This window comes from Rhinatrema bivittatum, chromosome 7 (genome assembly GCF_901001135.1).
Source record: "Rhinatrema bivittatum chromosome 7, aRhiBiv1.1, whole genome shotgun sequence".
Taxonomy (NCBI): Eukaryota; Metazoa; Chordata; class Amphibia; order Gymnophiona; family Rhinatrematidae; genus Rhinatrema; species Rhinatrema bivittatum.
The window spans coordinates 162,975,457-163,047,545 of record NC_042621.1 but is presented as its reverse complement, the minus strand read 5'-3'; the positions used below and the strand labels follow the sequence as shown (position 1 = coordinate 163,047,545).

General features: G+C 43.0%; 1 protein-coding gene across 1 annotated transcript; it reads left to right on the top strand.

The window, feature by feature from the left end:
- The first annotated feature begins 22,494 nt into the window (after positions 1-22,494).
- LOC115096192 (pulmonary surfactant-associated protein A-like) lies at positions 22,495-50,587 on the top strand. The gene is made up of 4 exons (XM_029610703.1): positions 22,495-22,542; positions 25,054-25,150; positions 37,087-37,206; positions 50,211-50,587. Exons 1-4 carry the CDS (start codon positions 22,495-22,497, stop codon positions 50,585-50,587), a joined length of 642 nt encoding a protein of 213 aa, XP_029466563.1.
- The last annotated feature ends 21,502 nt before the right edge of the window (positions 50,588-72,089 follow it).

The following is a 72,089-nucleotide window of genomic DNA, read 5'->3' as shown; positions in this document are numbered from 1 at the left end:
CCAGGACTTTGAAGCGAAGGAACCTTCGGTGTGCCTTGAGGATAGGGATGGGGAGATAAGCCTCTGTCAGATCGAGGGAGGCTAAGAACTCCCCTTGGTGAACCGCCGCAATCACTGACCGCAGCGTTTCCATGTGAAAGCGGGGAATCCGTAGGGACTTGTTGATCTCCTTGAGGTCCAGGATTGAACGGAAGGAGCTGTCCTTTTTGGGCATGACGAAGTAAATCGAATAGTGACCCGAGCCCACCTCTCCGAAGGGGACGGGCGCGATGGCCCCGAGGCTCAAGAGTCTGTCCAAGGTGTGTTGCACTGCCAACCTTTTGAGCGCGGAGCCGCACTGAGAGAAGAGAAACCTGTCCCATGGGCGTCAGGCAAACTTCAAAGCTTAGCCGTTCCTTAAGATGTCGAGGACCCACTGGTCAGAGGTGATGCGCACCTACTCCTCGTAGAAGAGAGAGATCCGTCCCCCGATCCATGGGGTTGAGGAGTGGGCAGCTTCGGCATCATTGGGCAGACTTAGACGAGCTCCCCTGGCCCGCCCCGTCCCTCGCGGGCCGGCGGCCACGAAAGGAACGCTGCCAGGACTGCGACCTGGAGAACGGGTACCTGGGACTTTGTCCCTGCTGCCTGTACCCTCGATAGCAATGCTGTTGGCCTCGGTAACGGGCCCTGCTGGGCGTAAAGGACCTGGAGCCCCGCCGCCTGTCTTCTGGCAACCTGTGTACTGGGTTCTCCCCCAGTGACTTGGTCAAGGTCCTCCCCGAAGAGATACCTGCCCTTGAAGGGGAGCGAGCCCAGACTGGACTTGGAGGAGGTATCCGCCGACCAGCTGCGTAGCCATAAAAGGCACCTAGCGGAAACCACGGAGACCATGGACCTGGTCAAGACGCGGAACAGGTCGTAAAGGGCGTCCGCTCCATATGCAATGGCGGATTCCAGACGATCCGCCTGCTGAGCCTCCTCCGGTGGCAAATCCTGAGATGTGAGGAGCTGCTGAACCCAGCGCAGACTTGCCCTCTGTGCCAAGGAGCAACATGCAGCGGCGCGGATTCCCAAAGCTGACACTTCAAAAACTCGCTTGAGGTAGACCTCCAATTTCCTATCCTGCGTATCCCGCAGGGCAGTGCCCCCCGTCACCGGGATCGTCGTCCTTTTGGTCACTGCCGACACCGTTGAATCCACCTTCGGGACTTTGATCAACTCCAGGAAATCCTCCGGGAGAGGATATAACTTTTCCATAGCTCGCCCGACCTTAAGGGACGTCTCAGGGTGAGTCCCACTCCCTCGCCAACAGCTGCAGGAAGGTGGGATGTGTGGGAAACGCTTTGGCGAGAGGACGCAGCCCTGCTAAAAGAGGGTCTCCCTGCTTGGACGAGGAGGTGACCACCGGAACAGGAGGTGCTGGAGGTTCAGGCAGAGGATCGAGATCTAGTTCCTGAAGGATTATAGGAATGAGTGCCTGCAATTCCTCCTTCCAAAAGATACGCATGACCCTCGGATCATCGCACTCAAGCTGCGCCTCCATGGCTGGGTCAACCGGAGAGGGAGGCGAACCACCCCCTGGGACCAAGTAGGGATCCGTACTCCCACCGGGAAGCGACGTCTGATGGGTCCCGGATGGACCATGAATGGACCCCGTCCCCCCCCCCCCCCGCCCATCCGCATCCTGGGTCTCCTGAGGCAGCCCTGATAAGCGTGGCACCTTGACAGGAGGAGGATCCGGACTGAGCCCCGTCGGGACCTCCATGCGCTGAAGATAGGCATTATGCATTAATAAAATAAATTCCGGGGAAAATGGTGGGGGACCCCGGGGGGGGGGGGGGTTTGGAGCTCAAAACTACTCGGGTCTGTTCAATCCAATCTTCAATGACCAGGTCATCATGTTTCTTAGGCATTCCCTAAAAGTCAGGGATCTTTTTCAATTTAACAACATACATGGTCTGCACCTGCGACCTTCCATGAATCTTTCAGTACTCCATCTGTCTTCATGGTATCACTGTGTAGTCTCTTTTGTTCACACATTTACTCTTGCTGTTCATCTATTTGAGCCTGCATTGCTCTCATTTCAGCTCTCAGATTCTCACTCATGATGTCTAATTTGATGATTTTTTTCTTCTCAGCAAAGAGATCATGAACCCCACAGAAATCAAACACAGGGATGGGCAGGAAACAGCCAGACATCCAGGAAGAGACAACCCACTAAATTAGACTTCCAGCAAAGAATGTAAAGAATATTTTATTGCATGTGATCCTGTGAATGTGCTGCCAATTTCTAATCCCACACCCCTCTAACATGTTCTAGTGGCTCTTCCACAGTGGTGGATTAAGTGGCAAGTGGCTAAGGGGGTTTCAGATATTACCCAAAGAGACACTAAATATAATGGTCAGAAAGGAGGGAATAGAAGGAAAAAGGAATTCTCCTCCTGACTGGGTCTCCTAGGTAATAGAAAAGGGGCCCAGAACCCACCCAGTCAATTTCCCAGGGGGAAGAAAAGGAAGGCAAAACCCCCAGATTAATAAACAAGATTCCTGGAGGCAAGATGGCAGCATAGTCTGAGGTCAAATGCAGGAGCTATTTCTTGCTTCTGGGATTGAGTAGATTTCCTCTAACTCAAAGCGAAAGGGAAAGGCGAGGGCTTACCCTTCCCTACCTTTACCCTCGCCTATCCAGCAAGAAATAAGCTGCTATATGACCTCATCTGCACTCATACTTCCAGGAACCGAGGATACTGATATGCTGAGCAGCTTGGGAGGCCAGCTCGAGCTGGCAGAGGAGGCTTCGCTGAGCCCCAATCATAGACCACCACCCACGCAGAGAACGAGCTATGGGAGCCCCGGAGTAACTTCCGAAGAGGTCATCAGTTCCGGTCCAGAGGCGGGGTCTGTGCAAGCTCGCGAGGAGGGACTGGGAGTGGAGGCAGTCGGCCCAAGACCAGAGGAGGAAAGTGGAGGACTGGTTTCGATAAACCCCCCTGGTAGGGGTGAGGAACAGGCTGCCGGACCTCTCTCTCTCTCTCTCTCTCTCTCTCTCTCCCTGAAACAGGCTGTCCGGACCTATTGTGGATGGCTTTTCTGGCCTGTAGCACAGTCCATAACGCAAATTTGAGGGTTGTAGTTATTAGCTGCGCTAACACTGCGGCTGTTCTGCTTTACATATGCTCTGCCCCCTGAATACTAATTTGCGTTAACATGAATTTATCGCAGGCGGTAAAGTGCTTGGAAAATGAGGCCCAAAGTTTTGTGGAACAAAGGAAACTAGCCACTTCTTCCCCTGTATCTACTTAATGAAATAGAGAGAAAAGTGCAGGTGTGCTATGTTAAGTCTTTACTTTAAATAATAATTTAGGATGTTAACTCCCAAAAAATTTCTGCCTCAATTCGAAATTTCTAAATTGTTGTCCATATTACTGTAGTGGAAATGGCATAATGATAAGATTGCATTAAATTGTTACTGTTTATATTCATATTTTTGTTGAAATTGTCAAGACCACGTATTTCTGTTGCAAACTGATGTTTGGTTTGTATATGAAAATGATAAAGAATTTAAAAAATAATAATAATAATAATAAACAAGATTCCTTTCTGCAGTTTGTTTTAAGTTTTAGAAATCAGAAGACATCAAATTCAGTCAGAGATAGGTTTAGAATGATAAATTTGAAGTTGTATTAATGCAGCAGACCTGGAATCTGCTGACTGTAGGAAAAAGCAATTCAAAATGAGTAATTTCTATTTCAATTTAACACAAGTATTTGCTTTATATTCACAGTCTACAATCAAGACGAATGCCCCAGTAACAGTATGCTATTAGATAAGTATTGTTTACAACTGGTCACTCTTTATTTAGTGCTACATAATTAATGTGCTAGCATAAAGTATTCTGCAATAGTGTCACTTATGATTCCACTGGGCAACAATGAAAGTGTTACTGACCTAAAAAGGTCCTACTCTGTAGTATCTTGATGTGCTGAACACAAATATGACCATGAAAAGTTTTTATTGGCTTTCGTTTTGAAGATATTTAATATAGTTCACTTTCTATGTTTAGTCATGTAAATTTATCCAGTAGGACTGTAAATAAGCCTAGAATGATGTAATATTGCATCATATTGCATAATACCATCATGCATACATCATCCAGAGTTTATTACATCATTTTCTGATGTAATGCAGTTCTACTGCCATGCTGCTGCTGAGTAAGCTGATGTCAGCAGTGTACTATATGAAGCCCAGTCAGAAAGGGTGAGCATTTGAAATATTCATGCTGGCTGACTACTGCTGGACACTCCGCAGAGATGCTCCTGAACAGGTGTACAAGAGACAAGCAAAGAAATCTAAGACGTAGTCTATGACTTCATTTTTCAAATGGTATTAACCGTAGGTCTCCTACTATTGGCATACAATTCAAGATGTAATTATATTATTGCATATTACAAAAAAACTAGAGCCAATTTTGCATTTTCACAGTCACATTCATGTTTAGCACATGGAAATGTATAAGAATTGACTAATTTCATTTCAGTAACATGACTTTTGTGAAAATTTGTTGCCCAGTGAGCTATTGGCATACAGTTCAAGATGTAATTATATTATTGCATATTACAAAAAAACTAGAGCCAATTTTGCATTTTCACAGTCACATTTGTGTTTAGCACATGGAAATGTATAAGAATTGACTAATTTCATTTCCGTAACATGACTTTTGTGAAAATTTGTTGCCCAGTGTTCTTTGGGTCACTTTTCTTTTCAAGTGTCGATAGAGCTTTTTTTAAAAGAAGAATGCTGGATCACTAATGGTACTAAGTAACCCTTATTTCTCTGTGTGATACCATCTTTGTTTCTTTCTCCTTTTAAACTCTCTCTTCTTTCTCTTTACTGTTGTCACAGCTTTTCCCTTTTATGCTCTGGTAATTTTCTCTCTGCATGTCCTTGTCTTGCCTGTTTTTCCTTTCTTTTACTTGTGTTAGTACATGTACAGATCTTCATGGAATCTGATTGTCTAGTTGGACTTTTCATTTGTTTGAGATGGATACACATTTAGCATTATCCAGACATAGTTGGTTGCAGATGTTTTCAACTCCCTCTTCAGGGCTGAGAAGTGATGCTGATGAAAATGAGGTTAGCTGGCCCAAGTGGACTTGATCAGAGAGACACATTTGTGAGGCCCAGAAACTCTTCTTCTTTGGTCTCTGGTTTCAGCTCACTGCCTATAGAAGGATCCTTTTTCCTAACTAAATTTAACTAAATAATAACATACAACCTGCCTATACTATCCAGAGTTTCTTCCGCAAATGTATTTAGTATATTGCTCAGTGTTGTTCACGAAGTGTTGGTGAACTTTTACTAACGATGCAAAATATGCAATAATTAAAAATCCCTAAACTATTCTATGCACAGAAGAACTGTCGTTTTGGTTAGGCTGTGCTTAATTTCTCAGCAGGCTTGTACTTCTAAGAAAGAGAGCGAGTTTACATACTTAAACGTCATGAACATGTAAACCATTCAAACCCCCCAACTCCCACCCCCCTCCCCCACCCCGCACCGGATCGCTAAGATTTTAACCACTTACAAATCTTTATTTTTAACTTTAAAGTCAGCCCCGAGTCAGTGCAACCGCCCGAAGGGCCTCTCTGGGTCACTTCTGATTTGCACACAGTGCACACATGCTTTCAGCATCGGGGACCTTCCCAGGACACCCAATGCAAATTTCTGTCTCCCCTGGGCAGCGTCAGCTTCCTCACGGCTGCTGCTGCGAAAATGATGGCATCCGGGGCTCTCTCATTCAGCCGCGTTGATGGTGGCTCCTGTTCCCACCTTCCTGCCACTCAGCTTGCTTCTGATGCAGTCTCATTGATTGCGGCTGCTTTCAAATAGCCCCTGCAGTGCCTCCGCAGTTTCTCCCTGACTCTCCAATTCACTGCACACACATAACAGCCATAACAGCCCTCACCAGCAACGGCGCTTCAAGAGCAGGAGCCATGACGGCCCAAAATGAAGCAACTCTTCCCAACAGTGCCATCTCAACTCAAGTCATTAGATTTTGATTTAAATAAATAAATAAATCAAATAATGTATTATCCCCCCACCCCCCCACACACACACACACATACTTTAACACTTTGATTTTACCCCAAGGGTTACATATAGCTCTGCATTGAGGCTGGAAGAACATGTGCTTCCTGATGCAACTCTTTGCTTTATTTCTATAGTGCAGAGGCAGAAGACTGCGGTCAGTGGAGGTTGGCGTTGACATTGACAGTGGAGGGGGATGGGCAAGCACAGTACTAGGAGTGTAGCAGCCAAAAGTAGCACAGCGCTCCTCCCTGGAGCCGTTCCTTGAAGAAACTATTGATTCAGAGAAATTAAATGAGGGCTTCCCAGAATCAGAGAACAGATAGTAGCAACTTGGGGGGAGGGTCTGGTTACTGCTGTGCCATAATCTAATGAGCAGGTATGAGAGGCAGAAAGCACTGCAATACTGCTGGGGTAAAGAGGCATCACCCCAGGAAGAGGAGTTAGTGACGGGGTTGAGTGATGCCTCTGACCTTTTTCCCTCTCAGGCCACCCTTAACCCCAGCCCCAGCAGCAGCACGCAAACCTTCAGAGAAGAAAAGGAAGTCCCACAAGAAATCTGAGGTGTTGAGGGAATTTCAGAGTGAAGGACTTGTGATTTCCAGAGAACATTCACTGTTGTAAGTGCATCTGTAGAGACAAATTACTGGGGCATCTTACCAACAGTGGCATGCTCATCATGTAATAAGAGAGCACCTGTTAGCATGGTCTTCAGGGAAGGGCACCAGTACTAGCCTGTGGTCACCATCTGTCAGTAGCAGCCACAGGAATGCATTAGGGTAGGGGGAAGTCAGTCTCCTATCTCAACCTTCTGGCCTCTTTCTCCAGTGAGGTGACGGCCAAGTGGCCCACAATCCCATGTTAGCGGGAAGCCACCATAGAGCAGGTTTGGTATCACCACCTAAATATCCTGCTGTAGGAGGAAGGCAGCATCAAAGGTGGTCACATTCAGCATTGGGGAAATGACAGTCCATACAGATGGTAGAGAGCATTAGTTTTAAAAGGTTCCTCTAGTTGTTAGCCTCCAGTTACAAAGTGCCCTCCAGGACAATCCTGCCTGTTCACTCGTTGCTGGGCTCATATATAAGCACAGCTGACCAAGGTAGCAAGGGGAAACATCCATTTTACTAGCAACATCTGGACCATCAAGAATGCTACATATGGCTATCTTTCCCTGATGGCGTACTAGTGGCAGCTGAGGAAGGGGCAGGCAGAATCTCTACTGGGGATGAAGTAACAGGGTACCGGGGGGGCAGGGCTGCACAACTAGGTAATGGAGAAGAGTAATACCTCGATGAACATCTTAGCAGCAATAAGAAAGCTAATGGAAGGCTGGCAGCGAAAGCAGGCAATCAGGACTGTATTTCTTGTTTTTTTTGCATGACAGACAGTGGTGCAATATGAAAAAGGCAGTGGAAGATGGGGGCTTTTGCAGTTGCCATACAACAGAATGGTGGCCTCCACTGAGGAGGGAAGCACTGGAGTTAATTAACTGGTGTGTCCCCAGCAGACACCTTTATTTTAAAGAACAAAGAAGAGGATGTCGCACCAGAGGTCTGGGTTCTCCCCTCTGGGTCTGTGCGTGGGCAGGGACCCAACATCAGGACCTGGCCTCTGGACCGGTGTCCAACATCTGGCCTGGGCCCAGGCCTCTGCCTGGGTCAAGGCCTAGGGGCTGGGACCCAGTTTTCAGACTGCACTCCTATGTTGGGCCTGGGTCCAGGCCCAGACATCAGGAACCCGATCTCTGTACTGGACCCTGGTGTCAGGTCTGAGCAGGGCCACTGGAAGATTATGAGGTGCTCTAGGAGAAACTTACAGCTTGCCGTCCCAGCCCAATCTCCCCCAGGTCACACCCTCCCAACACACAAATACAATTATCCATTTGTAATAATTTTACATGAAAAAAGAACTTCAAAGCACAGTCTTCAGAGGTAAAAATATTACTTATACCTTGTATATTATATTTACATGCACTGCTGTGTTCCAACCAGGAAAACCTGCAGTAAAAAGTAAAAAGAACACTTGGATTTGGTATTAGGTTTATTGTAATGTTTATTCGGTGTGGGCTTGGCCCTCAGAAAGTCAGGAATATACTATATTAAGATTATTGTAAACCTCCAATACCAAAACAGCACTAATTACCAGCACTCAAACAGTAATAACTCTATCTATGATAAAGCATAGCAACACTGCAAATATTACACTAGGCCCTTAAACACCACTACACCTTTTATTAGAAAATAGAACAAGCCAGATTTATATAGATCCCTATACAGAAACTGCAAATTAACAGAATAACTCACTTTAGTCATACATGCAGAACACAGATAGACCTTCACCAAATACAGAAAAGATACGATAAACTATAAATATAAATGTGTAGACAAAAAAGTGAACTAGAAACCATAAGAAGCCAGACTGCTTATGCAGTGCAACAATGGAAAAACAGAAACATCACTATTTGTCATTTAACAAACAATAAAATCAAGAAATATAAATTATCAATAGACTAAAACCATATTAATAAAGGGGTAGATTTTAAAAGGTTGTGCGCGTGCATCCATGTGTGCGCGCTACCCGGCGCACGCACATGGAAGCCCGATTTTTAACATGCGTGTGCAGGTGCACGCATGTTATAAAATCGGGGATCGGCACGCGCAAGGGGGGTGCACAATTGTGCGACTTGTGCACAACGACACCCATGGCCTTCCCCCAATCCCTCTCAGACTGCTCCAATTTTGTAGCGGCCTAAGAGGGAGCTTCCCAACCCCCTAGCCTAACCTCCCTTCCCTTTCCCCTAACCCTCCCACCCCCTATTCCTCACCTAGACCCCCCCCCCCCGACTGTCATTTTACCTGTTGCGCCTGCCTCCAGGCCACCCCGCCCCTTTTTCGAAGCCCCTGGACATACAAGCGTCCCAGGGCTTTACGCGCGTCACCGGGCCTATCTAAAATAGGCCTGGCTGCGCGCAGGCTTTTTAAAATCTACCCCAAAAAGAATAAATATTTCTTAACTGCTGACAAATAGAACAGCATCCCATAATTTAAGTTATACAAATTTTCCAAATATCAATAAACTATTTAAAAACAGACACATCAGACAGCACTCAATAATTAAAATGAAAAAAGATTTTAAAAAATCCCCTACTGTCCATATCTGGGATCTTTTGAATTCTGGATGCCCTGAGATATTTGTGGATTAGCAGGGGGAGAGGAGAAGGGTTGTTGCTCATAAACTTTATCACCTCTCTCTCATATGTATGCATATGCTTGCTCACATACATACACAGGCATACCCTGTCTCTCATATATACACACATACACATGCACAAACATGCTCTCTCTCTCTCATGCATGCACACAGACTTGCCCTCTGATACATGCACACACACAGACATGCCCTATCTCTCTCTCTCTCTCTCTTTCACACACACACACACATACACACACACACACAAACAGATATGACCTCTCATACATATACTAACCTCTCTCATTCATACACACACACACACACACACACACACACCAAGCCCTCTCTCTCATACACACACAGACGAACAAGCTCTCTTACTCACTTCACCTCCCCCAGAAGCAGAAGGCCAACAGCAACAGCTTTGTCCTTCAGCCCCCCGCAGCCCACAGTGCTTTTCCTCTTTCTTCAGGCCTGTGAGGGCTGCCTCCTGCACAACGTCCTACAGCTGAGCAGGGACTGGGGGCCGCCATTACGGCTTCCTGCATGGACGGGGCCACACCGCTCGGCCGCTGCTGCTCCTCTTGCTCTTCATCGCAGCGCAGACCAGGGCCAGGCAGTATTACTTCTTCTTGTGGAGAGGATATGCTCTTCATCTTCCTGCCTACATTGGCATTGGCATGGTCTCTCCTTCTTCCCACCATGCGGAACCACACCATGACACTTTCTCTTCCAGCCGCGCATGCTGGGAAGAAGGAGAGACCATGCCAATGCCGTCCCTCCCAACTTCTGGCGCTATAGGCAGTCGCCTGGTCCACCTAGTGCTTCCACCAGCCCTAGACCTGTGCCCAAGCCTTCAACTAGGCTGAGGCCCAGGTATCAGAACCCAGACTCTGGACCGGGCCCCTGCATCGGATCTGGCTCCAGGCCTTGGCCTAGACTGAAGCTTTGGTGTTGGGATCCAGTCTCCCAATCCACTCTCCCCCCAGTTACCCCAGATTTTTTAAACCCTCAGAAATGGCTCAAACCTTTTATTTTTTAATTTACACATCATGCATAGCAGATGTAAAGTCACTCGGCAGGGGACCACTGTGCACGCCGGGGCGCGTAAGTACATATGCACACATCTCTGATTCATGTCTATGCCCCACCCCCTTTTGAGAACCTTGGAGAAGTGCATACTACAGGAGATACACGCATGTCCAGGTGGCTTTTAAAATCTACTTGACACGCTCACATCCCCTAATTAATGCGCATGCCAGGCTTTTAAAATTCACCTCTTAATCTACCTAAATAAGATGTTGATTGTCCTGTCACTTGTCTCTCACAAAGATTTCTAAATGAAGAGGATTGGTAAACACAAATTTATTTTTTTGATATAAAAATCACACATTAACATGGAAATTTCAAAAAAAGGGCTACATCCATTGATATAACACTATATCTCATTTGCAGAAATTGCTTCTTAGGGCATTGAGTCTTCCTAGAGACATCAGAAAATAATTGTATTTTTTGTCCACAAAACAACCATAAGAACATAAGAAAATGCCATACTGGGTCAGACCAAGGGTCCATCAAGCCCAGCATCCTGTTTCCAAGAGTGGCCAATCCAGGCCACAAGAACCTGGCAAGTACCCAAAAACTAAGTTAATTCCATGTTACCATTGCTAATGGCAGTGACTATTCTCTAACAGGCGGATTTTCAAAGCCCTGCTCGCGTATATCCGCCCGGATTTACGCGAGCAGGGCCTTGCGTGCCGGCGCGCCTATTTTCCATAGGTCGCCGGCGCGCACAGAACCCCGGGACTCGCGTAAGTCCCGGGGTTTCTGAAAAGGGGCGTGTCGAGGGCGTGTCGGGGGGGGCTTCGCCGAGTGACGCCGCGTTTGGGGGCGTGGCACTGCGTTTGGGGGGCGGGCCCGGGGTGTGGCGCTGGCCCTGGGGCGTTCCGGGGGCGTGGCCGCACCCTCCGGAACCGCCCCCGGGTCGGGTCTCGGCGCGCCAGCAGCCCGCTGGCGCGCGTGGATTTACGTCTCCCTCCGGGAGGCGTAAATCCATGGATAAAGGTAGGGGGGGTTTAGATAGGGCCGGGGGGTTGGGTTAGGTAGAGGAAGGGAGGGGAAGGTGAGGGGAGGGCGAAAGAGAGTTCCCTCCGAGGCCGCTCCGATTTCGGAGCGGCCTCGGAGGGAACGGAGGCAGGCTGCGCGGCTCGGCGCGCGCCAGCTGCCCAAAATCGGCAGCCTTGTGCGCGCCGATCCAGGATTTTAGAAGATACGCGCGGCTACGCGCGTATCTTATAAAATCCAGCGTACTTTTGTTTGCGCCTGCTGCGCAAACAAAAGTACGCGATCACGCAGTTTTTAAAAATCTACCCCACAGTGAACTTAATAGCAGGTAATGGACTTCTCCTCCAAGAACTTATCCAATCCTTTTTTAAACACAGCTATACTAACTGCACTAACCACATCCTCTGGCAACAAATTCCAGAGTTTAATTGTGCGTTGAGGAAAAAAGAACTTTCTCTGATTAGTTTTAAATGTGCCCCATGCTAACTTCAACTTGAACTTAAAATATCTCTGAAATACAATATATTTGTCTAATTCCATACAAAAAGTAACTAATAGTGCAGCTCTAATAGGGATATCATCACATAAACCTCAAGAAAGTCTGTATGTGCCAGACTCTCTTGAAATAAAAGATGTATCCCTCCCTCAGCATCAACAGGCAAACTCTTAGACTTAAGTAAATTTTATTTTTTTTGAGAATAAAGGGATCTTCTGAGATTTTGAAATTTTCTTTAATATATTTCTTAATTCTAAAGGCGCTAATAATGTAGACATAGGAAAATTAATAATCCCTTAATTGATTTTCAATTGCCTCCATGTGACTATGTAATAACAAACTATCTTTATTATGTGCTGTACTTACAGTCTATAAAGAGGAAATTTGTGTTTTAAGAGCAACAGAAGAGTTCTCAATGTCATCGAATCATATATCATGCTTTTGAAGATTTACTTTAGTGTCTTGAGTAATTTTACCTATCTGATACAGAATTTCACATAGTTTTAACCCCTTTTGTAACCAAATAAAATATCTAATAAAGACACATTATCAGGCTCATTAGCATCGAACACCTCATCAGGGAACTGTAAGACAGAGGGAAGGGGAGTTCTTAAAGAAGATAAATTAAAACTTCCCAAAACATTCAAATCAGCATCCCTTTGGGTAGTTCGGTGTTTTGATCTTCTTGGGCTAAAGGAGCTTGAAGAGGCATGGTTGCTCCCACTGGGCAGTAATCAAGTGTCTCTCCTAATAATCCAGAAATGACTTGCAGTTCTTTCCTTTCATTCCTCACAGAAACTCCAAGAGAATTCCAACTAGAAATTGGTGTTCTCATGGCTCCATGTTCTAAAGAAACAAGGAAGGGAGATGGCAGGCTTGGGCCTGGACTCAGCAAAACACCAGCTGAAACAGAAGCCTCCAAATTCATATCACTAGAGATGCCAATACATTACTGTACATGTTGGTCCCTAGGGCCTTGAGCAGGTGGTGATGTACAAGGAAACATCTTACCTTTTCTCCTCCTTCCCATTTAATAGCAAAAGAAGCAAAGGAAAATTTCTGTGGGGCAAAACCTGCCACAGGGGCAAGTCCATTTGATTCGCGGAAGCAGCACATTGCAGGACCACTGATTTTAAAGGTCCCAGTTGTCCCCAGCGATGATGTCAGCTGGCCGTGTTCAAGGAAGAGAGAAAGATGCTACAAAGATACTCCTCAGTGGTGCTACAAAGATACTACAAATATGCTACAAAGATACTCCTCAGTGCTCCTTTTCAGGCAAGTGGTACTACAAAGATACTCCTCAGTGCTACAAAGATACTCCTCAGTACTCCTTTTCAGGCAAGTTTCTCCCTGGTTAAGGCAATTTTAGAAATAATTGAGGTATTCTGTATGAATCTCTCCTTTCACTGCTACTGTTTAATATATATTTTTTACAACCATTGGAAAGAGTTATTCTGCCATTCATAGATATTTTTATTAGGGATGTGAATCGGGCTTCAGACGATTGAAAATATCGTACGATATTTTCAAAATCATCAGAAATCGGGAGCTCCCCCAAAACAATAGGAAAACCCCACGATATTGATCATGGGGGTTCTCTTATCGTTGTGGGGGAGGGCGGGAAAAACGGCACACAAAAATAACCCCTAAACCCACCCCGACCCTTTAAAACTAATCCCTCAGCTTCCCCCACCCTTCCGACCCCCAAAAAACTTTTTCCGGTACCTGGTGGTCCAGTGGGGGTCCCGGGAGCGATCTCCCGCTCCCGGGCTGTCGGCTGCCACTAATCAAAATGGCGCTGATGGCCCTTTGCCCTTACCATGTGACAGGGTATCCGTGCCATTGGCTGGCCCCTGTCACATGGTAGGAGCACTGGCTGGCCCACGCCATTTTTAAGAATGGTGCACGTAAGTCCCGGGGCTTGAAAAAATGGGCATTCAGGGGGCGGGGCCGTGGGCGGGGTGCCGACCAGGGGCGTTCCGGGGGCGGGCCCGAAGCCTCCGGAACAGCCTCCGGGCTAGGGGATGGAGAGCCGGCGCGCGCAAGTTACGCCTGCTTCTTCAATAAAGGTCAGGGGGGTTTAGTTAGGGCTGGGGGGGTGGGTTAGATAGGGGAAGGGAGGGGAAAGTGCGGGGAGGGGAGAAAGGAAAGTTCCCTCCGAGGCTGCTCCGATTTCAGAGTGGTCTTGGAGGGAACAGACGCAGGCTGCTCAGCTCGGCGTGCACAGGTTGCACAATTGTGCACCCCCCTGCGCGCGCGGACTCTGGATTTTATAACATGCGCGCGGCAGCACGCACATGTTATAAAATCGGGCATAGATTTGTTCGCGCTGGGTTGCGCGAACAAATCTATGCCCGCGCGCATGTTATAAAATCTGGCCCTTTATGTGCTGAAGTAGATGTGGCTAGAATATTTTCAGTGAAGAAGAGAAAACTTGGGAATGTTTTTAGATTCTAGGTTTGAAGATGGGACGCAAGTGATCAGGACAATTCAGTTGGTGTTCGGCAAGTTAAGAATGCTAAGGATGCATTGCTCTTTTTTTAGAAGTAAACATTTTAAATTGGTGATATATTTATTGGTCATTTCACATCTAGACTATTGAAATGAGCTGTTGGTGGGATTAACCCAATGACTCATGCAGATTACAAATTGCTCAAAATGTGGCTTTCCAGAATGGTGTTGGGATGTCCTAAGAGAACATCAATCAGAAAGATGCTTAATAGTTTACACTGGCTCCTAGATGAAGCTTGGGTCTAGTTTAAAATGTCAGTATTCGTTTTTAGATTGTTGAGAGGGAGGAGCCTAGGCTGTCTTTGAGATAAGATAGCGTGATATTTTCCAAATAGGAACTTGCAATCTAGTCAAGTGTACTTCTCAAGGTTTTGCTACATAAAAGAAAACATGGATCACAAATTAGATCTAAAGCTTTTCCCCAGGCAGCATTTACACTTTGAAATAAACTGCCAATGAATAGCCAACAAGACAAATTATTTAACTTAGAGGCAAAAACTCATAATAAAAAGTTTTTTAAATATATTAAAAGCAAGAAACCTGTGAGGGAGTCGGTTGGACCATTAGATGACTGAGGGGTTAAAGGGGCTCTTAGGGAATATAAGGCCATTGCAGAAAGACTAAATGAATTCTTTGCTTCCATGTTTACTAATGAGGATGTTGGGGAGATACCAGTTCCAGAGATGGTTTTCAGCGGTAATGAGTCAGATGAACTGAACGAAATCATTGTGAACATGGAAGATGTAGTAGGCCAGTTTGACAAACTAAAGAGTAACAAATCACCTGGACTGGATGGTATGTATCCTAGGATACTGAAGGAACTCAAAAATGAAATTTCTGATCTATTAGTTAAAATTTGTAACCTATCATTAAAATCATTCATTGTACCTGAAGCCTGGAGGGTGCCCATTGTAACCCCAATATTTAAAAAAGGCTCCAGGGGTGATCCGGGTAACTATAGACCAGTGAGTCTGACTTCAGTGCCTGGAAAAATAGTGGAAAATATTCTCAAGATGAAAATCGTAGAGCATATAGAAAGACATGATTTAATGGAACACAGTCAACATGGATTTACCCAAGGGAAGTGTTGCCTAACAAATCTGCTTCATTTTTTTGAAGAGGTTAATAAACATGTGGATAAAGGTGAACCAGTAGATGTAGTGTATTTGGATTTTTAGAAGGCATTTGACAAAGTCTCTGATGAGAAGCTTCTACGAAAACTAAAAAGTCATGGGATAGGAGGCAATGTCCTTTCATGGATTACAAACTGGTTAAAAGATAGGAAACAGCCATAAGAGTACCCAGACTTATCTAAATCAACACAAAAGAGGAGGAGACAATTTATTTTACTTAAGGCAAAGGTTCTCCAAATAGGGGCTACCTATCGCCTTAAATATCCTTGTAAATGTTGTATAGGATACAAGGGTAAGTCCTTTGTGTTTTATACTCCTCCTCAATTATCAATTTTTTTGAGTGACAAAACACAAGTGGGGGACTCTGAGCTGGAGTCTCCATAGGATCCATATGTTCAGTGAGCCCTACAATATATAGAGTACGTTGAAAGGTACATTATTGATATAAGTTAAACTTTTCTTTGAAAAATTGTTTAAATTGTCTCCTTATAATTGAGGACTGAATTAGCATTGTGGATGTAATTGCATTGTATTGTTAGTTTAATTTGTATTTATGATTTCTTCCTAAATGCTTTTCTTAACCAAGAGTGATCTTGTATTATTAAATGTTAAAATTGAATAAATATATAAATAAATTTAAAAAAAGACAGGAAACAGAGAGTAGGATTAAATGGTCAATTTTCTCAGTGGAAAATGGTAAACAGTGGAGTGCCTCAGGGATCTGTATTTGGACCGGTGCTTTTCAATATATATATATATATATATATATATATATATATATATATATATATATATATATATATATATATATATATATATATATATGATCTGGAAAGGAATATGACAAGTGAGGTTATCAAATTTGCGGATGATACAAAATTATTCAGAGTAGTTAAATCACAAGCAGACTGTGATACATTACAGGAGGACCTTGCAAGACTGGAAGATTGGGCATCCAAATGGCAGATGAAATTTAATGTGGACAAGTGCAAGGTGTTGCATATAGGGAAAAATACCCTTGCTGTAGTTACACGATGTTAGGTTCCATATTAGGAGCTACCACCCAGGAAAAAGATCTAGGCATCATAGTGGATAATACTTTAAAATCGTTGGCTCAGTGTGCTGCAGCAGTCAAAAAAGCAAACAGAATGTTAGGAATTATTAGGAAGGGAATGGTGAATAGAACGGAAAATGTCATAATGCTTCTATATCGCTCCATGGTGAGACCGTACCTTGAATACTGTGTTCAATTCTGGTCGCCGCATCTCAAAAAAGATATAGTTGCGATGAAGAAGGTACAGAGAAGGGAATCAAAATGATAAAGGGGATGGAACAGCTCCCCTATGAGGAAAGGCTGAAGAGGTTAGGGCTGTTCAGCTTGGAGAAGACATGGCTGAGGGGAGATATGATAGAGGTCTTTAAGATCATGAGAGGTCTTGAACGAGTAGATGTGACTCGGTTATTTACACTTTCGAATAATAGAAGGACTAGGGGGCATTCCATGAAGTTAGCAAGTAACACATTTAAGACTAATTGGAGAAAATTCTTTTTCACTCAACGCACAATAAAGCTCTGGAATTTTTTTTGCCAGAGGATGTGGTTACTGCAGTTAGTGTAGCTGGGTTCAAAAAAGATTTGGATAAGTTCTTGGAGGAGAAGTCCATTAATGGCTATTAATCAAGTTTACTTAGGGAATAGCCACTGCTATTAATTGCATCAGTAGCATGGAATCTTCTTAGTGTTTGGGTTATTGCCAGGTTCTTGTGGCTTGGTTTGGCCTCTGTTGGAAACAGGGTGCTGGACTTGATAGACCCTTGGTCTGACCCAGCATGGCAATTTCTTATGTTCTTATGTTCTTAACTTTATGTGAAAAGCTAAAGACCTGGCATTTCCCTGATGTTAACTGATGGCCTTTTAGATCTGAGGGCTGGGAGGATGGTATTGTGAGGAGAATGACTGTTATTAGGCCTTTGTAGGAGATTGGTGATTTGTGATGTTAGATTTGGTTGGGTGGATTTGTATGATTTATAATGTATGTGTGTTTATTTTCTAAATACTGTTATAATGTGTTTTATGTATTGTATTTTATTTTGGTTTAGTGTGTTTGATATACTGTATTTTTATTCTGATATACACCGCTTTATTTTTTTAACTAGAAAGCCTGTTTATGAGAATTTTAAATAAATAAAATAAATATTTTGTATCCCTTCCCAACTAAATTTAATCCAGTCATTGTAGTCTTCAGCTGGGGGCCATGTATCAGAATATCTTCTGAAACTCTACAGTCTTGGGCCCTAAACCCAGCCACTAGGTGTTACCATTGCATAATGATTGCAACTTCCTTCCATTCCCACCCCAGGAGCTGTGAACACTGCTTCCACAGCATCTCCAGTCCTGGCTGACACAAACCAGAGAATCAAACCCAGATCCTTCAGCATGGAAGAGCACAGCACTGCCACTGATCTCTGACAAGATCCCTATTTATTTATAATTGTACACATAGGTACAAAATAGGAAATTGTCTTCTACTAAATGGATTTTTCAATTACTGAAAGGGAAGGAAGGAATTCATTTGACTATTCAGATTTTCCAGGCATCTCAATAGTAAATAGACAAAAAAACTCAAGTGACATCAGAATGAATTATGTTACCACTTCAATATAAAAGTGCATATCAAATTACATTCCATGCTGTATAAATTTGACCTGTTTCTACTTTGCTATACTTTCCACACTGAGGACTGAGGGTAAGTATTATGTATATACCATTTTCAAAACACAGTTAACATTAAATCTTATAGTTTTGATTAGTTTTAAAGTTTATACTTTTATTTTTTATTTAAATCATATACTTTGTTTTTAAAGTTTTTTTATTTTCCTTAAGCATCTTCTGCACTGTAGTGATTACAAGGAACTCAATTTGATAGAAAGATGCTTCAGCACTGTACATATTATGAAGATAGCAGAAAAAAAAAGAAAAGCTTGGATCTATGAATATGTATTTTCTATTTTATAATGCTGATAATAGTCAAAAGTACAACTGTATCTGAATTCTGTTTTGTTTCATAATAAAGTTTCAATATGAAAATATCTGTAGCAAAATTTATAAATACAGGATTCTAACTACAGTAAGTATTATATTAATGTTTTATTACATAAAAAGGGTCACAATAATTTTTAACTGAAAAGGTTTTATTAAACTCTGATGATTTCCACTAGCTTTTGAAAAGATATATATAAAAGGGGTCCACACTGCTTTGAATTTTCCTTGTATGCATGTGTAGCTTGGGTTATGAATGTGATTTTTTTAATGTGTGTATGTTTTGTGGGTTATTGGTGTTTACTATAATGTATGTGTTTGGAAGTTTTAATTCCTATTATGTTTGATGTGACATTGCTATGTAACTGTATACTTTGTTGTCTTTAAATTTATTCAAATTTATCTCTAAAATTCTTGTAATAAAATAGTGAAATTTAATTTTTCCCTTCTATTTTTGTTGTAACATTTGTATGTTTGAAGGGATTTTTTTCTTTTGTTGTACCTTGAAAGGATTACAGTCAGTCCCAAATATGTTTTTCAAAAACTAATTATTGTTCTTTGCTACAAAATAACTGAAAAAATATCATTTATGGAAGGTTCAACTTTATTCTGTTTTATCATACATAAAATTGAAGAGTTCATATTATTTTGAAGTCATACAAATTCATGAACTATAAGAACCACATGTTTAGACTAATAGACCTTTTTTACTTTTATAAAAATAAACTTGCATTTATTTTAAAAGAAATTAGACACATTTATTCAAAATATTCAATTAATAACTATTTTATTATTTTATTTAAAATATTTATTACCCACTCTTCTATAGTTCAGGACAGGGTACAATAAAAGCATGCACAAGTATCAATCACATACAAATATAAAAATCATAAAACAGAATAGGCTATGTGATGTAGAATGCCAACTTAAAAAGGTGAGTCTTGAGGGATGTTTTCAAGGCTTTTGGATCTTTGAGGCATCTCACATCTGAGGGAAGAGAGTTCCAGAGGATGGGCGCAGTGGTGAAGAAGGCTCATTCCCTGGTTTCATCGAGGTGAGAGAGCCTTGCCAAAGGTATATCTAAGAGATCGTGACCAGAGGAACGCAGAGAATGAGAGGAAGTGTGGAGTTTCAATGAGGTGAAAATCCACGGGGATGATATAACATATTGTGAACAATTGTTGCAAGTTTATAATGAATTTGGTAGGGGATAGGAAGACAGTGTAATGACTAAAGAACTGGAATAAAGTGTTCATGAATTGCTGTATTTGATAAAAGACAAGCTGCAGCATTTTGAAGAAGGGATCGAGTGGTATGAGCAGGAAGGCCAGTAAGAGAGAGTTGCAGTAATATAAGCTGGAGAAAAGAAATAATTATAAAATCATGTGCAAATCAGAGGACTGAAGTAAAAGTTTGAGATGATTGAGGAAACATAACTTAAATAAGAGTGAGCATGAAAATGAGGCAATATATGGTTGCATAGAGAGAGAAGAATCAGTTGTGATGCTAAGATTGCCTACTATGTTGTAAATTGGTAACTTACACTCAATAATCACAATATGAGAGAGTAAAGAAATGACTGGGAACCTAGAAAGAACAAGAATCTTTGTTTTGTTAAGATTAAGTGAGAGTTTATTGGAACACAGCCATTGTTGAATTACAGAAAAACAGATTGATGCAAATTTTACAGATTTATCCCAAGTGTTTTAGAGGGGAAAAAAGAACTGGATATCATTAGCATATAATCTGTCATGTACACCAAGTTTGGCCAAAAAGCAACAAAGATGAGTAAAATAGATTTTTAACAAAGCAACAGGTAGGGCAGAGCCTTGGGATACACTAGAAGGAAAAGCATACCATGTAGATCAGTGAGAAGCTATAGAGACTTGTTGGGAACAGGAAGAGAGAGAGGATTAAAACCAATTATAAACAGCACCAGAGAGACAATGAGATGAAAGACATGAGAGCAAGATGGCATGATCAATTGTGTCAAATGCTGCTGAGATATTGAGGAAGAACAGCATATACTGGGTACCAGTGTCACAGCCCCAACGAAAAGTGTTGAAGCTAGATAGCAACAACATTTTGGTGTTGTGAAACTTTTGGAATCCAAATTGATACTGGTCCACAGTGTGATGGTCATCCAAAAAAACAGAAAGTTGTTTCAAAACAACATTTTCAACAATGTTAGCCCGAAATGAGAGGGGTGAAATCAGTCGATAAATAGTGATATCAGCTGGATTCAAAGAAGGTTTCTTTAAGATGCATCAAAGCCTTTTTTTTAGAAAGTTTGATAAATAACCAGAATAGAGTGAGGCATTGACAAAATCAGAGATGAATTGAGCTATATTCTGATGAAGAATCTTAAGAAGGGTGGGAGAACAAGTATTCAATGGACTAATGGTATTGTTAAATTTAGAAATCATCTGAACAATCTTAGTAGATGAAACAATAGAGAAGGAATCCCAAATTGATCCATCAGTGAGGAGAGTATCAGAGATAGAGTTAGATAGTGATACATCTAGGAATTTATTATATATTGTCTCAATATTCTGGGTGAAAAAGATTGCAAAGGTCTCAGCAATGTTGAAACTAAGAAAACAGGAGGCAAAATACTGGAATGGGATGCAGGAGTGATCATTTCTTTTATTAAGTGAAAAAGCTCACATGGATTGTTGAAAAAAATGAGAGAGCTTAGAGTGGATGTAGGCTTCTCTAGCAGTGAAAGTTGCTGTTCGATCAGATGAAAAGGTAACCCCTGTACACATTAAGAAGCTCAGTAATAGGATTGGATCTCCACTTTCTTTCAGCTCATCTGAGATGTCTCTAATGGGACTGAAGTTCAGTAGTAAACCAGGGGGTAGTCTATTGACATTTTCTAGTCACAGTTCTAATGGGAGCAAGAACATCAACAACAAACAAAAGAGATGAATCCCAATGCTCAACAATAGTGCTTGGGGAATCATCAAAGTCTCTGGTCAGTAAAGGAATGAATCTGGACCGCAAATCATCAGGGTCAATGAAACCTCTTCTCGATAAAGTTGGAGGCAGCTCAAGAATTTTTAAAGATTCATATAACAAAACTAGAGAACTGGAAATTAGGTAGCGATCGGACTATGGGACCTTAATAATAGTAGTAATATTTACTTGGGACTGGGAGAATTGACCTGGGTTAATGAAAATAAGGTCCAAGGTATGACCTGCATAGTGTGTGTTGGAAATCGGATTGCAGGAGTTAGCAATCTGTTGTTGTTTGGGATAGTTGTGGGTGGATCCTTGGGCCAGTGGCAGATGACCACGCCCCTGGGGGAAGATCCCGAGAGGGACCACCGGTCAGGCTCAGAGTTTGGAGACAGACACATTAGTTCTTTTATTAAACAGAATATTGAACCACCAGAGGTGGCAGTAGTGACCTGGAAGCGCCCGACTGGGCTGTAGTACCTCAGATACTGGAACAGCGATCCCTGGAGGCTGAGCAGGAGAGAAACTGAAATATAGTGAGTAGGCAGGGTATGCAAAGTTCATATACCGAACCAGATGGTAACACACACACTGTCTCACAGAAGCCCAGGAGCTGGAAGGTGTAGGCCCTCGAGGAGTGAGTACCTGTTCCAGGGAAAGCTCTGAGAGAGCGATGGTAACTCACTGAAGTAGTTAGGCAGTGAAAACTTCCAGGCAGAAGGGAATTCAGCAACAAGTCCGGGAACATAGGCCCTCGAGGTGCGAGTTCTGGTTCCAGAGTGACCTGAAAAACAAGAAGAGAGCGAGGCCCCCGAGGAGCGGGTACCCCTGGTAAGTCTGAGGAGGCAGAGTAGCTCAGATAGAACGAATCCTTATCCTTGCTAACTCGATGTGTTAGCAAATACTGAGACCTTAAATATCCGTCGCGGGTGACATCATCTACGGGGGACGCCCCCGAGGTTCGCGCCATTGCCGGTACTTCTGTCGGGGCCACGCCATGCACGCGCCCCTAGGCCTCTCAGGAACATGGCGGTTTGCAGCGTGGAGCCGATCCGGGGTCGCCGGAGGACCTTGGTAGGAGAACGCCGCGGCAGCCAAACTTCCCGCGGACGAAGAGGGAGGCGCCAACGAGGTGAGGAGGGCAGAGAGAGGGTGTCAGGCACCAATGGACACAACAGTGTGTGGGATCAGTAATGAGTTGCTCAAAGCAACAAGCAGAAAGAGTATTTAGAAATGATAAACAAGTATGAGAGAGAGGAAACTAATCAACTTGAAGGCTGAAATCACCTAAGATCACAGTGTTCTGATGATTAACCTCAGCTGAAATGAGAGATTTGCTAAAAGGAGAAATGTTAAGTTGAAGGAGCCCTGGGGGACAGTAGCTAAGACAAATGTTAACCTGTTTAGAATTAAGGATAAAAGTTCATTTGGAACAGGAATTGAAATCGGAAATTTGGAAAACTGCAATGATTTCTTAAATAAGACAGCTAACTTTCTTCCTCTCTGTGATTCATGTGGTTGATGGATATAAGAATATTGTGAAGGACAGCATTGATTTTAATTTATAATGGGGGTATCATAGTCACGAAAATAGGTTTCAGTCTGGCTTTAGCTAGAGATGCTTTTTTTGAGCATTTATCAGTAGGATAACAAGAGAGGTAGAGAGGATAACAGGAAAAGAGGAAGTAAGTGGAATATTTATGAGAGCAGACCGTGAAGGAAAATGTCTCTTTGATGGAAGTAAACAATCAGGACCATAACAGTTCTGGCCAATAATTGTGGATATAGAATATCGAATAGTATCAGCCATGAAAAATGGAGAACCAAACAGCAAAAACAGAGAAATATGAAGCATGCATAAAGGGGCACACAAAGGAGCAGGCTCCCCCATTGTGATTCTACTATTTATGCACGTAGCAAAAGACAGACAAGCAATGTTGCTTATTTGGACTGTTTTGCACACAGCACTTCATAAAACAATTATTTATGACCTTGAAATGTGTTGTTATTGATACATGCTACACCCAGGTGAAGAAACCAGTTGGTGAAATTAAGGAAATCAGGTTGTTAACATTGAAAGCTTTTATTTGCAGTTGAAAAACTGGTAGGAAATGGTTAGATTTAGAGGGGCAATGATTAGAATGGTGAGAACCACATGACAAAAATATGTGCGTATCATGTGAAAGTACCCTTTTTTATGTATTAAGCTGCTTATCACATGTTAAACTCTGCATATAGTATACTTTTGCTATCGCATACTTTAAAAGAAAATCCATGGTGATCCACTTTTTGGTTTTTAGTTTTGGACCAGTGGATTTGGGGTTTTTTCCATTTTACAGTGAGAATGCTTCTAGTTCCAATGCTTTGAATTATTAAATTTATATAAATTAAGACAGAAATAAAAAGAACCAAACTCAAATAGAGAAGAATATTTTATTATTTTACCATACTTTGCTTAGAGCAACTTTATCATTGATCAAATAATACATTTAAGTAATAATAATAACACCCCTAGTGGATTCGACTATGGAAAGACTTTGTTATGTGCAAGTCTTTAAACTGTGCCTGAATTGTTCTGGCCCACATTCATTTAGTGCCAGAAGATGCAGAATTGCTAATGATGGTGCAGCACTAGGCTATTTGTGCCTTGCATCAGCAAAGCACCAGCATGACATATCAGGCCCAAGGTCACTGGAACTAAATGAAAATGGTAGTCAGTGAGTTTTCATAATAAAATGAAAATGAGCAAGAGATAAAGCAAAAAGAACATAAAAATGTTAATATCTTCTGGGCCTGCCAGGAGGAAAATGAATTATAAGAGACACGGTGGATAAGATTGTTCTTGTAACAGGGAAACATAAGCCAATGGGATCTTCTTAGTGTTTGGGTAATTGCCAGGTTCTTGTGGCCTGGTTTGGCCTCTGTTGGAAACAGGATGCTGGGCTTGATGGATCCTTGGTCTGACCCAGCATGGCAATTTCTTATGTTCTTAATAGGAATGTGTTACTATAGAATTTGCCTTGTAACACATGTACAATTATTGGTTGCTGCCTTGATATAATGTAAATTAGTATTTCTGCAGGTTTCAATTTACCAGAAAGCTTAAATTTAAAAGAAATTCCATTTGAAGTTTGTAAGTTCTCAAAAATGTATAGAATGTTTACCCTAGACAATGAGTAGACTTCTGAAAATAAAACCCATGGAATTATGCATAGATTATGTGAAAATGTATTAGATGTCCCTATGCATTTCAGGAAAATGTTCTTGGCAAAACATGAATTCCATGGAAAATTCATGGAGGCAAAACTGGCAATGTTCTGTTCACTGGTCTTATGACATATGAATGCATTTTTTCACTATTGTAAAATAACATCAAGCTATTAATTCAATGTTTGTGTTCAAAATATGAACACAGTAGTTATTTTTCTCATTCTCTCTTTTTTCCAGCTCATCCTTTGTGCAACAATTTTACTTTTGTAGTTTGCTTGTTAGACAATCATGTTTTCCCCATCTTTACCACTCCTCCTCCTATTAGCCATTATGCCTGTAATCCTAATGATGTGCCATGACCATGATGATTAAAAGAGTGCTGGTGTTCCTGGAATCCCAGGTACCCCTGGGCAGAATGGTTTGCCCGGTAGAGATGGAAGAGATGGTATGAAAGGAGACAGAGGAGAGCCAGGTAAATGCATGTAATCACTGCTACTGCTTTATTACATCCTCCTGAAGGTAGGAATTGGTGTAAACACTGGTTCTATGGAAAATATAATTATTTGTTTCATAACTAAGAAGAATCCAAAAATTTTGACTTCTAAAGGTTTTATTCAAATTAGATCACCAAAAATAAAATATGTCAAGAGCAGACATGGATACATTAAGAGGGCAGATACCTTCTAAAAAATGGTATGAATCTTCCTGAACTACTATCTTCAGTGACTGAATGGGGTACTTTACAGATTTAAACATTTGCTAACTAATAAATAAATTTGACAGGGCTTATTTACAAAATAATGGTGAACTACCATATAAAAAGATAAAATTCAAATAAAATGTGTATTTTTCAATTTTAAAATGTGTAAGTTTTTGGGGAGAATGGTATCAGAGCAGGAAGGTTGCTGAAAATTTAATCCACTGTCTCCTGCCCACATTGGGCTTTACACAGTAAGGCATCAATATTCAAATCATCCACCAAAACCCTTGTTATTCAAATTATAAAATTTTTAAACAACATTTATAATATTTAAATCTATTCTGCTGTGAACTTATCTCCTGAAAATCTCAAACACAAAGTGTTGGAGAGTGACGATCTCTTCATGACCCAGCATGGTCCATTTTTTGGCATAGCAATGTTTTTATTCAATGTTTTTATTTTTTGTTTTTATACTTTGTTCAATTATTATGTATGTTATTCCCCATCTGTAAACTGCCTAGATGCACTCCATGTGTGTATATGTTGTACAAGAAATAAAAATCAATTTAAACCCAGTTCATACAACACATGCAGAAATAAACAGATTCAAAATCCAATTATACCCCACCTCCAGTCTTCTTGTTGCGAAAGCTACACGAAAATGGTGACAAGCTCAAAGCCCGCTCTGTTAACTCCTTATTTATAAAATCAGAGAAGTTCCCCACAAACACCCGTATCTATGAAACAGAATGTTTTCAATCTTAATTAAGACTCCAAGCAAGAGTGACTTCCTAACCATTTTACATACTGAACATTGGGACCCAACCACACTGCTCCATGGCAACCAACCAACCAAACAATCAGATATGCACCATACCCTCATTCTCAAAGCTGTGACTAGTCAATTTCTTTGTTTAACCAATCAGATTCCACCATATTAAAATAGTAAATCCATCTCTCATCTCTTTGAAGTAATAAATCAAAATCACCACATGACCATACTTAAATGTATATAGTCAAATAGAGTATGTACCTTGGAAGAACCTACTGAGTCATTGTCCTTGCCTATTCCATTGTGTATTGCCACAATCTATTTGGAATCACTATATAGTAATATGCCCCAGGAGGCAGCTCTATCTATCATCAGAGAGGAGTTACATGAACATTTATCTGGAGGATGGATACTGCTTGATTTCATCTATGATTTAGCCTCAGTAGCCTTTAAAGAAATTTTTTTTATGTTTGATGGAAAGTTTTATCATCAAAAGAAAGGAGTCACTATGGGTACAATGATGGCGCCAGATGTTGCAAATCTATATATGGGCCAAGCTGAACAAACATGTTTGCCTGTCAATCCCTATAGACATCACATTAAACTCTGGTGACATTTTATTGATGCTATTTTGATTTTGTGAGAGAGTGATGAAGGAAACATTCTTGATCTTTCTTTCATGGGTGAATGGGTATGATGTCAGACTCTAAATCACTTCATCATTTAGTACCACTGGGCATCCTTTCCTTGATATCTTTATTTCTTTGAAATACGATGGATTTGAATTCACTATATACAGGAAACCCACTGATAGGAATAATCTTCATTTTTCCAGGTAACATCCTTGGCATCTCCTTGAAAATCTATGCGTTGGACATTTCCTCCATTTGAGATGTTTGTGTTCTAATTCACATTCACACACCTTGTTTCTTTAAGTGTGTGCATCTCATTACCTTATCCTAAACTACTCTTTCTTTTTAAACAACAAAGAACCAAAATAAAGTAGTACGATATCTCATAACTGAGTAAGAGAAAACCGGATATGACTTATAACACTCACCAAATTATATTTTTTTATGAAACTATGTTACAGTAAATTAACGGCACCTGTTTAAGAGTTTAGAATTCCAGATACTGGATTTTACACATAGTTATTGTGCCCTATTGTGAACCGTTGTGATGGCACCCGCTTAACGACGGTATAGAAAAGACTTTAAATATAAATAAATAAATACATAAATAATTTAAATGAGTACAAAATTAAAATTCAAGAAATGATGCAGAATTTTGAACAGTGAAGGTATCTCTTCCATATTTTGAAAAGGGTGCACAAAAGAGCCCAGTGGGCCAATCATGTATTGTTGCTTCAGCCTACCAGACCAGATGCACAAATGGGATTAACTTGTGTGCTTCCTTATTCTCCCCAATTTCATCATGTGCAATAAAGTATTAGGAGATATTGGTACATACTCCAGTTACATAGTACAATTGTTCTGACTTGGAAGGTGGACCCTTGGTCCGGCGAGGAGTGCAGTCTTCTCGTCGGAAGGCGAGGCCAATCACGAAGGTCGCTGGAGGTAATAGATGAAAATCTGGATGCAGGCGCCTCCTGCAGGTCGTTTAATCCAGATAGCTGGCACCTCCAGCAGGTCGAGAGAAAGAGGAGGAAACGAAGGCCGGTCCGGGGAACAAGAGCCAGCACACTCCGCAGCCAGTACAGGGGTCGAGAGCCAGAAAGTACCACAGACATTCCAGGGGTCGAGAGCCAGAATCCTCCGCAGCCAGTCCAGGAGTCGAGAGCCAGAAAGGAACCTCAGCCAGTCCAGGGATCGATAGCCAGAATAATCCATAACCAGTCCAGGAGTCAAGAGCCAAGCAGGAACGACAGCCAATCCAGGGATCACAACACGGAGGAGCAGATCAGGAACCGAAAGCAGGAAAACCACCGGAGCCACGAAGCCAAGGCAAGGTCTGAAGACTCAGACCTTGCCTTAAATAGTTGATTGAAGATGGAGTCAGGCAGGAAGGAACCCCCTACTTCCTGTAGGGGTTCCTTTAAGGCCAGGTTCTAGCCGCCCGCGCGGCCCTAGTAGGATTCAGGGGGCGTGGCTAATCGTGCCGAGGGGACGCCGCAGCCATCTTGTAGGCAGTAGCACTGCCGCTGAGGCGGGCTGCCGATGCCGGCCCCAACATCGGAGCCTGGCCCTGCCGCACGGGTGAGTGACCGGCCCCCAGTCGCCATCTGCCGCGGCTGGCGGTCACAACAGCAATTGAGTATGGTCCAAGGTTTGCTTTCCATCATGGCTGTAACATTAAAGATGCAATATTGCATTTTGAATATCGTGAAAGTGGTTTTTTTGAATGGCACACCTGTTATGACCGGTCACTATCTATTCAGTTAGTATCAATATGCAATTGATCATTTTCTGGTAATGAGCTACCAATCTCTAAGTCAGGGCATTTTATTTTACAGGCCTTCACCACTTCTGCATCTATTGGAGTCAATATAGGTTATTTGGTGCTCTTGCGGTTTTTTGTATATTGGTAAGAAATGAGATTTATATGATTGAACATCGGAGTACAATTGTATGGGATCAAGTTGAGGCTCCGTTGGTAGAACATTGTGTAGTTATAGGCCATACTTTTGATGATTTAACTTTTAGAGACCTCGAGCAACCCTTGCAGTGTGCTCGTGGGTGTGATTTTGATTTGTTATTACTTCAAAGAGAACAGAGATGAATTTACTATTTTAATATGGTGGAACCTGATGGGTTAAACAAAGAAATTGACTGGCCATGGCTTTGAGAGTATGGTGAATATCCTGTTTGGTTGGCTGGTTGGTTGTTTGACATGGAGCATTGTGATTGGGTCCCAATGTTCAGTATGTAAAACACTTGGGAAATCACTCTTGCTTGGATTCTGAGGCCTAGATTCCTCATTTCGCTATAAATATAGCGGAATGATGATTCGCGAAGAAAAAAGGGGCAGGGGGCAAAAGTGTGCAGCCGGATGCATTGCAGCGCTGCATTTTTGCCCACTCTGGTTGCAGCCATGCCACACTCTATTGCCCCCATATCGCCGGCAGTGGTACCACCACCTCATTACCTTTAACTCCACCCAAACTCCTCCCTAACTCCACCCCTTTCCCTCATTTAAATTTTACTGTCACAACACAATAAGGCCACATCACGATTTGATGACAAACGTTTAATTTGTTTGTGTTTTTGTGGTGAACTTCTCTGGTTGTTGAATAATTTTATAAATATGTGGTTAATAGAGCATTTTTTGAACTGGTCACCATTTTTGTGTAGTTTTTCCTAGAAGACGATTGGAGTTGGAGTATAATTAGACTTTGAATCAGTTTATTTCTGCATGTGTTGATATGAACTGGGTTTAAATTGATTTTTTTCTTGCAATGATGTTTTCATTAGCCCCTGAAGAAGGAATTTCATATGCTGAAACATGGACCATGTGGGCCATTATAACATCAGCACTCTCCAACAATTCTTTTCTGAGATTTTCATCAGATAAGTTCACAGCAGAATAGAGTTTATTAATTAAATGTAATAAATGCTGTTTAAAGTTTGTATAATTTGAAAAATAAAGGGTTTGGTAGATGATTTAAATGTTGGTGCCTTACACTGATACTGTTTGAAGCCCATTGTGAGCAAGAGACAGTGGATTACATTTTCAGCTCCTACCTGCTCTGATACTATTCCCCCGCAAAACTTACAAATTTGAAAATTGAAAAATAGAAATTTAATTTTAATTTTATCTTTTTGTGTGATAACAAATACATTTTTGGTATTCCTTTTTTGTGTTATCTTAGACAATGTTGAGGTGTTGCTTGTTTTTAATTACTAAAGCTACTATACAAACTAGTGTTGCACTGGATATCAGTGCTGAACTTTATACTCAGCTTTTTATAAACAGGATTCAAATAAATTATATGTAGTACTATTGAGGCACTAATGTAAAGGAGCTGGATTCAATGACTTCATCTCTACAGATTTGAGATTAGTGTAAAAAAAGTTTTTTTTACACCAGTTTCTATAAAGATAGGAAACCTATAAAATCTCAAAGCAAATCTCAAAGTGGAGGACATTTTTTCAAATTTGTAATTAAGGCCTAGATTTTCTAACCTACTGCGGCTTCATGAATCGCGCAGTACAGGGGGCGGGGGGGGGCGAAGCGGGGGGCAGGCCTGAGAAAGCCGGCAGCGATCGCACCTCTGAGGTGCGATCGCTGCTGGCTTTCGCACCCAATACCGCCATCATAAAAGGTGGTGCTATTGTGCGCGAAATAAGCAGCGAAAAGGGTTCTTACCTTTTCACTGTCCGCCATGTCTTTGCGGCATCCGCCCCGGTGCTGCCCCGACTCCTCCTGTTCTGGTCTTGACGCCGCCTCTTTTTAGTGATTGCACGAGAAAAGGGACTTTTTGCGTGAGAAAAGGGACTTTTTGCGTGCGAAAAGTCCCCTTTCACGTACGATCGCTTTGAAAAAGGACCACCTAAATTTGTTCTTACTATTCAGCAATGATAATTTTGGAGACAAGAAAGGAAAGGCAGATACAATTTAGTTTAGTAAATTGTATTAAACAGCCTGACCCCTTGGTTTACCTTGATTTCAATATTAGTATCAGGATGCACCTATAAGACAGGCTACTGTATTGCAAATTCCACCCTTTTGAAAATAGCCTTTTAAACCCACTACTTTCATTTTTTGGTTAGGTTGTAAATGCTGTTGAATGTTTTGCACTGGCATCATCCCTTTAATAAATCAGATGCCCTAATGTCGCAAATTTCTAAAGCAGACATTCAAAGAATCCATTATCTGTGAGCCCAGGTAATCTGGAGAGAGCACCCTGAGGCAGATCATAATGAAACATGGCTCCGTATCAGGTACCTTGGATACATGATTATCGTTCAGCTAAGTATTCATTAGGACTATTTTTGCCAGCTGAGTTTTGTGTCTCACATATGGTTATAAAAGTGTACTGATTAAGTTGATAGATTTAACATTGGAAGAGTTTATTTTACTTGAAAGGGATTCCTTAAAAAAAAAAAAAAAAATTAGTAATATGGACCTAGATTCTATCTTCAGCCTATAAAATCTAGATAATAGGCTATATGAGTGGTGGTTTTACATACATTTATGCTTCAAATATATATGTGCTTTTTTGTTTACATTATTCGGGGACTTAGTTTTGTTGTATCATCCTATGACGCAGCACGACTAGTGTATCCTTGTGAGCATGTGCAGGACCAGGTTAGGAGCTTGGTTCCCTTTAAATCCCCTAGAGCAGTTGCTCTCAATCTTTTTTCTATCAGGACACACCTGAGAGATGACATTCACAAACGTGACACACTGAACACATGACCATCACGGGAATAAATGTAAACATATAGGGCCGGATTTTAAGAGGTACGAGCGGAACAAATGTACGCCCGATTTTATAACAGGCACGCGCAGCCGCGCGCATGTTATAAAATCCGGGGTCGATGTGTGCAAGGGGGTGCACACTTGTGCACCTTGCGCACGCCAAGCCCTAGGGGAGCCCCTATGGCTTTCCCCCGTTCCCTCCGATTTCGGAGCAGCCTCGGAGGGAACTTTCCTTCTGCCCCCCCCACCTTCCCCTCCTATCCCCTACCTAACCTGCCCCCCAGCCCTATCTAAAACCCCCCCTCACCTTTGTTTAATAAGTTGCGCCTGCCTCTGGGCAGGCGTAGGTTGTGCGCGCTGGCCAAGTACCGGTGCGTGATCCTTCGGCACGGCCACTGTGCTGGAGGCCTCGGTCCCGCCCCGCCCCCACCCCGCCCCTTTCACAAAGCCCAGGGACATACGCACGTCCCAGGGCTTGCGCTTGTCGACGGGCCTATGCAAAATAGGCTTGGCGCGCGTAACCCTTTGAAAATCTGGCCCATACTTTGCATCCAGAGGAATCTCCTGCTTCCTAACAATGAGTGCACAGCCGAACTTAGACATTTCCCTGTACATCTCACCATTCAAAATGTTATTCTGATTCTGGTGTCATCTCAATAACAGTGATACTAACTCCTTCTATTACAAACAAACCCCACTCTGTATATGTCTATCAAACCTGCCATTCCTCAGCAGCACTAACTCCAAGAAATGAAACAGCAATATCCCTACCCATGAAAGAGCAGCAGTTCGCCACTAGTGTAATATCATATTGAGAAAATACAACAAATAAGACTGATACAAATCCCTACATGCTAGTAAAGTACCTCACCTCAATCACATACATACAGAATACAGACAGACCTACTTTCACCTAATATAGAATAAAATACCACGTATACTAATGCAGAAACAAAAACTGGAATGGAAACATCAAAACCTTCTGCATGCAGAGAACTAGAAACAGAAATATATTTCCTACTACACTAAGCAAAGTTCAAAGATAGAAGAAATGCATATTTTCAAAACTGACATATTATGGACCTTGTACCCTGTCACTCCCCTCCATGCCCCATCACACCTCACTTCTCCCAACTATTCAATTGTCCTTCACATGCTCATATCCTTGTCCAACATTTCCAGCACCCAACCCCTGCATCCTCTTCCCTGTGCCGCCTCTCTCCCTTGCTCAACTCTCCCTGCCTTCCCTCTCCCCTTCTCTACCCAGCATACCTCTGACTACCTCTTTTCTACCTCTTCCTGATCAGCATCCCCTGATCTCCCATCTCCCCCAACCCAGCAGTCCCCACATCTCCATCTCTCATTCAACTTCCATATTTCCTTCCTGCCCAGCAGCCCCCATCCCCTCCTTCCTCTACTTCTCCCTACCCAGCAACCCCAACCTCCTTTCCTCCACTGCTTCCTACCCAACAGCCTCCTCCTATCTCACAAGGCTTTCATGTCCAGCACATTTCCCCCCTCTTCCTGGCTCCCAGCCAGCAGAAGCCTTCAATCCAATCCAGAGTCTCCCTCCCACTTTACCAGCAGCAGATGAGAGCAAGAAACATTGAGGAGAGAAAGACGATGAGGCAGCAGCAGCAGAAGCTGGCAGTGGATCTACAGAGCATGCACCTCTCTCCCTCCTGCTCCTGCTTTCAGGTCCAGGCCCCATGGTGTGAAGAGAGCATCAGCAGCCTCACTGTCAGGCCAGGCACAGGAAGATAAAGTCAGTGTCCTACAGGGCCCAAATGAAGAGGAGTTGGTAATATCTTGCTCTGATCTGGGTGAAAGAGAAGGGAATAACCTCCATTTGGGCAGGAAGAGGAGAAGGAAGCAAGAACAGCTTCCTCTCATACCCAATATAGGAGAAATCAGCCAACTCCTGTCCAGACTGATGAGGAAAGAGCAGCCTTCTGCTGGGTCTGAGACACATCTTCCATGACCTCGCGACACACTGGTATGTCCCGACACACCTATTGAGAATCACTGCCCTAGAGGGAGAATGCCTATGGGTGGGACCCTGCCAGGTGGGAGGTGCTTGGAGGGCATGCCCAGTATAGTGGAGGATAAGTTGCTGAACCAGTGGTGAAAGGATGGGCCCTGTGGATCTGGGACACCAGATCCTGTCTGAGAATGGGAGCGCAAGATGTCTCTCTGGGAGAGGGTAGGCAGACTTCTTGGACGTGCCTAAGGATCTGTGAAGGTAGTCATACTTCTGGGAAATGCCTAAGAGATACTGTGAACATGGGCAGACTTCTGGGAAGTGCCTGGTTAGTTGAGACTAGAGAGTAGTCTTTGTGTTTGCAAATATGTTTGCCAATCCTGACTGCGTTGAGTGAGGCACCGTAAATCAATGCACTGAAGTAACAGCAGAGTCTGAGTGTGATTCCTCTGGCTGTGTCCCTTAACTGCTTGAGTGCCACATATGGTATCTTCGTGGGATCCCTCTAAGTGCATGTTATAAAATCCAGGCCAGCGCACACTGCGAGGGGGAGATTTGGCCAGATTACGCACGGCAATGAGATCGGGCCTCCACCAGTTCCCTACCAGTCTGCTCCAATTAAGGAGCGGACTGGGAGGGAACATTCCTCCCCCCTACCTACCATCCTTCGCTCTTCCCCTCTCCTCCCCAACCCCTTTGAAGGCCCTACCTTTAGTTTCTAAATTTATGCCAGCTCCTGAGCTGGCATAAGTTGTGTGCCCCGGCAGCCTGCCGGCGCACGATCCCCCCAGCTCAGTGGCAAATGGCTGCTATACCGGCAGCCTCCAGCTCTGCTCTTCGCCGCCCCCAGGACCACCTCTTGATAGAAGCCTGGCTCTTGTGCACATAACGGGAGTTACGCATACAGCTGGGTCTCTTCTAAAATGCGCGCAGTGCACGCAAGACCCAAGCCACACACATAATCCCCATTTTTTACATGTGGGGGGGGGGGGGGGGGTTAAAAATCAGGCCCTAATAGTATAGTAACTAATTTCTCAAAGCATTGAATATTTTGGGCCATGACATACAAACTTAATGAAAGCCATTATAATTCTAAAACATGTTAAAAATATTAACTGTACTTCAGATAAAACTTTTATTGTGGTTTCCTTTAGAGATGTGCAGTTGTTTGCAATGAACTAGGAAATAAAGATGATATTTCCTATTTCGTTGCATTGAAGGAAGTAAAAAAAACAAAAGGAAAACCCACAAAATTTCATGTGGTTTTCCTTTTTTTTTGTAAGTGCACATCTTAGGGGAAAAATATCCCAAACCTGCCCCAGCCCTTCAAATTTTAATTAAATGCAACACCTCCCGACCCTCCTAACTCCCCCAATGTCCCTGGTGGTCCAGTGGGGGTCCCAGGAGTGATCTCCTGCTCTCGGGCCATCGGCTGCCACTAATCAAAATGCTGCCAGCAGCCCTTTGCTCTTACCATGTGACAGCGACTACCGGTGCCATTGGCTGGCCCCTGTCACATGGTAGGAGCAATGGACAGCCGGTGCCATCTTAAAAATTGGCGTGGGCTGTACATTGCTCCTACCATGTGACAGGGGCCAACCAATGGCACCAGTAGCCCCTGTCACTTGGTAGGGGCAAAGGGTCGTCGGCGCCATTTTGATTACTGGCAGCCAATGGCCCGAGAGTGGGAGATAGCTCCTGGGTCCCACTCTTGACCACCAAGGACTTGGGGGGATCGAGAAGGTGGGGAGCATTGAATTTAATTAAATTGCAAGGGTTGGATTGTTTTGTTTTGTTTTTTTAACGAAATTGGTTACGAAAAAAAAATTACAATCTGGGAGTGGTCTGAAATGGCCCACCCCTCAACCGGAACCTAAACAGGGATGAAAAAAATGTATGCACACCTCTAGTTTCCTTTATCTTTCACAGATTTGTCACTTCCAGTCTCAAGCAGCTTCTTCAAGTTTCAGAATTTCTTTATTCAAAACGAGATAACCAGATAATAAAACAGAACAGTGCATATTTTGATTATGCTCTAGTCTTGGATGCATTTGGAATAACATTTTTCAAATCTTTTATCACCACAACCCCTCAGCCTTGATTAAACTCCCTGATATATTCCCCACAAAAGTTTCTAAGATTTGATTTCGTAATTTATATAACATACTTTTTGAAACATATGCTCAAAGAGGATATAATGCCACCGTTTATTGCTTGATGTAGGTTATGTTCATTCATTTATTTAAAAATGTTTGGTATCACACTCTCCAAATGGTTTGTTTGTAGCAGTTTACATCATTACAGACACAACGTGTAAACAAAATTCAATGAATATTACATTAAAATAATAAAAAAGAACAGAATTTAAAAAAGAAACATGCAGTACATGTTCAACCTTCTGAAAGATCATTGAGTGTCCAAGGAGTGCTTAACTCTGTACATAGATTATAGGGCAAAGTGTTACAAAGTAGGGGGCTGGCAACAGAAAAAGCTCTCTTTCTTGTAATATCAAGCCTGGCTGTTTTCATGGTAGGGATATCTAGAAAATTTTTATCAATTGAGTGTAGTTGTATTATAGATTTGTATAAATGTAATGATATGCAAGTCCAGACAGAGGTTTCATCATATATAAGTTTAAATATCATTGTCAGTACTTTGAGGTAGATTTTAAAAACGTACGCCGGATTTTATAAGATACGCGCGTAGCCAAGCGTATCTTATAAAATCCGGGGTCGGCGTGCGCAAGGGGGTGCACATTTGTGCAACTTGCACGCGCCGAGCCCTGCGCGCGCTGCCCGTTCCCTCCGAGGCCACTCCGAAATCCCTTTGAAAATCTACCCCTTTGTGTTAGAAAATATTAGAAATACAAAATATGACTGAAATCAAAAGTCAGCCAATCAAAAGATTAGTGGGCTTTGGTTGCCTATGGGGCTAGGTAGTAGTGGTAGAGATTAGAGATGTGCATTCATTTTTCCTGAATTAAGCAATTTCAATGAAATTGCCTAATTCAGTATGGTTCGGGGGAACTGAGAAATGAATGGAATTTTTCCGAATTTCAGAAAAATTAGTTTTTTGGGTTAGCGCACACTATTGGAAGTTAGCACGCATTGTCAGGAGTTAGCACACACTAACCCGAAAATTGGGGCCCCCTTGAAAAAAAAACCCTGAACCACGGGAAAAATGAAATTTCCTGAGGGGGGCCCCGAAACGAAGCCCGTCACGATACAAAAACATGATGCACATCTCTAGTAGAGATGGTGGTGGTTATATTGGTGGGATTACTCAGCATGCATAGCTCATTAAATCTGATAGTCAATGAGCTAATCTATATTTGCTCAATGTAAAATTGGTTAAGATTTGCCAAAAATGTGATATTCTCCAAAAGTAAAGCCCACAAAATTTGGGATAATGTTCATTCTGTTTATTCCTTTAAGGGAATTCTGCCCTTCTTACCCTTCTTTAGTGAGAAACCTCTAGAAATTTGTAAAGCTGAAAAAAATCTCTACTGCCCTTTGCCTCTAACTTTATGAATAGAACTGTGTGTGTTTTCATCCCTGTATTTATTATACATAGGACCTCAAGGACCCCAAGGACCCCCTGGTGGTAATCAGTGCCCAGCAGAAAGAGATGGATTTACTGGGCCCAAAGGTGACCGCAGTTGGCCAGGAGACAAAGGAGATACTGGTCAACCAGGTAAAAGATAATTGTACTCCTTATTTCCCAATCTCTTGATAAATCATTGCAGTATACAATACGGATAAAGTTGAGCCAGTAGATTTAGTGTATTTGGATTTTCAAAAGGCTTTTGACAAATTCTCACAAGAGAGATTCCTAACGAAATAAAAAAGTCTTGGGATAGGAGGCAATGTCCTTTTATGGATTGCAAACTGCTTAAAAGATAGAAAACAGAGAGTAGAATTAAATGGTCAGTTTTCTCAGTAGGGAAGGTAAACAGTGGAGTGCCTCAGGGATTTATACCGGGACCAGTGCTTTTTAATATTTATGTATTTATTTATTTACTTATTGGCTTTTTTATACTGATATTAGTGGGTACATCATATCAGTTTACATCAAACTGAAGGTAGAAATTACATATAACAGGGAAGGGGGATGGAATTGCAGGGAATAAAAACCAGAGTAATAACTAAAGAAGAGCGAGAAAAGAAACTGCAGAGGAATAACATGTTAACATAATAACGTGAATATTAGTAATTAGAAGCAAACATCTGTGGCAATGGGTTTATGGTGAAAGGTCCTAATCTGGGTATTCCTGAAGAGCCAGGTCTTTAACTTTTTCTTGAATTTGATGGGGCAAGGCTCGAGGCGGAGATTCGTAGGTAGTGTGTTCCAGCGGGTGGGGCCTGCAATGGACAGGGCTCAATCCCTTGTGGAGGAGAGGTGTGCATTCTTGAGGGAAGGGATATGGAGCGTGCCATTATGGGTTGCTCTAGTGGGGCAGCTGGATTGTATGAAATGGAAGGGCTGGTCGAGCCAGCTAGAGTTGTGAAGGTAGATGTATTTGTGAATAATGGTAAGGATTTTGTAAAGGATGCGTGAAGAGATAGGGAGCCAATGGAGGTTTTTGAGGATGGGAGTGATATGGTCAGATTTACGGGCATTTGTGATGGTTCTAGCAACAGCATTCTGCAATATTTGGAGGGTTTTATGGTGGAGTAGGAGAGGTCCAGAAAAAGGGAGTTGTAGTAGTCTAGTTTGGATGAGAGGTTCACATGAATAACGGTACGGAGGTCGTGTGTATGGAGAAGGGGTTTGAGTTTTTTTCATAACATTGAGCTTATAGAAGCCTTCCTTTAGGACATTGTTGATGTGTTTTTTCATGTTTAGATGCTGGTCAATCAGGACACCAAGGTCTCGTACGAAGGGCTGAGAGGCAATAGACCTGAATGCTGGGTCACTTGAGAGGGAGGGCTTGGGGCTTTGATGGTTGGATATGAAAAGTAGTTCAGTCTTGGAGGAGTTGAGGGCAAGGTGGAGATGTGTGAGATTTATAAATGATCTGGAAAAGGGAATGATGAATGAGGTGATCACATTTGCAAATGATTTAAAAATATTCAGAGTTGTTAAATTACAAGCAGATTGTGATAAATTGCAGGAAGACCTTGCAAGACTGGAAGACTGAGCATTTAAATGGAAGATGAAATTTAATGTGGACAAGTGCAAAGTGATGCATAGAGGGGAAAGTAACCCAAGCTATAGTTACTCGATGTTAGGCTCCACATTAATAGTCACCACACAGAAAAAAGATCTAGGCATCAAAGTGGACAATACACTGAAATCATCAGCTCAGTGTGCTGTAGAGGTCAAGAAAGCAAACAGAATGTTAGGAATTATTAGGAAAGGAATGGTTAATAAAAAAGAGAATGTCATCATACCTTTTGTATTGCTCCATAATGAAACACACATTGAGAACTGTGTGCAATTCTTGTCACCGCATATCAAAAAAGAGGTACAGAGCAGGGCAACCAAAATGATAAAGGGGATGGAATGGTTCCCTAAAAGGAAATGCTAAAGAAGTTAGGGCTATTCAGCTTGAAAAAGAGATGGATGAGGGGCAGTGTGATAGAAGTCTACAAATCATGACAGGACTAGAGCGGGTAAATTTGAATTGGTTATTTATTCTTTCAGATAATTCAAGGACTAGGGGGCACTCCTTGAAGTTAGAAAGTAGCACATTTAAAACAAATTGGAGAAAATTATTTTTCACTCAACACACAATGAATCTCTGGAATTCATTGCCAGATGATGTGATAAAGCAGTTACTATAGGAGGGTTTAAAAATGTTTTGGACAAGTTCCTGGAAGAAAAGTCCATAAACGGTTATTAATAGCCACTACTTATTATTGGCATTAGTAACATGGGATTTATTCACAGTTTGGGTACTTGCAAGGTACTTGTAACCTGGATTGACCATTATTGGAATCAGGATGCTGCTCTTGATGGACCCTCGATCTGACCCAGTCTAGCAATTTCTTATGTTTTATGCATAACACACAAGAGATGTTAATTGTCTATATAATACTACTCAACCATTATATGTCTGGTGACTATGAACCTATGATAAGGACTAAAGTTCTTTTTGAAATTAATGTATATTAAATGTTCTTCTAAATCCTGAAATTAAACATTTCAACACAATAGGGTAAGAGGTTGATTCATCCCTAGAGCAACTGAAAAGCAGATATTTTCAAAATATCTCCAATTGTGAAAAACTATACCTCTCGTTGTTTCTTATGAGAGTAAAAATTAATACAGCCCCATCCCTGGTTGCAGACTGCTCTCCGATTGGGCCATAAAAGATTTAATAGGCTCTTTGGGGATAGAAACACTCCTGGCTAAATGTCGTATGACATAGTGAGGGCAAAGGTAGCGCCGGCGCCATTTTGAATATTGGCAATACGGCGCGAGTGCAGGAGGTCGCTCCCGGACTTTTGCCCTCACTATGTCATACGGGTCGTATAACATAGTGAGGGCAAAGGTAGCGCCGGCGCCATTTTGAATATTGGCAATACGGTGCGAGTGCAGGAGGTCGCTCCCGGACCCCTGCTGGACTTTTGGCAAGTCTTGTGGGGGTCAGGAGGCCCCCCCAAGCTGGCCAAAAGTCCCTGGGGGTCCAGCGGGGGTCCAGGAGCGATCTCCTGCACTCGTGACGTCGGGTGACAGGAACCAAAATGGTGCCGGCGCTACCTTTGCCCTGTCATATGGTAAGGGCAAAGGGCCACCGGCGCCATTTCTATTAACGCAGCCATGGCCCGAGAGCGGGAGATCGTGGGAGATCGTGCCGGGACCCCCCTACTGGACCCCAGGTAATTTAAAACATTTTGGGGGGTTCAGGAGGGTGGGGGATTTGTTTTAAAGGGTTGGGGTGGGTTTTAGGGTTGTTTTGGTGTGCTGGCTTTTCCACCCTCCCCCGATTTACGATTTTTTACGATTTTTTGACGATAAATCGGGGGAATTGTTATTGTATCGCGGCTCTAACGATTTTTGACGATTTAAAATACATCTGACGATTGTTTTAAATCGTCAAAAAACGATTCACATCCCTACCCAAAATAAGCAAAAGCTCCTACACACCTCCTAAACCTTCAAAAGTAACTTACACTTCCCCCAGAGCTCCCAGGAGAGAGCTGCTTATAAAGCCTCATAAAGGGGATGGCCATTCCAGCATCCTCAAAGGGAGGGACTGCATTTGAATGGTAACCTCTCTATTCACTAACTTACACTGCACTAGCTGAATAAGGAATCTCCCAGGGCTTATGGTAATATGACTATGGGTGTCCTTTACATGAATATGGCAGATGGCCACTCTCATGCTTTTTTCTTTTACTCTCATTTATTAGACATGGAGCAAAACCAAAAAAATCTAGGTGCTGTTTCTTGTTACTTTTAAAAAGCCCTATGATCTCAACAGCAGAGGATTGCATTTGCCTTTGTCCCAAACTCTGCACAATAGAAAAGTGCAGTCATTCGAAGCAATGACGTTTGACGTTTGAAATGAAAAGATGGAAAAAATGAATAAAAATATGTTGGGAGGGAAGGTTCACTTCTGTCATTTTGCATGCACTATTTACAAATACTATGCATTAAAACTGTTTATTTGCAACTAACACACACTAAAACAAAAAAACCCCAACAAAATAATAATGAAACAAAATGAAATATATAAAAAACAACTTGAAATAAAATTGTTTCATTTCCTTTATATTTTCTGACATGTACATGCCCTACTGCACAAGAATCTCCACATGTTTGCTCCATGTATAGACATCTTCCCCTTTGCTTCTGCTATATCCCCACTCATCCCTCTTTCTCACACCAACTCCCACAAGTGTATATCACTAGCATCTATCTTGCACACAGCCATTCGTCTTCCCTACTCACACACCCCCATATAGATTCACACTTCATGAGACTTAGGAAATACCACTAAGAGCACCAAATAACCTTCTAAAAAAGCATGATTTCTTAAACAGAGAAACATTTTCTAACCACAATATTTCCCCTTTCTTGGAAAAATCACTAGGTCCTAGTTTTAATGAGCATCCTGCAGTTTGAATAGTGGTCCTTTGCCTGCAGGGGTCTTCCTTTTCTCCTTCTATTGCCAGAGGCAGGGTAGCACTGTATCCATCCAAGGTTGAAAAAAAAAAGAAAACTCATTAGGTTTGTCACAAAGATAACACAGGTGAAAACTTGGAAAGTGTTATGTTTAAGGAAGAATGTGAACCCCTTGGGCTGAGGTGAGTGATGACTCCGCCCACAAGGAGGAGCCCTGTGAGCCTCACCATTAGCAGGCGAAGTCTCAGTGCAAGGCACACAGCTAAAAGTAGAGACTTTATTATATAGGAAGGAAAGTAATGTCCACAGTAATAGCAATATGGAAATAAAGTCCTGGGCAATGGGAATTACCCAGAATGAGACACAGTGGAGAAGATCCGGTAGTGGCCCATGGAACGGGGTACACCATGGATCCCCTCTGGCAAGAGTAGACACCTCAGGATACAGAGCCGGTAGTGGCCGCGGAGCGGGGTACGCCAAGGAAGCCTGTACAGTTGTTTTTGGTAGCGATGCCAATCCCGGAAGTGGTTCTGTGAAGATGGTGAACTGTAGAGCAGGAAGGATGAAAGGCTCTTATTGAAGAAAGGCGATAGTGGCCCAAGGATTGGGGTACGCCGCGTAGGCTCCTCAGTGTAGTACAGAAATTAAGATGTCTGTAGAGGTTCTCACAATAGCATGCACTAGTGACATCTGGTTTGACATACATACTAAAATTGTTCTTATTTATATTATTTTATTTATTTTATTTAAAAGCTTTTATATACCGATGTTCATGTACTGGTACATATCACGTCGGTTTATATAGAACCAAAGTTGGAAATTACATCGAACAATCGAACATTATATCAACCAAGAGGGTACAAATAACAGGTCTAACATCATGAGAAATTACAGCTAATGCTGAGAACTTATAGATAGAGCTGAAGACGATTTAGGATTAAAATTAACATTATTATTACAAATAATAAATAAATAAACAACAATCAACAAAGTCGGAATTACAACCGACTTAATAAACATGGGTGAAGATTGAAGTAAGTGGAGCCAGACAGGAGAATTAAGGGCTACGGCGTCGTAGTTCTAACGTGATGGGGTATGAAATGAGTGAATCAACCCTAGGGAGAGACCTTTAAGTGAAGGCTTTTGTAAAAAGCCAAGTTTTTAGCTTCTTTCTGAACGTTCGACTACAGGTTTCTAGACGAAGGTCCGTGGGGAGGGTGTTCCATAGAGTAGGGCTAGCAGTTGAGAAAGCTCGTTTCTTAAGAAGTGACTTGGCTGGAGGTGCATATAAAGTGCCTAAGTAGCTGAATCTGATAGGTCTTAGTGATGCATGGGGACGAAGTTGGTCGCTTAGATCTAACGAAGTTTGGGAATGAATGGTCTTGTGGGTTATGGTTAGTACTTTAAAAATTATTCTATATTTAATAGGGAGCCAGTGAAGGTTTTTTAAAATAGGTGTGATGTGTTCACCTCTCCTAGAGTTAGTTAGAATCCTGGCAGCTGAGTTCTGCAACATTTGTAGTGGTTTGGTTGTGATAGCTGGTAGGCCAATTAGCAGAGAGTTGCAATAATCGATTTTTTGAGAATAGAATTGTTTGGAGGACTGTTCTAAAGTCCTGAAAATGAAGGAGAGGTTTCAGCTTTTTCAATACGTGTAGTTTGTGAAAGCATTCTTTCGTTGTGTTTTTGACAAATTGTTTGAGATTCAGCTTATTGTCGATGGTGACACCAAGGTCTCTGACATGTGTGGGTGGGATCCAAGATGGTGTGATTAGATTGCTGGTGGCCTGAAAGTTGTCATCAAAATTGATCAGCATAAGTTCCGTTTTTGAAGTATTGAGAACTAAGTCGAGGCTAGTGAGGAGGGAGTTTATGGACTGTAGACACTTGTTCCAGAAGTTGATGGTGTTGGATAAAGATTCAGTGATTGGCAGCAGAATCTGGACGTCATCGGCATATATAAAATGAGTGATCTTTAGGCTTGAGAGCAAATGACAAAGGGGGAGAAGGTAGATGTTAAACAGGGTTGGAGAGAGGGAGGATCCTTGAGGGACTCCGAGAGTGGACTTGACCGGGTGAGAATCCTTGTTGCTTATTCTAACCTTGTATGTCCTGTTGGTAAGGAATGATCTGAACCATTCGAGGGCTGATCCAGAGATGCCAATGTCTGAGAGCCGGGTGATGAGGATCGAGTGCTTTACGGTGTCAAATGCTGCCGATATATCTAGAAGAGCCAGGAGGAAGGGGGTATTTTTCTCCAGTCCGGAGAGGACTCTGTCTGTCAGTGAGATTAAGAGTGATTCCGTACAGAGGGATTTGCGGAATCCGAATTGGGTTGTTGTGAGAATCTTGTGGTCTTCAAGGAATTCTGACAGCTGCTTATTAACTATTCTCTCCATGATTTTGGTGATAAACGGTAAGTTAGCGATGGGGCGAAAATTGGCTGGGTCTGCTGGGTTCAAGTTGGGTTTTTTGAGGAGAGGTTTGAGGGTGGCTATTTTTAGCGTGTCTGGTACTTCTCCTTGGGTTAACGAACGGTTGATGATCTCTGCTAAGGGCTTCGCATGATGTTTGGGATGGCGAGTAGAAAATTTGGATGGAATGGCATCTATCGGATGATTAGATGGTTTCATCTTTTTGAGAATAGATTCAATTTCGAGTGAGGAAGTGAGTTCAAAGGATTCTAGGTTAGCTTTCTGGCTGGAGGAGGGAACGAAGAGAGATGGAGGTTCTATGTTAAGCATAGCCAAAGGTGCTATTAACTTCAGGATTTTGTTTTCGAAGAATTGTGCAAGTTCAGTGCATCTGGATTGAGCTTGATTGTCAGGGATAACTGGGGAGGTGGGTTTTGTGAGCTCTGAGACATAAGAGAACAGTGCTTTGGCATCAAATGAAAAATTATGAATTTTGTGGGCATAAAAATCTCTCTTTGTGCGAAGGATGTTATTTCTGTAACTGTGCATCAGGGTTTTGTATTCATTTAGTGTAGCGTGGATGGTCTCTTTCGCCATGTATGTTCTTTTTTTCTCAGTTCTAGTTTGATGTTTTTTAGTTCTTGAGTGAACCATGGTTTTTTGTTTTTAAGGGTTGGGTCGAGCTCTTTAGTTTTTAAGGGGCAAAGTTTTTCTGCCACCTTGTTTGTGATGCTGTGCCATGTAGTGATGGCTGCTTCTGCGTCAGACAGGTCAAGGTTAGTGAGTTCCTATGAAAGATGAGAGGTAAGGTCTTCCATAGAGCAAGAGTTCCTATAGTGGATTGTGGTTTTAGTGGTTGTTGACAAAGGGTTGTCTTTGATACAGAGATCCGTTGTGATCATTAGATGGTCAGACCATGGGATAGGGGAGCAAAGAGGGGGGGAAGAAGGTTGTGAGGCCAGAGTTTATGAAAATAAGGTCCAGGTGTGCCCCGCTTTGTGCGTGGGGCTTTTAACGATTTGTGAGAAGCCCATAGCCTTGAAGGAAGATAATAGTATTTCGCTGTTGGAGGATAGGGGGATCGCGTCAATGTGCAGGTTGAAGTCTCCCAGGATGACTGCTGGGGTGTCATTTTTGATGTGCTTGGCAATAAGCTCGATGAGAGGAGATGGATCCAAATCTAGGAGGCCAGGCGGAGCATAGAGTAAACAAATTTGGAGATGTTTAGAGCTAAAGAGGGCAAATTCCAGTCGTGAGGTATGTATGGAGATCTGTAGGGATAGACTCAGCTCTTTTTTAGCAGCTAAGCAGAGTCCGTCCCCCCCTCTTTTTTTAGGTCTAGGAATTGAGTAGATATCATAGAGGTGAGTGGGTAGTTGATTTATAAGAGCTAGGTCTGTGGGTTTCAACCAGGTTTCAGTGATTGCACATATATCCGGTTGTGAATCCAGGAGATAGTCATTGATTAGATGAGTTTTTTTCGAAATTGATTGGGCGTTAATGAGTGTTAGTGTGAAAAATGAAAGCCCAAGGAATTGGGTGAGTGGGGATGTCATAATTGGTATCAGACGCTGAAGTTGGTGGACTGTAGGATCAGTGCGTTTTATACGGTTATGGTATAGGTTTTTTATGGTGGGGATAGGGAACATGAGCAAGATTGGAGCCCCACAAAGGTATTGAAGAAGAGGAAGAATTAATGATGTCTGAATGAGGCTTGTCCCTGTAGAAAATGAAAGCTGAGAGGGAAATAGCCCTTAGTGGTTGGTTGAGAGCAGGACGTGGAAGGATGAGCCCTTAGTGGTTGGACGAGAGCTGGATGTGGATGGATGAGAGCTGGGCAAGAGCAGGACGTGGATGGATGAGAGCTGGATGAGAGCTGGACGTGGATAGATGAGAGCAGGATGAGTGCTGGACGTGGATGGATGAGAGCTGGACGTGGAAGGATAAGCCCTTAGTGGTTGGATGAGAGCTGGACGTGGATGGATGACAGCTGGACGTGGATGGATGAGAGCTGGATGAGAGCTGGACGTGGATGGATAAGAGCCGGATGAGAGCTGAACGTGGATGGACGAGAGCAAGACGTGGAAGGATATTACACTTTTTAATAATTCAAAGCAGATTACATTCATGTACTTAGGTATTTACCTATTCCCAGAAGGTTTATTATCTAACCGGGTCATTCAACAAAATGCGTTATGGCATTAATGCACGTGATAACGAGTTAACGCATGTGTTAATGCCATAATGCATGCGTTATGAACAATAATGCAGGGCACGAATGCAAATTTTTTGGAGGGGCAGGATCAGGGAAGAGTTTGGGTGGGGTTTAGTTAAATGAGGGGCAATATCACACCAAGCGATAGCATAACGCATGCTATCACACAGTTTTAACAATGGAAATAACTACACCATTTTTCCTGGTGATATGGCCGAAATGGCATAACACAATTTGCGATAAATTTTTGGAATTGCATTTTGGCCATTTCTGGTCTTGGAGAGGGAGAGGGGAGAGGGGAGTGAGAGAGAGGGATTGTAGCAGGACGTGCTAAGTTAGCGCACTATACAATACTACTAATGCGAAGCGGTAATTCACAAATTTCCATAAACATGACCCTTTTTGTTATCGAGGGCAGTTTCAATACTTTGATGAATCTAGGGGTAAATTTGTACAAGAGGCAATAGACAGTAAAGCAAAATTACTCAAGGTGACAAGGAGTAAGAGAGTGTTGTAGCCTGCAGCTCTAACCACTAGGCTATTCCTCCACTCCATGTAGATGTGAACATATAGGTGCATTTCATACTAATTTTTACATGTCTGTGGTGGAAATATTGTCAAAACTATTACTGATTCTGGAATTCTGCTTTTAATTGTTTCATCAATAATTTTGTTCTGATATAATTTCTGTTGTGATATTTTCCCCTAGGCCTATCAGCCTCTGAAGACACAGAATTGCAAAAAAGTTTGTCTGATTTAAGGCATAGGATCTCTGGAATTGAAAGAGGTAATATTGATTTTACATAGAAGAAATAGGATTACACGGCAAAACAATCAACTGGTTCATATCTTATCTAAATCACAGGTATTTCCAAGAACAGATCAAAGACGCAATATCAGAAAAAATAAACCTTCAAACAGGAGTTCCACAGGAATCAGCCCTGTCCGCAACACTATTTAACATATACCTACTGCCATATTGCCACCTACCTGGCAGGCCTAGGTATCATTACATTACATATATGCTGGTGACATTCAAATAATCCTACCTGTCGAGGACACAATTGAAAAGACACTAAACCTAGCCAACATGTACCTAGATATAATAAACAGCTACTAAACCAAATGGAGCTAGTTATTATAACATCGAAAAAAACAAATTTCTACATTTAGAACGAAAAATATTGAGGTCATTCAAAACCCAATTATGCTGAAAAAACAACCAGAAAATAGAATTATCTGAGAAAGTACAGAACTCCGGAGTAATAATGGTCACGGAACTAAGCATGAAACAACACATATCTTTAAAAGTAAAGGAAAACTACGCAAAACTCATGGTTCTCAGGAGATTAAAACCATTACTAACACCCACAAATTTTCGAACAGTGCTACAGGCTTTAATATTTGCAAGCACAGATTACTGTAATGCCCTGTTATTAGGATTACCATACACAACGCTAAGACCACTCCAAATACTACAAAACACTGCAGCAAGAATTCTGACTGGGGAAAGAAAAAGAGGACCATATTACGAAACTCTAGCAGAATTACAACTGGTTACCCATTGAGCACAGAATACAGTACAAAGCACTATGCATTATACATAAATTAATACATAATGAAAAAGCAGAATGGTTGAACACAGCACTACGGGTATATGTCCCACATAGAAACCTGAGATCAGCTAACAAAGTACTACTAAACATCCCCTCTGTCAATACAGCAAGACTAACTCAAGTTAGAGAACGGGCATTATCACTGGCAGGACCTATTCTATGGAACATCATGCCACTTGAGATCAGATTACAAAGAGATCTCAAAACATTTAAAAAGAGTTCTAAAAACCTGGCTTTTTAAAACAAGCCTATCACAAAGAGAATGGAGAATAGAGAATAGAAAAAAAGAAGGGAGCAGGTGGTAGAAACACCCGCACACAACACTTGACTCGATTGTGCGCTTTTATTATTTTATCACACTGTTAACATAGAAGAAATATTCAGTTTATAAACTAAACCTGTAATCTAGAATGAAACCTGTATAAAAGGACATGATTTATCACTCTCACTAAATAATATTGATCACAAAATTATATTACCGAATCTTTATGGCACCTATGTAGAATGTATGTTCCAATATATTAACCAACCTTAATTTATGTGCCTTCCTGTAAACCGTTGTGGTGGTATGTAACTTAACGACGATATACAAAAGATGTTAAATAAATAAATAAAAATGTAATTCTTACAGCAAATTATCCTTAAAACATTCATAAAATTCTTATATCATATTTTTGTAAATTATTTAGAAGCCTGGCTTAGGTTCTAAGATATAAATGTCTTCTAATATGATTTTCCTTGATTCACTGTGTTGTCTATTAGTGGTAGTTTTATGTGAGCCGATAAATTAAATATTTTATTTTATTTATTTTTATAATTTCAAGAAAATCAAAGCAGATGTAGGGTAAAACCTCAGTGATCAGTTCAAACTGAACAAAACCTTTACAAAAACCCTTTTTATGTTCTGAGCTCAGTCATTTCTAATGAGGTATAAATGTTTTAAATTCTGACAGATACTTCAGTTTAATGTTTTCTGCTGTTATAAAGGTATATAAAGCAAGGGGTTGCTGTGCTGAGCCTTAACAGAGCCCCCCACACCCATCACATTATGCAAAATGTTTCTCATTGGTTTACTTGGGCAATTTTGGAATGAGGCTTCTTTTAACCAAAAAGCTTCAATTTCCTTCAATGGCTTGGAAGCATCTTTGCAAAAATATGATCTGTGCAAGCAAGGTGTATAGAGAAAGTGTGGTGGGAGTTTTTCTCATAGCTTATTTCTGTTCTGAGGCATGAGCAAAGTCTTGTAGCTAGTGAGCCATTTTCTATTTTAATTTTTGCTTTTTTGTATTCGTGTAAATCAAAGTGTGAATTAGTAGGCTGATCATGGGATCTATCCTCCTCAGCCCCTGTCCAAAAAGGAATGGTCCTCTACTTATTTTGGATAGGAAGACAGGGAGAGAGAATTCCCTTATCAGTCTTCTGGGGTAGGGGCATCATGGCAAGGTTTGTTTTGGTTCTGACAGCTGGGAGGGAGAGGAGTGGGGGGAGGAGTTATTAGTATTGAGCATTGTTGGGAGGAAGAAAAGAGGAATGGGACTTCCAGGGTGGTTTTCCTTTATTATTATTATTATTATTATTATTATTATTATTATTTGGAGAGAAGGGGGAAAAAGGATGAAGCCCCTGAGAGATATTTTAAATAGATCATTGTGAGGCTGGGAAGATTTAGGCCTGCTCTTGTAGCACTTAGATTTAGCTGGCCAAGTAAAGAAGCTAACACTGAAAATCAACACTAGCCTCTTTTCTCCCCCCACCATATCCCACCTCCCCCTAGTCTGCCAAGAATTTGCCCATTAAATATAGTGTCCTAGCGAAATTTATGTAGCTAAATGTATCCAGTTAGATCAGCCAATTTTCAAAGGTTTTAATCTAGCTGGCTAAATCCTTACAGGTGACTTTTCAAAGGAGTAATGCACATAAATTTAACATACTATCGTAGCAAATTTCAAAAGCCATTTACCCATATTAAGTGCACTTATGCCGGTAAATCCTATGGACAATTCAATGGTCTACAGTGTAACAATATTCAAAAACCCACTTGCACGGGTAAAGTGCATTTACACATGTAAAACCCATTTTTAAGCATGTAAAGCTTTTAAAATCAGACCTTACTTAGCTGTCTGGATTCATTTGAATATTTTTCTCTATGTATTCTAGTTCAAAAGCTTAAAAACAGTTCTATAAAATAGCAGTGATCACGAAAGAGTAGTCGAGTATTCCTTTCCCCATGATTAAAATATACTCGGTTGAACATTGCAATCCTGAAGATCTGATAGAAATTAATTTTAAATATCATGGCTTCCTACAGTATATTTTTTCTTAATTTATTATTTGTTTTACACAAAAGTAAAACTAAGTAATTTTCCCTTTTCTTTGTAGTCCTTGCCTTTGTGGGAACAATTCAACATGAGGGAGACAAATTACTGGCTAGCAATGGTAAAGAAGGTGATTATGTCACATCAAGTCAAACGTGTAAACAAGCTGGTGGCCGTATAGCAGCTCCAAGGAATCAGGCGGAAAATAGAGCAGTCCAAAATATTGTGAAAAAATTTGTTAAATTCACATACTTAGGATTCACTGAGAGTGACACCATTGGTAAATTCCAAGACATGAATAGAAGGCCTCTCAACTATACCAACTGGAAACAAAATGAACCAAACGGAAAAGGGAAAGAAAAGTGTATTGAAATGTTTACAGATGGGTTATGGCATGACAAAGACTGTATCCAGTCCCATCTTACAATTTGTGAGTTTTAATGCTTAGTGGGTGTTACGTGTGCCAGCCACGGCAGACCCACGGCACGGCCCTCTCACCTTTTCTTAAGGATTCCAGCCTCTGGTTCCTCCTCACTGGCGGTGGTGGGCCACCAGCTCTGTCCTCAGGCCTCCCCCAGTGTTCCCGGTCCTGATGCCACTACTCGTCAGGCTTCTCCATGTGGCCCGCGAAGAGACGCTACCACTCGCGCCGCGCCCCTCCCTAGGAGTGCGTGCTCGCATCACTGATCCTTATGAAAGGACTGTGGCGGGAACCTGGCAGCAGCCCCGGATGATGACGTCAACCTCCGCATAGTAAAGCTCAGGCCCCACTCCATAGCGTTGCCTTTGCAACAGGTCTCCTCACTATTCAAGTACTCGTTGCTGTTAGAGATTCATCTCTACTCCTCATCGTTCCTGGTTCCTGTTCTCCTTGTTCTTGTCCTGATTATACTTCGGATTGATTACACGGACTTTGACCTCACTTCGCCTGACTACACTACAGCCTATCTCCAGACCCAGACCTCGGCTTTGCCTGTCTACACTACAGCCTATCTCCATTCCCAGACCTCTGTTTTGCCTGATCACGTATTGCCTATCTCCAGACCCAGACCACTACTTAGTCCAACTATGCTTTTGACTTCTCCGTGATTTGACCTCAGCCTTGATTGACTACACTACTATCTCCGTGATCATTGCTTGCCCCAGCCCCTGACTCAAGCCTACTATTGGACGCCTCTTCTACCTACTCCCTGGACATGGACTTATTAGGCTTCGGCCTATCTTTGCTCGAGTGCCCCCAGTCTGCCTTTGTCTCATTGGCGCTCGAGTTTCCAGAACCTTACCCAGTCCAGAGTAGGACTACTCCCTTTCTCACCTGCTGTCTCTGGGCTGAACCAGCTTCTCTCACTATCCTACCTCGAGGGCCCTCCTAAGTCCTGCCAGCCCCGGCACCCAAGGCTCAACCCGCAGGGAACGAGGGCTGAGGTAAAGCTCCAATGGCCTCTTCCTATCAGCCCAGTCCACCTGCTGATGGTGGGGACCCACCTCGGCCCAAGGGTCCACCTACAACGCAATAGTGGGTTTTGAATTCAGGGGACAAGCTCTGGGGACAAGCTATGTTGATTCTTCTAGAGTAATAAATAATAGTCTTCTTAATTCATATATGGTTGAGATACTGCAAATCATGATGACAATATTTTATGATGTTCTGTGTATCTAATGAATTCATGTTAGAAAATAAGTTAATTATGAATGCCTTAATTATTCATATTCTGCCAACATTTGGAATTAATTACTACTGAGTTGTTTAGACATTGAGGTCTAATTTGGTATACAGACTAATCTATGAAAAAGTTTGAACCAGCCAATCTGGCTCATCCATGGCTTTCTAGAAAATAAAGTTTAGATATCTGTTGGAATATGTAATCTGAAATGTTTGAATTTGGCCTCAGTTACTAACTTTCAAGGAATTTAGGGACTCATTTACAAACCTTAATGTTAATCAATTTGAGGCATGCACAGAAATGCACAATGCCTGGGGATATCTATAAAGTCAACTCAAATTAATTAGATGCAGCACAATTAATTTAAGAAGAGATGGGTCTGATGCTGACTCTATAATTAATACAGGTATTGACTCCAGCCATGTCATTATATTTAATGAATGTTCCATATGCGAACACATTGGTAGCTAAAATGAAACACCAAAACATGAGGCTGAAGTAAAAGGGACCCTAAAGATTGTAAACTAGTTAAATAGATATTAGGGATGTGCAGACAAAAAGTTTTCGTTGAAACGGTGATACGTTTTCGTTGAGGGTCGATTCCGTTCAATATGGAAGTATGGAGAATTCCATAAGTTGCCGATCTGTCCATACGTTTCCCGGTTCCCATTAAAGTCAATGGGGGAAGGATTTCCAGCCTATTTTTGGCTGCAGAATTGGGGTTTTCTTATCAATTTTCATGAAACTTCTGGGGATCAATCATCATAACAACAAAAGAGCTCCAAGGTACTTAGACTGTGGCAAAGTGGCACCTAAGTGGCATGAATAGCCTAAGGCACTGGAAAGGTGCAAAGGGGTACCAGAAGTGGCAAGAGTGCTTTAACAGAGGCACAAAGCAGCAGTGATAATGTCAAAAACACACCACAGCTTCAAAACAGAGCACCGATAGCAGATGCATGAACCATCAAAGGCAGCACCACAGGCAAAGCGGCAAGACAAGTGGCATTGACATCCAACAGCACAATGAAGGGGGAACATAGCAAGCAGATAGACTAGCCCCAAAACACTGAGGAACCATGAGAGTGGCAAGAACACCACAAGGAGTAAAGTGAGTCATCTGGTGTATGGCAGCAAAGCAGAGTGGCAGAAAGCTGATAGGGGCAAGACAGGCTGGCAGAGTGGAGGTAGTCTGGTCTGGTCCCTGTGGTTTTGATAGGGGAAAGACAGGCTGGCCCAGGAGAGAGTGCCCTTTCCTTTGTGCAGGGAAGTACTCCCTGGAATGGGTCCACCCCTAGAGTTGGTTGTACCCGGTGTTTACATTGGCGTCCAGTGAATATCGTTGGCGTCTAGTGAATTCCATTGGCGTCTAGTGAATTCCGACTGTACTTACGCACTTCAGCTGATGACAAAGGAAATGGAAGATCTCTCAGAAATAAGAATACTGCTACTCAAGTCAAAATCTGCAATATCAACCTTTGTTGACTTTGTACCGTAGAGGTCAAACACTTCTAGGAACACAAGGCCTGGATGAACAGGCATAGCAATCGAGGTCAAACACTTTTAGGAACACAAGGCCTGGATGAACAGGCACAGCAGTCGAGGACAGAGGTCAATCCCACCTAGGGTCACAAGGCCTGGATGAACACGGATAGTAATTTTTTTTTTTTTAATTTATATTCTTATTTTAAAACGTTTCCAGCACTTCATACTTGATTACACTCAGGTACTGTAGCTATTTCCCTATCCCCAGAGGAACACAAGGCCTGGATGAACAGGCACAGCAGTCGAGGTCAAACACCTTTAGGAACACAAAGCCTGGATGAACAGGCACAGCAGTCGAGGACAGAGGTCAATCCCACCTAGGGACACAAGGCCTGGATGAACAGGCGAAGCAATCAAGGTATAACACTTTTAGGAACACAAGGCCTGGATGAACAGGCGCAGCAGTCGAGGTCAAACACTTTTAGGAACACAAGGCCTGGATGAACAGGCACAGCAGTCGAGTTCAAACTCTTTTAGGAATACAAGGTCTGGATGAACAGGCACAGCAGTCGAGGACAGAGGTCAATCCCACCTAGGGACACAAGTCCTGGATGAACAGGTACAGCAGTCGAGGTATAACACCTTTAGGAACACAAGGCCTGGATGAACAGGCACAGCAGTCGAGCACAGAGGTCAATCCCACCTAGGGACACAAGGCCTGGATGAACAGGCACAGCAGTCGAGGACAGAGGTCAATCCCACCTAGGGACACAAGGCCTGGATGAACACGGATAGTAATTTTTTTTTAATTTATTTATATTCTTATTTTAAAACGTTTCCAGCATTTCATACTTGATTACACTCAGGTACTGTAGGTATTTCCCTATCCCCAGAGGAACACAAGACCTGGATGAACAGGCACAGCAGTCAAGGACAGAGGTCAATCCCACTTAGGGACACAAGGCCTGGATGATCAGGCACAGCAGTCGAGTTCAAACTCTTTTAGGAACACAAGGCCTGGATGAACAGGCACAGCAGTCGAGGACAGAGGTCAATCCCACCTAGGGAGGCAAGGCCTGGATGAACAGGCACAGCAATCGAGCACAGAGGTCAATCCCACCTAGGGACACAAGGCCTGGTTGAACAGGCACAGCAGTCGAGGACAGAGGTCAATCCCACCTAGGGACACAAGGCCTGGATGAACACGGATAGTAATTTTTTTTTTTAATTTATTTATATTCTTATTTTAAAACGTTTCCAGCATTTCATACTTGATTACACTCAGGTACTGTAGGTATTTCCCTATCCCCAGAGGAACACAAGGCCTGGATGAACAGGCACAGCAGTCGAGGACAGAGGTCAATCCCACCTAGGGACACAAGGCCTGGATGAACAGGCACAGCAGTTGAGTTCAAACTCTTTTAGGAACACAAGGCCTGGATGAACAGGCACAGCAGTCGAGGACAGAGGTCAATCCCACCTAGGGACACAAGGCCTGGATGAACAGGCGAAGCAATCGAGGTATAACACTTTTAGGAACACAAGGCCTGGATGAACAGGCACAGCAGTCGAGCACAGAGGTCAATCCCACCAAGGGACACAAGGCCTGGATGAACAGGCACAGCAGTCGAGGACAGAGGTCAATCCCACCTAGGGACACAAGGCCTGGATGAACAGGCACAGCAGTCGAGGTATAACACCTTTAGGAACACAAGGCCTGGATGAACAGGCACAGCAGTCGAGGTCAAACACTTTTAGGAACACAAGGCCTGGATGAACAGGCGCAGCAGTCGAGCACAGAGGTCAATCCCACCTAGGGACACAAGGCCTGGATGAACAGGCACAGCAGTCGAGGACAGAGGTCAATACCACCTAAGGACACAAGGCCTGGATGAACACGGATAGTAAGTTTTTTTTTTTAATTTATTTATATTCTTATTTTAAAATGTTTCCAGCATTTCATACTTGATTACACTCAGGTACTGTAGGTATTTCCCTATCCCCAGAGGAACACAAGGCCTGGTTGAACAGGACCAGCAGTCGAGGACAGAGGTCAATCCCACCTAGGGACACAAGGCCTGGATGAACAGGCACAGCAGTCGAGGACAGAGGTCAATACCACCTAAGGACACAAGGCCTGGATGAACACGGATAGTAAGTTTTTTTTTTTTAATTTATTTATATTCTTATTTTAAAATGTTTCCAGCATTTCATACTTGATTACACTCAGGTACTGTAGGTATTTCCCTATCCCCAGAGGAACACAAGGCCTGGATGAACAGGCACAGCAGTCGAGGACAGAGGTCAATCCCACCTAGGGACACAAGGCCTGGATGAACAGGCGAAGCAATCGAGGTATAACACTTTTAGGAACACAAGGCCTGGATGAACAGGCACAGCAGTCGAGCATAGAAGTCAATCCCACCTAGGGACACAAGGCCTGGATGAACAAGCACAGCAGTCGAGGTCAAACACTTTTAGGAACACAAGGCCTGGATGAACAGGCACAGCAGTCGAGTTCAAACTCTTTTAGGAACATAAGGCCTGGATGAACAGGCACAGTAGTCGAGCACAGAGGTCAATCCCACCTATGGACACATATCCTCAGTCGGCAATTTCCTTTCAAGTGGGCAACAACTTCCTTGAAATATCTGGGGGTGCGACTCGGTTCCCACACAAAGCAGCTCTTTGCCCTGAATTATGATCCCCTCCTGTGTTCTATACAAGCTGATCTAAATAAGTGGCATCAGCAGCACCATTCCTGGTTTGGGTCGACTGGCCATCATTAAAATGAATGTCCTACCTCGCTTTCTTTAATTCTTCACTACTATACCTATATTTTTGCCCACCACCCTGCTTAAAAAATGGCAACAAATTTTATGCAGCTTCATTTGGCGTAAACGTCCCCCTCGGATTGCCAGATCCACGTTGTATCAACCAAAGATTAAGGGTGGGTTGAATCTTTCCAATTTACTTTGGTATTTTGGTGCAGCTCAATTACGAGCATTTGTTGTGTTATACCGCTCCCAGGACATACCGCAATGGGTACGACTGGAGCAATCGTTGCTGGGCACATTTTCCATGTCAGCTTTGCCTTCCCAGCCTAGGTCGTCCTGGGGTCCCACTCAATACTTTTCTTACGCTTTACACACCACCTTCCGGGCATGGCAAGTTGGCAACAATGGAGAGATACTCTAGTGGGCACGGCGCCATACTCTTTGTTGACTCACCTGTCTACTAACAAGGTATACTCTACATCTGATATGTTGAGGAATTTGAGACAGTGGGTGCAGTCGGGCATCACCAGAATAGACCATGTTTTACAACAGGGCACCCTTATGACCACCAGTAGCCAAATGTGCACAGTGCACACAGTATTCTTTGGCCAGCGTTGATTTCTTGCATTACGCTCAGTTATACCACTTTGTACACAGAGGGCTGCGCAAAGGGATTCTGCGCCTGACAGGTACGCTATTTGAAAATTATTGTCATCAACATGCCGCAGTAATTCGGGGAACCATATCCAAAATTTACGCACTTCTCACTAGTAAACCACCTGACAAGACCAGGCACAGAGTGTCCTTGGAACTGGATTGTCAAACACAATTAGAGGACAAGGACTGGGATATCATTTATGAATGGACACATAAGTGTTCTATATCTACCGGTTTGCAAGAAAATTGCTACAAAATGCTGCACAGATGGCATTACGCTCCTGTGACCTTGCATAAATTTAGATCTTCTTACCAAGCGGGATGCTGGCGGGGTTGTGGTCATGTTGGCACATATTACCATATATGGTGAGAATGCCCTGTAGTGGACCAGATCTGGATTTTAATAAGGGACTGGCTTTCTCATGTTTTGTCTACAACTCTTGAAGTGCGCCCCTGGAATGCTTTGCTAGGTTCGCCTCTTGTAGGCATTACAAAAGCACAACAACAATTTACTTTTCAAGTTTTTATTGCAGCAAGATCAGAAATTGCTTTACACAGAAATTGCTTTACAGAATCGAGGTTAAACACTTTTAGGAACACAAGGCCTGGATGAACAGGCACAGCAGTCGAGGACAGAGGTCAATCCCACCTAGGGACACAAGGCCTGGATGAACAGGCACAGCAGTCGAGGTCAAACACTTTTAGGAACACAAGGCCTGGATGAACAGGCGCAGCAATCGAGGTCAAACACTTTTAGGAACACAAGGCCTGGATGAACAGGTGCAGCAATCGAGGTCAAACACCAGTAGGAACACAAGGCCTGGATGAACAGGCACAGCAGTCGAGGTCAAACACTTTTAGGAACACAAGGCTTGGATGAACAGGCGCAGTTATCGAGGTCAAACAGTGGTAGTAACACAAGGCCTGCACAGTAGACGGTCAGGCACAGCGATTCATGTCAGGAACATGTGCTGCAGTACTTACATTATCTTGAGCATAGGAGGCAATTGGAGCTGCTGCAAGGCTTTGAATAGCTTTTATTCATCTTGCCATTCACAGGGAAAATTTGGAAAGCCAAGCAAAGGCAGGTTTACTTTCAAAAACACTAGCATTTCCATCAACTCTGGTGCCAGCCTTGAGCGGTGAGGGCTCATGATATCCCCTGTCATTGAAAAGACACGTTCACTGGGCACACTGGTTGGTGGACATGACAGATATCGTTCAGCCACTTTGGCTAGGTGTGGCCAGACAGTGGACTTGTGTGCCCAATATGCCAGCGGATCTGTCTGCATGTTCTCTATCGGCTCTGAGAGATACCGTGTGACTGACAGCTGTGCTGCTGTCTCCTCCTGTGCTTGGGAGGGCTCAGAGTCACTCAATCCAGCTACTTTCTCTCTCGCCCGTTGCACAACTGATGAATCTTTATGGCCAACATGCCTTGGGCGTTCTGAAGTGGAGGAGGAGGTACTATCTGTCACTGACACAGGGCTGCTGCTGCCTGGGCTAACAGCACAACTCTGTGACGTGCCTGCTGTTTCCACCTCTGCTTCAAGCCTACTCTGTCTCCGCCTATGGCGCTCCTGTTCACGGACCTTAGCTAACAGCAGCTCCTTCACAAATCTGTCTTTCACCTGCTGCTGCAAAACATCCACACACTGCAGCACCTCAGCAGTCATTCCCTCTTGCCGTTTAAAGGCCTCCAAATGGTCATCCAGGAATTTAACTATAGGGATGATGTCAGCCAAGGTGGCACTTCTGGAACTCAGCTCCTCCATGACATCCTTGAAGGGCTACCAGCTGACTCATGACTAACCAATCGTGATGCGCTAGGGGATTCTGCACACCTATGTCTATTGTACCAGAAAGTTCATGAAGGGGTGTCTGCAGCTCCAGTAACCTCTCCAGCATCATAAAGGTGGAATTCCACCAGGTGGCAATGTCTTGAATGAGACGCTTCTGAGGCATATCCAAATCAGTCTGCTTTTTTCGGAGAACCTGCCCTGCCTTGACACTTCTGTGGAAGTGTGCTGCTATGTTCCTGCACTTCTGTATTAACCTATGCAGGTATTCATTCTCCTTGTCCTTGGACTCCAAGCCCAGAGCTGACTTCACTACCAGATGCAGAGTGTGTGCAAAACATCGGATGTTCTTAAACCGCCCATTGCTTATTGCCTTAACCATGTTTGCACCATTGTCTGTGACAAAAAACCCTGCCTGCATTTTCCTGTCTCGCTGGTGTAGTTGCCAGCCCTCCAGCATCTTTCTGATGCATGCTAGAATATTGGCAGCGGTATGGGCCTGGTCCGTCAGGTGGGTGTGCAGTAAAGCCCACCTCCACCCTGATACTTCTTCAGCAATTGAGCTGCTGGCTGCCCCTGCCTCTGCCATGTCCCACCAGTGTGCTGTCAGAGAGAGGTAAGAGTGTGCAGCATTCATGGCGGTCCAGATATCGCAGGTGAAATGCACTTTTCCGTCTGCCTTACCTAGCAGTGCTTGCAAGCGACTGCGACACTGCTTGTACAGGCTGGGGATGACTTTTCTACTAAATGTGGCTCTGCACGGGATTTTGTAATTTGGAAGTACAACCTTCAAGAAACGCTTGAAACCCACATTCTGCACTAGCTGCAAGGGCTGGTCATCAAGGGCAATCATTTCCCCAATGCTCCTGGTTACAACTTTTGAGGCTGCCTGCCTCCTACCCCGGGATAGCCTTACCGCACTCCACCCCATTTCCTCCATGGTGGATAGTCGCTTCTGCCACATGTCAGTGGGTTGCTGGCCTGCCGCCTGACTGCTAGAAGGGTATGAGGGCATGGGCTGACTCTGCTGCTTTCCTACCACTGCACACTGCTTGGAAGGGGTCCCCCGACTGAAACTGCCACCATCCCCAGATGGCAGTAATCTTGTTGGGTGTTGCCTCTTCATATGATGGTTCATGCCAAAATTTGATAGATGTCCCATTTGCTTGCCTCTGCTAATATCCCTGGCACAGTAATTACACCGAGCATAAACGCGGGTCTTCTGTCACTTTAAAATGTTCCAGATCGGAGATTTCTTTTGTGATCCTCCTCTCTGTGACACCTTTGGGGTGGATGCTGGCACTGGAGTTGAGGTACTAGTGGGTGCACCCTGAGAAGCAATGCCAGAGGGGGCACCAGTCACCCTCTGTCTCCCTTCTGACAGCTCTTCCTCCTCCTCGATATCACTGTAATCTCTCCCGGGCCCCTGCTGCACAATTCTGGAGGTGGAGGCTAAGACAGGACTAACTGATTCTACCGAAGATTCGTCAGCTATTACTTCTTCCGTTTCAGATGAGAATCCCACCCAAGAAGATTCTTCTTCTGAATCAGAAGCTAACAGTGCCAGCGCTGCCTTGTGCCCGCTAAGTCTTAGTTGAGACTTCTGTCCCCCTGCTGCTCTTGGCTGCATAAATTTTGTTGGGCATGACTCTGCCTCCCCTTCCCTCAATTCCAAAACTACAGGGCCAGAAACAAGTGGTGGCGATGGCGAAGTATCATGGTCCGATTTCGTTTTTTTTTGCCAAGGAACTGCCATCCCCTACAAAGAGTTTAGATTGCGACAGATGCCTTTTTAGCTGTACTGCTGGTGTTGCACTAGTGTCTTTTGCAGTGCCTCCGCTGCCAATCCCAATAAGTCGCTTGCATCTCTCTTTCCCTGACATTATGGATTTTATGTCACTGAGTGGTAACACTGCCCACTGTCCCACAATAATAATGTTCAGTCTGTTTAAAATTCCCAGATGCACAGACCCACTGAAGAACAATGTTCAGTCTGTTTAAAATGCCCAGATGAACAGACCCACTCAAGGACAATGTTCAGTCTGTTTAAAATGCCCAGACACATAGACCCACTCAAGAACAATGTTCAGTCTGTTTAAAATGCCCAGATGCACAGACCCACTCAAGGACAATGTTCAGTCTGTTTAAAATGCCCAGACACACAGACCCACTCAAGAACAATGTTCAGCCTGTTTAAAATGCCCAGATGCACAGACCCACTCAAGGACAATGTTCAGTCTGTTAAAAATGCCCACTGCCCACTGTCTCACTGCCTGCCTGGCAGTGCACTCATGTGTGTGAAGTGCACACAGAACTAGCTTGCTTGTAAGCAGAAAAGAGGCTGAGTGGAGAAAACGCTATCAAACAGTGTGGAAGTCAGCGGTAAAAATTAGCCGCCGACAAACAGCGTGGCTGCCAGCGGCATTAACCAGCCGTCGCCGCAATAGTTGATTAAAAAAGTTTAATCACAGCAAAAGCAATTTATACACACTGTTTTAAAATGTGTGGAAGTCAGCGGTAAAAATTAGACGCTGACAAACAGTGTGGCAGCCAGCGACATAAATTAGCCGTCGCCGAAACAGATGACCAAAAATTTCAAAAAAGTTTAATCACTGTAGAAACAACTTATACACACTGTTTCATTGTTACAATTATTGAACAAACAAAAATAGTTGATCTTCAGGATTACTAAGTAACTCTTCGTAAGAGTGAAGGTGCTTTTAGTAAAAATTAAAAAAAGAGAAACATTATAAAGACCTATGATTGAGCTCACTGGTTTTCAAAAATCTTGGTTAACAAACCTGATTTACCAGTTCTGAGGTCTTTGTTTCTGTTATAAAATATTTAAAAGAAATGATTTTTACCTCCATTAAATAACCATTAGTTCAAGAAAGGTTGGTTTTTTAACAGCATGTTTTTCCAACACAATCTGTGTAATCTTTCATAGCTAGTTATTTGGTGATAATATACTGGACGCTAGCTGGTCCCTGTTTTTTTGTCATAAAATGCCCAGATGAACAGACCCACCCAAGAACAATGTTCAGTCTGTTTAAAATGCCCATTGCCCACTGCCCACTGTCTCACTGCCTGCCTGGCAGTGCACTCATGTGTGTGAAGTGCACACAGAACTAGCTTGCTTGTAAGCAGAAAAGAGGCTGAGTACTACGGCACGGGCACTTCCCAGCACAGACCCACTCAAGGACAATGTTCAGTCTGTTTAAAATGCTCAAAAGAACAGACCCACTCAAGGACAATGTTCAGTCTGTTTAAAATGCCCAGATGCACAGACCCACTCAAGGATAATGTTCAGTCTGTTTAAAATGCCCAGATGCACAGACCCACTCAAGAACAATGTTCAGTCGGTTTAAAATGCCCAGATGAACAGACCCAATCAAGGACAATGTTCAGTCTGTTTAAAATGCCCAGACCCACTGTCTCACTGCCTGCCTGGCAATGCACTCATGTGTGTGAAGTGCACACAGAACTAGCTTGCGTGTAAGCAGAAAAGAGGCTGAGCACTCTGGCCCGGGCACTTCCCAGCACAGACCCACTCAAGGACAATGTTCAGTCTGTTTAAAATGCCCAAATGAACAGACCCACTCAAGGACAATGTTTAGTCTGTTTAAAATGCCCAGACCCACTCAAGAACAATGTTCAGTCTGTTAAAAATGCCCACTGCCCACTGTCTCACTGCCTGCCTGGCAGTGCATTCATGTGTGTGAAGTGCACACAGAACTAGCTTGCTTGTAAGCAGAAAAGAGGCTGAGTTCTCCGGCCCGGGCACTTCCCAGCACAGACCCACTCAATAACAATGTTCAGTCTGTTTAAAATGCCCAGATGCACAGACCCACTCAAGAACAATGTTAAGTCTGTTAAAAATGCCCAGATGAACAGACCCACGCAAGGACAATGTTCAGTCTGTTAAAAATGCCCACTGTCCACTGTCTCACTGCCTGCCTAGCAGTGCACTCATGTGTGTGCAGTGCACACAGAACTAGCTTGCTTGTAAGCAGAAAAGAGGCTGAGTACTCCGGCACAGGCACTTCCCAGCACAGACCCACTCAAGGACAATGTTCAGTCTGTTTAAAATGCCCGAATTAACAGACCCACTCCAGGACAATGTTCAGTCTGTTTAAAATGCCCAGATGCACAGACCCACTCAAGAACAATGTTCAGTCTGTTAAAAATGCCCAAATGAACAGACCCACTCAAGAACAATGTTCAGTCTGTTAAAAATGCCCACTGCACTGACAGACTAAGTAATTGGAATTTAATAAAGCAGGAATTTTTGTCACACCAGAAACATGGATGACCTTGAAAATAATATCTCTCTCCAAGCCAGTCCAACACCCTCAATGGTAAATAGTGGTCAGTGCTAGCTGACTAGACCACTAGACTGCTTGAAAGAAACAGGAATACTAGTGACTGTAGCTGACCCCTGGCACTAAAGCAAGACAAGGAATATTTTTCTTTCCTTTGCTAGCCTAAGCTTAGCCTAGTATCTGTTCTGTGCTCTCTATCAGTTCTGCTTCTGCTTCTACTTCTGGTTCTGCTTCTGCCTGCCTGCCACCCAGCCCACCTCCCCACAGAATCGCTGGAAATAAGTGTGTGGCTCCTCATGCTGCTCTTTATATACTGCTGGCTCATCAGTAAAATCCTCAGAGAGCACTGAATGACAGCGCGATTCGCTGCATTCAGTGCTGCTCTGAAAACGTGAACGCGGATAGGCTGCGTTCCGGTATCCATGCCGACCTGTCCGACCCTTTCCTGTGAGTCACTGCAACTCACAGGAAAGAGTCAGACTGGTCGGCATGGTTATCGCAGGGGCGCCTCCATTTTGTGGTAATCCGGGGCTCCGAGCTCGCAGCTAATGGCGGTGAGGAAAAGCGCGCGCCTCGCAGTTCAACGTATTCAACAGAAATATGTTGAATACGTTGGAAGTCGCGATGCGTTGCGCATCCCCCCTTTTTTTTCTGTTGGAAAAAAATAAGTTGCGGATTGCAAATCCGTTCAAAACGAATGCACACCCCTAATAGATATCTATATCTCCATAGGGACGCGAAGGTGCACAGAATGCAGGCAGTAAAGCAGGCTTATTAGCCTTCACTTAAAAATATGGCACTATTTTCAATGCTAGGGGCTTTACTGCTGCTTTGTAAATGCACTGTCAATGTTAATGCCAGCGCTAAACCCATAGCACGGATGCTAAAACTTTGTAAATCAGCTCCCTAATGTATTGGTGGCAGTTGGAAAGTGATATTGTTCATCTACTCAGAGAATATATAAAGCAGGCTGTAGTTGTGGAAAGATCCACTCAGTACTAAACTGATGTACCCAAATCCTGTTCTACCCAAAAGACTGGAGAGAAGTTTATCCCCAGTGCCTATTAAACTCTTGCCCTTTCTCCTAGGACTGCCAACTAAGATGCCAATTGGTCTACTTCTAAGGGAGACTTTAGTGATGTAGCCAGCTGCACTGGGAACTGGAATGAAGCCACGGATTAATTTCATATCTAAGTTTATCTCACTGATATGAAATTGATTGTGTGTATAACTAATGTTATTTTATGATGGTATTGTATATTTTATTATGAATGGTTTTATGTAATTTGCAAAGGACACACAGTGGAGGATGCAGACTATAAGTACTGTTAAATATGTATTTATTTATTTACTTATTTGTCGATTACCACTGGCATACTGTTTATAAGATACAAACAAACCAGGATTCTAGAAGTATCATAGTGGAAACATGAAGAAACAAATAGTTGAAACTTCCCATCTCTTCAATATTGCAATTCCATTGTAAAACTGTGTTTTTATTTGTTTTAAATAAGCAAATAGAAAGCATTGCATTGACAGTGTTAATTTTAGCGAATATGCATATCTTTTAATTATTCCTGTGGCTCCTGTGTCTACATTCTCTATTTTAATTTAAATATGATCACATCATATTTGTTTGGGTTTTTCATTGAAAACTAAGATTATTTCATTGAAAAGAGTAATCCTTCTGATAACAATACTAGTTTTAATTCAGCAAATTATGTTTTACAAATAAACATATCTTCAAATCATAAATAAAAATTTTTGGAAGATTTTTTTTCCTTTCAACCACAATTCCAAAGCATAAAGCTATTTATTTATTTCCCCATTTGTATAGCATCCTATACCAGTTCTATATTTACCAAATAGACTTTACAGGCCCAGTTGGCAAAAAAAGCCAAGAACTGTGGTGTCTAGGACTGAACAAAAATGTACTTAATTTAGCCAGTGATAATTTAGCTGGCTGAGATAAATTAACTAGCTGTTTTTGAATACTAGCACCCAAAACCTTTGATCTAGCTGTCTGATTCCCAGGTTTAAGTGCTAGATGGCTTTGAAAATTGACCTCACGGTGTTGTTGGGTTTTTTTTAAGTGTTTCATCAATACAAAGTGCCTATTTTTGTGGCTATGATTGTCTGTCTGTCCATCCATATGCATATATAGGAGGAATCTCTCTGTAGACGAAGTTGGCTGAAATTTTGATTGGGAATCTCTTACCAAAGTTCCCCCATTCCTGCTAGCTTTTAGCCAAATACATCCAGTGGGAGGGCCTCTAATAGAAGTTGCAGGAGATCAGGGTCTTTCATGAATTGATAGAAGTGGGTGGGAACCAAAGTGTAAAATACAAGATGACATTGAAATGCTTGTGTTACACTAAAAGCATATACATCTCCAGTGAGGCATCCTCCAGTTTGCCATTTATCAGGACCATCACACATTCTTTACATTACATTTTCAATTTATATACCACTATCCTCCTTAAAGGACCCAGAGCAGCTTACAACAATATTTAGTATTTCTATGCATTCTACTTCTTCTCTGATCCATCCCATGAAAAAGCCAAGTATTTCAAATATTATCTATGGCAAAGAGTGAAATGAAGCCCATTCAGGACCACTTCTAGTACTACATTTTGCTTATCTACCAATTGTTCATATAAGAGAAGTATATTGCAGGGATGTGCATTTGTTTTGAACAAATAGTAAAACACAATGAATAAGGCAATTTTCAGTTTGTGCAAATGTTTATGAACTGAAAATTAGTTTCAAACAAAAATATCACATTAATTTCAGATGTTTTCATATTTGTGCAAAAAATGTGCCCCCAGAGGGACCAGGCATCAACCTAGCCCCATCCTTGAGGCCTGGCACAAGGCTGCATCCTGACATCAAGACTGAGTCCAATGCTGGAGCCTGGCCAATACCAAGTTCCATGGGTCAGGCCACAGCCTAGGTCTAGTCCTAGGCCCAATGCTGGATCTCACCTGAGGCAGTCACCAAGTTCCAGGCCTAGGTCTGTACAGCTGTACAACAAAATGGAGCCATCCACTCTGGAAAAAGGCACCACAGGAACATCACTGTGGCAAGTCCACCAGAAAGAGGATTCATTTGTATTCCCTAGATCAAGATAAAAAGGCCTGTTCCCCTGCCTATGGGCCTAAGCCTCAGGCATGGGTCTAGCCTAAGCCCAGACCCTGATATGAAGACCCGATCTTGATTGTGCCCTGGTGTTAGACTTGGGTCTAGGCCTGAGCATCAGTGAACAAGACCTGGACTTGGCTGGGACCTGGAATCTAGAACAGGCCTAGGCCTGGGAATCAGCAACAAGGACCCAGACTTGTGACGGACCCTGGCTTTCAGCCTATACTTGGGCCCAATGCTGGGGCCCAACCCAAGGTTGAATTCCAGTTGCCAAGGTCCAGACTGACACCATCTGTCATGGAGGAAACCACCACAGGGACATCACTGTGGCGTGTCCTTTGGATGTAGAATGTCATTTTAAGTCTCAGGATTAAGAAAAAAGGTACTGGAGTGTCAGTTCCCATGCCTCCAGGCCTAGGAATTAGGCCTGGGCCTAGCATAGGCCCAGATTCTTGCATCGGGACTCGACCTCAACCAGACCCCAGAATCTGGCCTGGGCCTAGGCCTGATGCTCGGTGATCGGGATTGAGCCTTGAGCTTAGCCCTGATGATGAGTTTAGGCTTAGACTCCAGGTCTGGGCCTCGGTGACCAGGACCCGGCCTTGGCTGGGCCTCGGCATCTGGACCAGGCCTAGGCCTATGTTCTACACCCAAGCTTCAGCGACCAGGACCTGGCTGCAGCCAGGCCCTGGCATTAGACCCAGGTCTAGGCCTAGGGTCTAGGCCTGGGATTCGGTGACCAAGACCCGGCCTCAATCGTACCCCTGGTTTGACCTAGGCCTAGGCCCTAGGCCCAGTCCTCAGGTCATGGGACCCAGCCTTTGTTGGAACCTGGCTTCAGCCCTGGTCTAGACCTCAGGCTGAGGCCCAGTCTGGACCTAAACTGAGGCCTGTACCTCAGCGGCTGGACTCATCCTCATGCCAGTTCTTGGGCCCATTTTTCATTTATAGTGAAGTCAATACAGCCTTCCTCCATTCACTTTACTATAAAACAAAAAACAAATGAAACAAATTTACAAATATTTTTTTTGCGGGGTTGAAACTAATGAAATGAATTGAGATACCCCTGAAATGAATTGATGAACTGAAATTATTTTTTTTCTCTCTGCACATACCTAGTACATTGTATTCCTCATCTCAAAGGCTGTGTGTCTTATTCCTTCTAATTTATGTAGGTGGTCCAATTCCCAACCAACTCAAGGAAACAGGAATTTAATTTATCTTTCTTTTGCTTGAGCACACAGTGCGTGGCATGGGCCATCTGGCTTGCCCAGGTTTTGTTGTTTTACATCTTCACCTTTTCAAAGTTGATTTAATGTTTACTTGCTTATTTTGAATTGATGATTTACTGCTTCTGTGCGTCTCACCTATCATCACTTCAGTCTTTTATTACAACATAAAAAATGTGATCACTATTGTTTTGCCAAGATTAATGTGTTTGTTTTGCCCTGGGTTTATGGATGTTTAGTAATGGAACTTATCCTAGTTGGCCTAATACCAGTAAATCAAATGGATGGATGAAGCTGAGGCTGAAATAAGTATTTTCAGTAATGCAGTGTTTTTCTTCTATAAAAACTAAAATATTGCCTATGGAAAGTAAAATTAACCAATTTGTTTCACATTTATTTCAGTTAAAAGAACCAGCAAAGTAGTTAGGCAGCTGTGATAGGGCACTTGTATTAAATGTTATGCCACTTTTGCTATGGTGCAAAAACTGCAACAGATTTAAATAACAGGATGTTTCCATTCATTAATCTGGCACAGATTTTGCAAAGACAAGACTGGCACAAATTTTTAATATGAGCCTTGAAAACTTTGAGTCAAATGATTATTTAAAAGAGAGGGCTGGCGAACAAATCAAGGCAACTAAAAAAGAAGAGATGGATCATCCAGATGTGGCCACTGTCCTAAATCTGGTCCAAGCCACTAGGCAGTTGTTCTTTATAAAATAAAATGTGGCCTTTATGTAAAGTTTGCAGAGAAGCCTCTGAACAGTCCACTTGTATGTGCAAGATGTCCAAACCCAAATGGTAAGCATTGTCATCATCATGCAGATCATTTTTTTAATTTATAGCAAAAACAGCTGCAGGTATGTGACTGGCCTCCAAACTGGGGCCCTGGAGAGATTTTGGGTGGGGGAGTCTAGTGACCTCTGCTTGGGGGCTTTTGATGTGGATTTGATGGTGTTAGACCGTTTTTGTACTACTTTAAAAGTGGTCTTTTAATGAGGGAATATGTGAAAAGATGTGGTACTATCCTCTCTTTTCAAATTTGGCCACCTGACGACCTTTAGAATTGTGTTTTTGGGAAAATTTGGGGCTTGGGAGAAAAGGCTGATAACAGTTATCTTGTATAGCCACCAGGTGATATTGTATATGGCAGAAGAGCATGGTGTTTGTTAACTAATGGGAAGTTTCTGCACGGTGATATATGGTGAAGTAGGTTATGTAACGAACTATGAGAGAGGATCCTCTAGATGGAGTATTCTGAAAACTATATAATTCTGTGTTCATAGTTTGGCAGGAGGAGATTCAGGATAGCCGCCAGGAGTGTGGGATACCTGGGGTGAAGAGCTCTGCAGGTACTTACTCCCTTAAAGGGACAGGTCTAAGGCTGGAAGGAGTATTTATCCCTGTAAGGAAACAACTAGGGAATTCAGAACTGTTCCTGAAGCTTGAAGAACTGAGCTGGAACACCATAGTCTGGAAAAGGTCCCAGAGCAATGTTGATATAGATCCACTTGCACTAGCTCTCACATGACTTTTTCCCCACAGCATAAGTTCTTTGTTGGTGGAGGAAGGCCCTGAGTGGCAGAGCTAACACTGTGGCTCTTTCTTCCCTGGGACAGATATAAATATGTACCACTGTAATTGCCAATAACATGCAGGAGACTCGGATTTGAGTGTCCAAAAGTAAACTCTTGAGAGCATTAATTGTTTGAAATCCATTGTGTTATTAGAGCACTGCTGGGTATATTGATTGGGTGTGTGGGTATTTTTTAAGTGTTCCTTAGCTGTGGATGTTTGGTATGAATGCATGTATGGTTGGTTTGTGATGTAATAATGGGTCCTTTGAAGTTTGTTTTGCAAAGATATATGATTATATTGATATTAGCATTATACTTATGAAATGCAGCCTAAGAGTTTATGATCTAAGACAGCGGTTCTCAACCTGTGGGTCGCGACCCCTTTGGGGGTCGAATGACGATTTGCTAGGGGTCGCCTACGAGACCATCGGAAATATGGGTTTTTTGTCGCTCCTCGAGTCACTCCCTCCCCTCACCGGATGCAGTAAAAAAGTTCATTCTGCGCTCCCTCGCTCCCCGATTGGTCGATGCTGGGGAAAAGGGGCTTGCCGAAGCTCCTCGACTCGCTCCTCGAGTCACTCCCTCCTGCTGTAAATGTTGGAATGCGTTGGAAGAGGGGTAGTCTTATACGGCGAGTATATCCCAAACTCTATATTTTAACTGTAAAAGTTGGGGGTCGTCTTATACGCCGGAAAATACGGTATATACAGTACAGTTACTTAGGCCTATGAACAAAAATAATTTTACGATTGGGGTCGCCACGTAGTGGGGAATTGTATTAAAAGGGTCGCAAAACTATAAAGGTTGAGAACCGCTGATCTAAGACATGTTTAAATATTGTAAATCTTTAGTAAAAAAAAAAACAAAAAAAAACCCAGTTGAGAAGTAGATTTAAAATTGTTTTGATATTTGCTAACTTTTGCACCATACATATTATTCATTTATTTGTGTTATGTTTTGTAAGGCAGCTGACCGCGCCCACGGGGGGGGGGAGTCCCGTGAGGGGCCACAGGTCAAGCTCAGCTCTGGGCACACAAACACAGATTTTATCTTTATTTAGACAGTTTGTGAAGCCACCAGAGGTGGCGGTAGTGAGTAGAAGATGGAGCCCAACTGGGCTAGTATTCCTCAGGGCGCTGGAACAGCGGCTCCTCTGGTAGCAGTGCTGTAGTGAGAAGAACTGAGAGAATGAGTACAATAAGACATTCACAGAGTCCCCTGTATGGAGAAGCCCCAAGATAGGGAGAGCTGGCCCTCGAGGAGCGAGTACCAGATCCCTGGGAGCAGAGACTCATTGGCAAGTACTCACGCAGCAGTTCCAAGTAGGAGATGGCACTGGTGCTGGAACGGAGGCAGGCCCTCAAGGAGTGAGTACCTGGTTCCAGGGAAACAGCTCTGAGGATTAGATGGTAGTAGTACTCACAGATGGTGTGTGTAGCTAATTCTTCCAAGAAGAAGAGGAGATGGACACAGGCAGCAAGTCAGAGAACATAGGCCCTCGAGGAACAAGTACCGGTTCCTGATAGCGACCTGAAAGAAGCAGAGAGGCCCCCGAGGAACGGGTACCCCGTTAGCAGAAAAGAGTCCAATAACAGTTGGAGGCAGAGTAGCTGGGTATGGAGAGCGAATTCCATCCGTAGAAATCCCCTTGCTAATTCAAAGGCTAGCAAACAAACGTAGGCTTAAATATCTGGGCAGCGTGACATCATCACAGGGGGATGTCCCTGAGGTTCGCGCCATAGAGGAAATAAGAATGAGGGCCGTGCGGCGCACGCGCCCTAAGGTACCTGAGGAGCATGGCGGGAGGCAGCGCCCAAGCCGGTCCGGGAACACCAGTGAGGACGGCGGGCAGACGCCGCGGCAGCCAGACATCCACACGGAGCAGGAGGAGTCGCAGAAAAAGGAAGGTAGGCAGGGTGAAGCCATCGGGCAGCGACAGCTGAACAATTTGGTGTAACTCCTGGGGATAAGCCATATCTCCTGGGGATAAGCCATATCTGTAATAAAATGATTTTCATTATCTAAGACTAATGGGATTGGTAATTCTCTGACATTTTCAGATTGCTGATAAAAAGATATTATGGGGTGATAAGCTTAGGCAATATATCTCTATAGAGTAATAAGAAGGGATTGGGGGTGGCATTAGGGTGGGTTGGGGGAAAAGTGGGTGCAATAGCAAACTAATTATACTGTTTTCTTATTTATCTGAATAGACTGAGGATCTCAAGAAGAAGGGCCAGGAACTCCGATGAAAGCAGAGGGAATGGCTGAATCAGGTGCGTGCCTGGCAGGGCATGTAAGTAAGTTCCTATCTTCATCATCAGGAAGATAACTTGCAGATTTGTTAACTTCATGCTTAAATCACAGGTTCCATTATAACTCTGCCACTGTAAATGGCTCTGTCTCTGCCTACTGCTTCAAGCAACCCTCACGCAAATTTACCTCATGCTTGCCTATGCTCCGGGTCACATGGAGCACTGTCATTAAGCACTCACAGGCCTAGTATTGAACTCAAAGTGTGAGATCACACTTCTATTTATTTATTTATTTAGAATCATTTCTTTACTGCATGTTCCACAAATCATGATGGTTTAAAATATAAACATACACAATAAAATAATGCACTAATGTTGTAACATACACATAATAACTTTTAGTTGTAGTGACAGAGCAGCAACTTCCCACCCTCACAAAGATCACGGGTCTTTGGCTGCTGCCAACCTTTTCCCCTAGTCTATAGATCCTCATCCCTCTTTGGACTCTGGACCTCAGCACGCTGAAACTGAGGCAGGCCAGCCATTGCTAGGCGAAGTTGATCAGCAGGTCCCTGGAGACCTTCTCCCAGATGTTCTGCAGTGCCCCTTGGCAGTAGACGCTGCCTTTGATGCTGGAGCTTCCACTCCTGTGCCAGAGAGATAGTCTCTAAATGCCATAAGGGAAACTTTGGAGAGGATGTGGCAGGAACTCTGTGGCCTGGAGGCTGATGTCAGAAGGATGGTGGAGGTCTTGGAGAGGCTCACCCATGTTCAAGAGGGCTACATAGCAGCACTGGAGTTGATGGGAATGAGGCAACCAACACATTCACCAGTACTCTAGACCTTTCAGGACTGAGCCTCCTAGTGTCCCTTGGCCTTTTTCTGTTTTAATGTAAATAGTTCTCCCTAGATTTTCCCATCTCTTTCCCAATTTTTTAAATTTTGTACATAGTTTTACAGTGTATTGCTAATCCTCTCTCCCCCAGGGGGCAGAGCATATGCAAAGCGGGAACCAGGTGTGGCGAAACAGCCGCAGTGTT

Bases quoted from the DNA above. Each gene is read 5' to 3' on its own strand.
- LOC115096192 (XM_029610703.1), top strand. From the start codon at position 22,495: ATGGCGGTTTGCAGCGTGGAGCCGATCCGGGGTCGCCGGAGGACCTTG. The intron at 25,151-37,086 runs GTAAATGCATGT...TATTATACATAG, and splicing joins AGGAGACAGAGGAGAGCCAG to GACCTCAAGGACCCCAAGGA. The intron at 37,207-50,210 runs GTAAAAGATAAT...TTTTCTTTGTAG, and splicing joins AGGAGATACTGGTCAACCAG to TCCTTGCCTTTGTGGGAACA.